We start from the raw sequence: 56,080 nt of genomic DNA on the forward strand, positions 1-56,080 counted from the left end.
CCTCCCTCCCATCCCCTCTGTGACCATCTCCACCTCCCTCCCATCCCCTCCGTGACCATCTCCCCCTCCCTCCCATCCCCTCTGTGACCATCTCCACCTCCCTCCCATCCCCTCCGTGACCATCTCCCCCTCCCTCCCATCCCCTCCGTGACCATCTCCACCACCCTCCCATCCCCTCCGTGACCATCTCCCCCTCCCTCCCATCCCCTCCGTGACCATCTCCCCCTCCCTCCCATCCCCTCCGTGACCATCTCCCCCTCCCTCCCATCCCCTCCGTGACCATCTCCACCTCCCTCCCATCCCCTCCGTGACCATCTCCACCTCCCTCCCATCCCCTCCGTGACCATCTCCACCTCCCTTCCAGCCCCTCCGTGACCATCTCCCCCTCCCTTCCAGCCCCTCCGTGACCATCTCCCCCCCTCCCATCCCCTCCGTGACCATCTCCCCCTCCCTCCCATCCCGTCCGTGACCATCTCCCCCTCCCTCCCAGCCCCTCCGTGACCATCTCCCCCTCCCTCCCATCCCCTCCGTGACCATCTCCACCTCCCTTCCAGCCCCTCCGTGACCATCTGCACCTCCCTCCCATCCCCTCCGTGACCATCTCCCCCTCCCTCCCATCCCCTCCGTGACCATCTCCACCTCCCTTCCAGCCCCTCCGTGACCATCTGCACCTCCCTTCCAGCCCCTCCGTGACCATCTCCCCCTCCCTCCCATCCCCTCCGTGACCATCTCCCCCTCCCTCCCATCCCCTCCGTGACCATCTCCCCCTCCCTCCCATCCCCTCTGTGACCATCTCCACCTCCCTCCCATCCCCTCCGTGACCATCTCCACCCTTCCAGCCCCTCTGTGACCATCTCCCCCTCCCTCCCATCCCGTCCGTGACCATCTCCCCCTCCCTCCCATCCCCTCTGTGACCATCTCCACCTCCCTCCCATCCCCTCCGTGACCATCTCCACCCTTCCAGCCCCTCTGTGACCATCTCCCCCTCCCTCCCATCCCGTCCGTGACCATCTCCCCCTCCCTCCCATCCCCTCCGTGACCATCTCCCCCTCCCTCCCATCCCCTCCGTGACCATCTCCCCCTCCCTCCCATCCCCTCCGTGACCATCTCCCCCTCCCTTCCAGCCCCTCCCCTGGACTGACAGTCCTACCCCACTTTGGGTGACTTTCCCCAGGCTCACCAGGGCAAAGCCAGTGCAGGCAAACAGCACCTCGAAGCCGCTGTAGATGAAGAAGGGGGTGAGGTGGCGTAGACGGTAGTCCCTCATGTGCTTGAAGGGCAGCTGGAAAATGTTTCCCCATCCGATGCTCCTGAGGTCAATCTCCTCGGTGGGACGATAGGCCGGACCGCACAGGGTCAGGATCTGGACAGGAGAAAGCACGTCATCCTGGCAGGGCCTCGAGTGGAGGGAGCGTCGCCTCACAGGGAAATCGCAGGGGTACTTCTCGAGGGGAGGTTAGGGCAAACGGTCCAGTTGCTATTTGTCCAAGATTACCCCAGGATCTCAAATGTGGTAGTGTGTTGTGTTGTGTTGTGTGGGTTATTTTCCAGGGTTACCCCAGGATCTCAGTCTCGGGGGTGTGGTGGGTCGTGAAGTTAATTGTCCGTTTACCCCAGGATCTCAGTCTCGGGGGTGTGGTGGGTCGTGAAGTTAATTGTCCGTTTACCCCAGGATCTCAGTCCCGGGGGTGTGGTGGGTCGTGAAGTTAATTGTCCGTTTACCCCAGGATCTCAGTCTCGGGGTGTGGTGGGTCGTGAAGTTAATTGTCCGTTTACCCCAGGATCTCAGTCCCGGGGGTGTGGTGGGTCGTGAAGTTAATTGTCCGTTTACCCCAGGATCTCAGTCTCGGGGTGTGGTGGGTCGTGAAGTTAATTGTCCGTTTACCCCAGGATCTCAGTCTCGGGGGTGTGGTGGGTCATGGTTAATTGTCCGTTTACCCCAGGATCTCAGTCTCGGGGGTGTGGTGGGTCGTGAAGTTAATTGTCCGTTTACCCCAGGATCTCAGTCTCGGGGGTGTGGTGGTCATGAAGTTAATTGTCCGTTTACCCCAGGATCTCAGTCTCGGGGGTGTGGTGGGTTATTATCCAGGGTTACCCCAGGATCTCAGTCTCGGGGGTGTGGTGGGTCCGTTTACCCCAGGATCTCAGTCTCGGGGGTGTGGTGGGTTATTATCCAGGGTTACCCCAGGATCTCAGTCTCGGGGGTGTGGTGGGTCGTGGTTAATTGTCCGTTTACCCCAGGATCTCAGTCTCGGGGGTGTGGTGGGTCGTGAAGTTAATTGTCCGTTTACCCCAGGATCTCAGTCTCGGGGGTGTGGTGGGTCGTGAAGTTAATTGTCCGTTTACCCCAGGATCTCAGTCTCGGGGGTGTGGTGGGTCGTGAAGTTAATTGTCCAAGGTTTCCCCGCATCTGAAATCCAAGGCTGAGAGCCTAGTGACGCAGTGTCACGACTACAACCTTTTCATCAAAAGAAAAAGTAAAACAAAAGAACTGGTCATTGAATCCATGGAGAGATGCTCCCATCTCCATCAGCGGTGCTGAGGACGGGGGGGGTTATGAGTTTCCAGCATCACCGATAGCCAGTCCCGGTCCAACCGGACAGATGAGACAGCCAAGAAACCTCACCAACGCCAGCACGTCCCCGTCGACCACAGCAAGCATCCTATCCAGACACACCTCAGCTTGGCTGAGCAACTGGTCACAGGGAACGGCAGAGAGCTGTGGGCACAGCTCCGCTCATCAGAGAACCAGCCTTCTCTCACGCACTTCCTGCTGCCTCGGCAAATCAAAGACCCCACTCCCCTCTTCTCCCCTCTCCCAAGATGCCAAGTCCTGTCAGCAGGTACCTCTGGGCCCAAGGACAGCTCTTACACGACACTCCCTCACCAAGTGTAACACACCCTAATGCGGGTTCACCCTAACGTAAAGGTCTTTCAGTAGCAGCAGTGTTTGGGTTACAGTTGGAGATAACGGGTGCTTCCGAACGTCCAGGGAGCGGGTGTCTTCTGTCTGCCTGACCCCGGTCTTCGCTCGGCCGGAGATGAAGACAGAAGACGTTGGAGGGAACCGGTCGTAGGGTTCGATCCGGTGGGGTCCGTGACTCGAGGGAGCGAGGCGAGGAGGTCTGCTGCAGATCGGTGGATATGACTTTTGGAAGAGTTGACCAACTTGTGAACCTGTTTAATTATAACGGGCCATTTGTGTTTCTTTCTTTTCCTTTCACACCTTTTAGTTAACATTCATAAATCTAATTCCTTTTATCGCAGGCAGCGTGTCTGTTAACAGGGCAGCAAAGCACACAGCGTCCACACAAACCAGGGTTAGGGTGGGAGAGACGTCTGGGTCTCACGGGTTTAGCAGGACCGGAGTGTGCATTCTCTGGACTGATGCAGCCAAGGAAATCAGGTGGGATGCAGGGGTTACACCGTATTGCTGTTCTCCGTAGCTGTGACCTTTTATTCTGCATTGTTATTGTTTCACTGTACTGCAACTCAACACACTGTGTAATTGACTGATCTGCGTTAACGGGAGACGGGGTGTTATGTTGAAGTTGTACAAGATGCTGGTGAGGCCTAATTTGGACTATTGTGTGTGGTTCAGGTTAGGGTAAGAGGACAGGACGTTGCCGGGTCTGGAAGTCCTGAGTTATCAGGAAAGATTGAACAGGTTAGGGCTTCATTCCTTGAACGTAGAAGATTGCGAGGAGATCTGGTGGAGGAATACAAAACTATGCGGGGTATAGACAGGGTAAATAAGACAAGAGCCTCGATCGGCAGGCCCTGAAGGTCATCCCGTCCTCCGTGTGCACAGGTTCCTCATCGAGGTGGGTGGAAGTGCATTCTCCAAGGTTACCCGCGGATCTCGATCCGCTGACGAAATGGGCCAAGGACCACGAGATGAAATGTGACGACTTCTTCTTCCCGGGGTCGGAGAGACAAGAACCAGAGGGCACAGGTTCAGGTGAGGGGGGAAAAAGAGCTTTAATAGGGGACCTGAGGGGCAAATTTTCCACAGACAACGGAACAGACTGTCCCTTCAGCGTACAATTTTGTGCCTGACCAATTAAGTCAGTCTGCAAACTTCAGCCAACACAATGTGCATGTCCTTCCATTTCCCGCTCGTTCATCCACCTCTCTAAACATCTCGAAGAAGGTCACTAATGTTCCTGCCTCCGTCACCACCCCAGGCAGCCAACACTCCCGTGTTAAAAGAGAACTTATCCCTCACATCTCCACTGAAATTACCTCAAACCCCACCTCTGGTATTCGGCATTTCAACCCTGGGAAACAGATACTCCCTGTCCACTCTTAGCTATGCCTCTCATAATCTTGTAAACCTCACTCAGATCTCCCCTCACTCCGGAGAAAACAACCCGAGAGTGTCCGTCCTCTCGTGACAGCACATGCCCCCTAAACCAGGCAGCACCCTACTGAACCTCTTCTGCCCCCTCTCCAACCCTCAACCTCCTTCCCGCAGTGGGACGACCAGAACAGTGTGCAATACTCCAGATGTGACCTGACCAGGTTTATAAAGTTATAACACAGCTTTCTGACTTTTCAACATGATGTCTTGTTGATTAAAGGCAACCAAACACAGTCAGAGGGTGGTCCGTCTGTGGAAGGAGCTGCCGGAGGAAGTGGTCGAGGCGGATACATTAACGACACTCGGACAGGGACACGGATAGGAAAGGTTTAGAGGGATACGGGTGGTCCCTCTGTGGAAGGAGCTGCCGGAGGAAGTGGTCGAGGCAGGTACATTAACGACACTCGGACAGGGAGACGGATAGGAAAGGTTTAGAGGGATACGGGTGGTCTGTCTGTGGAAGGAGCTGCCGGAGGAAGTGGTCGAGGCAGGTACATTAACGACACTCGGACAGGGACACGGATAGGAAAGGTTTAGAGGGATACGGGTGGTCCGTCTGTGAAAGGAGCTGCCGGAGGAAGTGGTCGAGGCAGGTACATTAACGACATTTAAACGACACTTGTACAGAGACAAGGACAGGAATGGACAGGGAGAGAGGTGAGTTTTACCATTAGCATGGAGAGGAAGGCCACCCCCATTAACACACTCTCCATCTTGATCAGACTGATGCTCTGAGGAAGCTTCCGAAGGACGGTTCGATTCAAGCCCTCGATTGTACCCGTGGCGTCTGCCCCTGCGGGGGGGGGGGGAGAACAAGAGGGTCGTGAGAGGGTACTGTCTGTCACATTGATCACTCCACGTCAGAGAGCCATTCAGCCCATCTGAACCATTACTGCCCCTAGCCCAATCGACCGGCACTGGACCACACAAGTTCCATGGACCTATCGAGATGTCAGAATCAACCCTTCCCGTCCACCCTCCACTCTGTGCCTGAATGAGAGCCCGGCCTCACACGGAGTGTACGAGCAGATCTGGGCCCCCTAGCTAAGAAAGGATGTGCTGAAAGTGGAGAGGGTTCAAAGGAGATTCACGAAAATGATTCCAGGATTGAAAGTCTTGTCATGTGAGGAGCGTTCGATGGGCCTTTACTCACTGGAATTCAGAGTAATGGTGCGGGGAGCCTCATTGAAACCTGTCGAATGGTGAAAGGCCTCAATAGAATGGATGTGGAGAGGATGTTTCCTGTAGCGGGGGAGTCTAGGACCAGAGGACACAGATAGAGTGGATGTGGAGAGGATGTTTCCTGTAGTGGGGGAGTCTAGGACCAGAGGACACAGATAGAGTGGATGTGGAGAGGATGTCTCCTGTAGTGGGGGAGTCTAGGACCAGAGGACACAGATAGAGTGGATGTGGAGAGGATGTTTCCTATGGTGGGGGAGTCTAGGACCAGAGGACACAGATAGAGTGGATGTGGAGAGGATGTTACCTATGGTGGGGGAGTCTAGGACCAGAGGACACAGATAGAGTGGATGTGGAGAGGATGTTACCTATGGTGGGGGAGTCTAGGACCGGAGGACACAGACAGAGTGCATGTGGAGAGGATGTTTCCTGTAGTGGGGGAGTCTAGGATCAGAGGACAGAGATAGAGTGGATGTGGAGAGGATGTTTCCTATAGTGGGGGAGTCTAGGACCAGAGGACACAGATAGAGTGGATGTGGAGAGGATGTTTCCTATAGTGGGGGAGTCTAGGACCAGAGGACACAGATAGAGTGCATGTGGAGAGGATGTTTCCTATAGTGGGGGAGTCTAGGACCAGAGGACACAGATAGAGTGGATGTGGAGAGGATGTTTCCTGTAATGAGGGAGTCTAGGACCAGAGGACACAGATAGAGTGGATGTGGAGAGGATGATTCCTATAGTGGGGGAGTCTAGGACCAGAGGTCACAGATAGAGTGGATGTGGAGAGGATGTTTCCTGTAGTGGGGGGAGTCTAGGACCAGAGGACACAGATAGAGTGCATTTGGAGAGGATGTTTCCTGTAGTGGGGGAGTCTAGGACCAGAGGACACAGATAGAGTGGATGAGGAGAGGATGTTTCTTATAGTGGGGGAGTCTAGGACCAGAGGACACAGATAGAGTGGATGTGGAGAGGATGTTTCCTATAGTGGGGGAGTCTAGGACTGGAGGACACAGAGTGGATGTGGAGAGGATGTTTCCTATAGTGGGGGAGTCTAGGACCAGAGGACACAGATAGAGTGCATGTGGAGAGGATGTTTCCTATAGAGAGGGAGTCTAGGACCAGAGGACACAGATAGAGTGCATGTGGAGAGGATGTTTCCTGTGGTGGGGGAGTCTAGGACCAGAGGACACAGATAGAGTGGATGTGGAGAGGATGTTTCCTGTGGTGGGGGAGTCTAGGACCAGAGGACACAGATAGAGTGTATGTGGAGAGGATGTTTCCTGTAGTGGAGGAGTCTAGAACCAGAGGACACAGATAGAGTGGATGTGGAGAGGATGTTTCCTGTAGTGGGGGAGTCTAGGACCAGAGGACACAGATAGAGTGGATGTGGAGAGGATGTTTCCTGTAGTAGGGGAGTCTAGGACCAGAGGACACAGATAGAGTGGATGTGGAGAGGATGTTTCCTGTAGTGGGGGAGTCTAGGACCAGAGGACACAGATAGAGTGGATGTGGAGAGGATGTTTCCTGTGGTGGGGGAGTCTAGGACCAGAGGACACAGATAGAATGGATGTGGAGAGGATGTTTCCTGTGGTGGGGGAGTCTAGGACCAGAGGACACAGATAGAGTGGATGTGGAGAGGATGTTTCCTGTGGTGGGGGAGTCTAGGACCAGAGGACACAGATAGAGTGGATGTGGAGAGGATGTTTCCTGTGGTGGGGGAGTCTAGGACCAGAGGACACAGATAGAGTGGATGTGGAGAGGATGTTTCCTGTAGTGGGGGAGTCTAGGACCAGAGGACACAGATAGAGTGGATGTGGAGAGGATGTTTCCTATAGTGGGGGAGTCTAGGACCAGAGGACACAGATAGAGTGGATGTGGAGAGGATGTTTCCTATGGTGGGGGAGTCTAGGACCAGAGGACACAGATAGAGTGGATGTGGAGAGGATGTTTCCTGTAGTGGGGGAGTCTAGGACGAGAGGACACAGATAGAGTGGATGTGGAGAGGATGTTTCCTGTAGTGAGGGAGTCGAGGACCAGAGGACACAGATAGAGTGGATGTGGAGAGGATGTTTCCTGTAGTGGGGGAGTCTAGGACCAGAGGACACAGATAGAGAGGATGTGGAGAGGATGTCTCCTGTAGTGGGGGAGTCTAGGACCAGAGGACACAGATAGAGTGGATGTGGAGAGGATGTTTCCTATGGTGGGGGAGTCTAGGACCAGAGGACACAGATAGAGTGGATGTGGAGAGGATGTTTCCTATGGTGGGGGAGTCTAGGACCAGAGGACACAGATAGAGTGGATGTGGAGAGGATGTTTCCTATAGTGGGGGAGTCTAGGACCAGAGGACACAGATAGAGTGCATGTGGAGAGGATGTTTCCTATAGTGGGGGAGTCTAGGACCAGAGGACACAGATAGAGTGGATGTGGAGAGGATGTTTCCTGTAGTGAGGGAGTCTAGGACCAGAGGACACAGATAGAGTGGATGTGGAGAGGATGATTCCTATAGTGGGGGAGTCTAGGACCAGAGGTCACAGATAGAGTGGATGTGGAGAGGATGTTTCCTGTAGTGGGGGGAGTCTAGGACCAGAGGACACAGATAGAGTGCATTTGGAGAGGATGTTTCCTGTAGTGGGGGAGTCTAGGACCAGAGGACACAGATAGAGTGGATGAGGAGAGGATGTTTCTTATAGTGGGGGAGTCTAGGACCAGAGGACACAGATAGAGTGGATGTGGAGAGGATGTTTCCTATAGTGGGGGAGTCTAGGACTGGAGGACACAGAGTGGATGTGGAGAGGATGTTTCCTATAGTGGGGGAGTCTAGGACCAGAGGACACAGATAGAGTGCATGTGGAGAGGATGTTTCCTATAGAGGGGGAGTCTAGGACCAGAGGACACAGATAGAGTGCATGTGGAGAGGATGTTTCCTGTGGTGGGGGAGTCTAGGACCAGAGGACACAGATAGAGTGGATGTGGAGAGGATGTTTCCTGTGGTGGGGGAGTCTAGGACCAGAGGACACAGATAGAGTGTATGTGGAGAGGATGTTTCCTGTAGTGGAGGAGTCTAGAACCAGAGGACACAGATAGAGTGGATGTGGAGAGGATGTTTCCTGTAGTGGGGGAGTCTAGGACCAGAGGACACAGATAGAGTGGATGTGGAGAGGATGTTTCCTGTAGTGGGGGAGTCTAGGACCAGAGGACACAGATAGAGTGGATGTGGAGAGGATGTTTCCTGTAGTGGGGGAGTCTAGGACCAGAGGACACAGATAGAGTGGATGTGGAGAGGATGTTTCCTGTGGTGGGGGAGTCTAGGACCAGAGGACACAGATAGAGTGGATGTGGAGAGGATGTTTCCTGTGGTGGGGGAGTCTAGGACCAGAGGACACAGATAGAGTGGATGTGGAGAGGATGTTTCCTGTGGTGGGGGAGTCTAGGACCAGAGGACACAGATAGAGTGGATGTGGAGAGGATGTTTCCTGTGGTGGGGGAGTCTAGGACCAGAGGACACAGATAGAGTGGATGTGGAGAGGATGTTTCCTGTAGTGGGGGAGTCTAGGACCAGAGGACACAGATAGAGTGGATGTGGAGAGGATGTTTCCTATAGTGGGGGAGTCTAGGACCAGAGGACACAGATAGAGTGGATGTGGAGAGGATGTTTCCTATGGTGGGGGAGTCTAGGACCAGAGGACACAGATAGAGTGGATGTGGAGAGGATGTTTCCTGTAGTGGGGGAGTCTAGGACCAGAGGACACAGATAGAGTGGATGTGGAGAGGATGTTTCCTGTAGTGAGGGAGTCGAGGACCAGAGGACACAGATAGAGTGGATGTGGAGAGGATGTTTCCTGTAGTGGGGGAGTCTAGGACCAGAGGACACAGATAGAGTGGATGTGGAGAGGATGTCTCCTGTAGTGGGGGAGTCTAGGACCAGAGGACACAGATAGAGTGGATGTGGAGAGGATGTTTCCTATGGTGGGGGAGTCTAGGACCAGAGGACACAGATAGAGTGGATGTGGAGAGGATGTTTCCTATGGTGGGGGAGTCTAGGACCGGAGGACACAGACAGAGTGGATGTGGAGAGGAAGTTTCCTATAGTGGGGGAGTCTAGGACCGGAGGACACAGACAGAGTGCATGTGGAGAGGATGTTTCCTGTAGTGGGGGAGTCTAGGATCAGAGGACAGAGATAGAGTGGATGTGGAGAGGATGTTTCCTATAGTGGGGGAGTCTAGGACCAGAGGACACAGATAGAGTGGATGTGGAGAGGATGTTTCCTATAGTGGGGGAGTCTAGGACCAGAGGACACAGATAGAGTGCATGTGGAGAGGATGTTTCCTATAGTGAGGGACTCTAGGACCAGAGGACACAGATAGAGTGGATGTGGAGAGGATGTTTCCTGTAGTGAGGGAGTCTAGGACCAGAGGACACAGATAGAGTGGATGTGGAGAGGATGATTCCTATAGTGGGGGAGTCTAGGACCAGAGGTCACAGATAGAGTGGATGTGGAGAGGATGTTTCCTGTAGTGGGGGGAGTCTAGGACCAGAGGACACAGATAGAGTGCATTTGGAGAGGATGTTTCCTGTAGTGGGGGAGTCTAGGACCAGAGGACACAGATAGAGTGGATGAGGAGAGAATGTTTCTTATAGTGGGGGAGTCTAGGACCAGAGGACACAGATAGAGTGGATGTGGAGAGGATGTTTCCTATAGTGGGGGAGTCTAGGACTGGAGGACACAGAGTGGATGTGGAGAGGATGTTTCCTATAGTGGGGGAGTCTAGGACCAGAGGACACAGATAGAGTGCATGTGGAGAGGATGTTTCCTATAGAGGGGGAGTCTAGGACCAGAGGACACAGATAGAGTGGATGTGGAGAGGATGTTTCCTGTGGTGGGGGAGTCTAGGACCAGAGGACACAGATAGAGTGGATGTGGAGAGGATGTTTCCTGTGGTGGGGGAGTCTAGGACCAGAGGACACAGATAGAGTGTATGTGGAGAGGATGTTTCCTGTAGTGGAGGAGTCTAGAACCAGAGGACACAGATAGAGTGGATGTGGAGAGGATGTTTCCTGCAGTGGGGGAGTCTAGGACCAGAGGACACAGATAGAGTGGATGTGGAGAGGATGTTTCCTGTAGTGGGGGAGTCTAGGACCAGAGGACACAGATAGAGTGGATGTGGAGAGGATGTTTCCTGTCGTGGGGGAGTCTAGGACCAGAGGACACAGATAGAGTGGATGTGGAGAGGATGTTTCCTGTGGTGGGGGAGTCTAGGACCAGAGGACACAGATAGAGTGGATGTGGAGAGGATGTTTCCTGTGGTGGGGGAGTCTAGGACCAGAGGACACAGATAGAGTGGATGTGGAGAGGATGTTTCCTGTAGTGGGGGAGTCTAGGACCAGAGGACACAGATAGAGTGGATGTGGAGAGGATGTTTCCTATAGTGGGGGAGTCTAGGACCAGAGGACACAGATAGAGTGGATGTGGAGAGGATGTTTCCTGTAGTGGAGGAGTCTAGAACCAGAGGACACAGATAGAGTGGATGTGGAGAGGATGTTTCCTGCAGTGGGGGAGTCTAGGACCAGAGGACACAGATAGAGTGGATGTGGAGAGGATGTTTCCTGTAGTGGGGGAGTCTAGGACCAGAGGACACAGATAGAGTGGATGTGGAGAGGATGTTTCCTGTGGTGGGGGAGTCTAGGACCAGAGGACACAGATAGAGTGGATGTGGAGAGGATGTTTCCTGTGGTGGGGGAGTCTAGGACCAGAGGACACAGATAGAGTGGATGTGGAGAGGATGTTTCCTGTGGTGGGGGAGTCTAGGACCAGAGGACACAGATAGAGTGGATGTGGAGAGGATGTTTCCTGTAGTGGGGGAGTCTAGGACCAGAGGACACAGATAGAGTGGATGTGGAGAGGATGTTTCCTATAGTGGGGGAGTCTAGGACCAGAGGACACAGATAGAGTGGATGTGGAGAGGATGTTTCCTATGGTGGGGGAGTCTAGGACCAGAGGACACAGATAGAGTGGATGTGGAGAGGATGTTTCCTGTAGTGGGGGAGTCTAGGACCTGAGGACACAGATAGAGTGGATGTGGAGAGGATGTTTCCTATAGTGGGGGAGTCTAGGACCAGAGGACACAGATAGAGTGGATGTGGAGAGGATGTTTCCTGTAGTGGGGGAGTCTAGGACCAGAGGACACAGATAGAGTGGATGTGGAGAGGATGTTTCCTGTGGTGGTGGAGTCTAGGACCAGAGGACACAGATAGAGTGGATGTGGAGAGGATGTTTCCTATGGTGGGGGAGTCTAGGACCAGAGGACACAGATAGAGTGGATGTGGAGAGGATGTTTCCTGTAGTGGGGGAGTCTAGGACCCGAGGACACAGATAGAGTGGATGTGGAGAGGATGTTTCCTATAGTGGGGGAGTCTAGGACCAGAGGACACAGATAGAGTGGATGTGGAGAGGATGTTTCCTGTAGTGGGGGAGTTTAGGACCAGAGGACACAGATAGAGTGGATGTGGAGAGGATGTTTCCTGTGGTGGGGGAGTCTAGGACCAGAGGACACAGATAGAGTGGATGTGGAGAGGATGTTTCCTGTGGTGGGGGAGTCTAGGACCAGAGGACACAGATAGAGTGGATGTGGAGAGGATGTTTCCTGTAGTGGGGGAGTCTAGGACCAGAGGACACAGATAGAGTGGATGTGGAGAGGATGTTTCCTGTAGTGGGGGAGTCTAGGACCAGAGGACACAGATAGAGTGGATGTGGAGAGGATGTTTCCTATAGTGGGGGAGTCTAGGACCAGGGGACACAGATAGAGTGGATGTGGAGAGGATGTTTCCTGTGGTGGGGGAGTCTAGGACCAGAGGACACAGATAGAGTGGATGTGGAGAGGATGTTTCCTGTAGTGGGGGAGTCTAGGACCAGAGGACACAGATAGAGTGGATGTGGAGTGGATGTTTCCTATAGTGGGGGAGTCTAGGACCAGAGGACACAGATAGAGTGGATGTGGAGAGGATGTTTCCTATGGTGGGGGAGTCTAGGACCAGAGGACACAGATAGAGTGGATGTGGAGAGGATGTTTCCTGTAGTGGGGGAGTCTAGGACCAGAGGACACAGATAGAGTGGATGTGGAGAGGATGTTTCCTATAGTGGGGGAGTCTAGGACCAGAGGACACAGATAGAGTGGATGTGGAGAGGATGTTTCCTGTGGTGGGGGAGTCTAAGACCAGAGGACACAGATAGAGTGGATGTGGAGAGGACGTTTCCTGTGGTGGGGGAGTCTAGGACCAGAGGACACAGATAGAGTGGATGTGGAGAGGATGTTTCCTGTGGTGGGGGAGTCTAGGACCAGAGGACACAGATAGAGTGGATGTGGAGAGGATGTTTCCTGTAGTGGGGGAGCCTAGGACCAGAGGACACAGATAGGGTGGATGTGGAGAGGATGTTTCCTGTGGTGGGGGAGTCTAGGACCAGAGGACACAGATAGAGTGGATGTGGAGAGGATGTTTCCTATAGTGGGGGAGTCTAGGACCAGAGGACACAGATAGAGTGGATGTGGAGAGGATGTTTCCTATAGTGGGGGAGTCTAGGACCAGAGGACACAGATAGAGTGCATGTGGAGAGAATGTTTCCTATAGTGGGGGAGTCTAGTACCAGAGGACACAGATAGAGTGGATGTGGAGAGGATGTTTCCTATAGTGAGGGAGTCGAGGACCAGAGGACACAGATAGAGTGGATGTGGAGAGGATGTTTCCTGTAGTGGGGGAGTCTAGGACCAGAGGACACAGATAGAGTGGATGTGGAGAGGATGTCTCCTGTAGTGGGGGAGTCTAGGACCAGAGGACACAGATAGAGTGGATGTGGAGAGGATGTTTCCTATGGTGGGGGAGTCTAGGACCAGAGGACACAGATAGAGTGGATGTGGAGAGGATGTTTCCTGTGGTGGGGGAGTCTAGGACCGGAGGACACAGACAGAGTGGATGTGGAGAGGATGTTTCCTATAGTGGGGGAGTCTAGGACCAGAGGACACAGATAGAGTGGATGTGGAGAGGATGTTTCCTATAGTGGGGGAGTCTAGGACCAGAGGACACAGATAGAGTGCATGTGGAGAGGATGTTTCCTGTAGTGGGGGAGTCTAGGACCAGAGGACACAGATAGAGTGCATTTGGAGAGGATGTTTCCTGTAGTGGGGGAGTCTGGGACCAGAGGACACAGATAGAGTGGATGTGGAGAGGATGTTTCCTATAGTGGGGGAGTCTAGGACCAGAGGACACAGATAGAGTGGATGTGGAGAGGATGTTTCCTATAGTGGGGGAGTCTAGGACCAGAGGACACAGATAGAGTGGATGTGGAGAGGATGTTTCCTGTGGTGGGGGAGTCTAGGACCAGAGGACACAGATAGAGTGGATGTGGAGAGGATGTTTCCTATGGTGGGGGAGTCTAGGACCAGAGGACACAGATAGAGTGGATGTGGAGAGGATGTTTCCTGTAGTGGGGGAGTCTAGGACCAGAGGACACAGATAGAGTGGATGTGGAGAGGATGTTTCCTATGGTGGGGGAGTCTAGGACCAGAGGACACAGATAGAGTGGATGTGGAGAGGATGTTTCCTGTAGTGGGGGAGTCTAGGACCAGAGGACACAGATAGAGTGGATGTGGAGAGGATGTTTCCTATAGTGGGGGAGTCTAGGACCAGAGGACACAGATAGAGTGGATGTGGAGAGGATGTTTCCTGTAGTGGGGGAGTCTAGGACCAGAGGACACAGATAGAGTGGATGTGGAGAGGATGTTTCCTGTGGTGGGGGAGTCTAGGACCAGAGGACACAGATAGAGTGGATGTGGAGAGGATGTTTCCTGTGGTGGGGGAGTCTAGGACCAGAGGACACAGATAGAGTGGATGTGGAGAGGATGTTTCCTATAGTGGGGGAGTCTAGGACCAGAGGACACAGATAGAGTGGATGTGGAGAGGATGTTTCCTGTAGTGGGGGAGTCTAGGACCAGAGGACACAGATAGAGTGGATGTGGAGAGGATGTTTCCTATAGTGGGGGAGTCTAGGACCAGGGAACACAGATAGAGTGGATGTGGAGAGGATGTTTCCTGTGGTGGCTAGGACCAGAGGACACAGATAGAGTGGATGTGGAGAGGATGTCTCCTGTAGTGGGGGAGTCTAGGACCAGAGGACACAGATAGAGTGGATGTGGAGAGGATGTTTCCTATGGTGGGGGAGTCTAGGACCAGAGGACACAGATAGAGTGGATGTGGAGAGGATGTTTCCTGTGGTGGGGGAGTCTAGGACCGGAGGACACAGACAGAGTGGATGTGGAGAGGATGTTTCCTGTAGTGGGGGAGTCTAGGATCAGAGGACAGAGATAGAGTGGATGTGGAGAGGATGTTTCCTATAGTGGGGGAGTCTAGGACCAGAGGACACAGATAGAGTGGATGTGGAGAGGATGTTTCCTATAGTGGGGGAGTCTAGGACCAGAGGACACAGATAGAGTGCATGTGGAGAGGATGTTTCCTATAGTGGGGGAGTCTAGGACCAGAGGACACAGATAGAGTGCATTTGGAAAGGATGTTTCCTGTAGTGGGGGAGTCTAGGACCAGAGGACACAGATAGAGTGGATGTGGAGAGGATGTTTCCTATAGTGGGGGAGTCTAGGACCAGAGGACACAGATAGAGTGGATGTGGAGAGGATGTTTCCTGTGGTGGGGGAGTCTAGGACCAGAGGACACAGATAGAGTGGATGTGGAGAGGATGTTTCCTATGGTGGGGGAGTCTAGGACCAGAGGACACAGATAGAGTGGATGTGGAGAGGATGTTTCCTGTGGTGGGGGAGTCTAGGACCAGAGGACACAGATAGAGTGGATGTGGAGAGGATGTTTCCTGTAGTGGGGGAGTCTAGGACCAGAGGACACAGATAGAGTGGATGTGGAGAGGATGTTTCCTATGGTGGGGGAGTCTAGGACCAGAGGACACAGATAGAGTGGATGTGGAGAGGATGTTTCCTGTAGTGGGGGAGTCGAGGACCAGAGGACACAGATAGAGTGGATGTGGAGAGGATGTCTCCTGTAGTGGGGGAGTCTAGGACCAGAGGACACAGATAGAGTGGATGTGGAGAGGATGTTTCCTATGGTGGGGGAGTCTAGGACCAGAGGACACAGATAGAGTGGATGTGGAGAGGATGTTTCCTGTGGTGGGGGAGTCTAGGACCGGAGGACACAGACAGAGTGGATGTGGAGAGGATGTTTCCTATAGTGGGGGAGTCTAGGACCGGAGGACACAGACAGAGTGCATGTGGAGAGGATGTTTCCTGTAGTGGGGGAGTCTAGGATCAGAGGACAGAGATAGAGTGGATGTGGAGAGGATGTTTCCTATAGTGGGGGAGTCTAGGACCAGAGGACACAGATAGAGTGGATGTGGAGAGGATGTTTCCTATAGTGGGGGAGTCTAGGACCAGAGGACACAGATAGAGTGCATGTGGAGAGGATGTTTCCTATAGTGGGGGAGTCTAGGACCAGAGGACACAGATAGAGTGGATGTGGAGAGGATGTTTCCTGTAGTGAGGGAGTCTAGGACCAGAGGACACAGATAGAGTGGATGTGGAGAGGATGATTCCTATAGTGGGGGAGTCTAGGACCAGAGGTCACAGATAGAGTGGATGTGGAGAGGATGTTTCCTGTAGTGGGGGGAGTCTAGGACCAGAGGACACAGATAGAGTGCATTTGGAGAGGATGTTTCCTGTAGTGGGGGAGTCTAGGACCAGAGGACACAGATAGAGTGGATGAGGAGAGGATGTTTCTTATAGTGGGGGAGTCTAGGACCAGAGGACACAGATAGAGTGGATGTGGAGAGGATGTTTCCTATAGTGGGGGAGTCTAGGACTGGAGGACACAGAGTGGATGTGGAGAGGATGTTTCCTATAGTGGGGGAGTCTAGGACCAGAGGACACAGACAGAGTGCATGTGGAGAGGATGTTTCCAATAGAGGGGGAGTCTAGGACTGGAGGACACAGAGTGGATGTGGAGAGGATGTTTCCTATAGTGGGGGAGTCTAGGACTGGAGGACACAGAGTGGATGTGGAGAGGATGTTTCCTGTAGTGGGGGAGTCTAGGACCAGAGGACACAGATAGAGTGGATGTGGAGAGGATGTTTCCTGTGGTGGGGGAGTCTAGGACCAGAGGACACAGATAGAGTGTATGTGGAGAGGATGTTTCCTGTAGTGGAGGAGTCTAGAACCAGAGGACACAGATAGAGTGGATGTGGAGAGGATGTTTCCAGTAGTGGGGGAGTCTAGGACCAGAGGACACAGATAGAGTGGATGTGGAGAGGATGTTTCCTGTAGTGGGGGAGTCTAGGACCAGAGGACACAGATAGAGTGGATGTGGAGAGGATGTTTCCTGTAGTGGGGGAGTCTAGGACCAGAGGACACAGATAGAGTGGATGTGGAGAGGATGTTTCCTGTGGTGGGGGAGTCTAGGACCAGAGGACACAGATAGAGTGGATGTGGAGAGGATGTTTCCTGTGGTGGGGGAGTCTAAGACCAGAGGACACAGATAGAGTGGATGTGGAGAGGATGTTTCCTGTGGTGGGGGAGTCTAGGACCAGAGGACACAGATAGAGTGGATGTGGAGAGGATGTTTCCTGTGGTGGGGGAGTCTAGGACCAGAGGACACAGATAGAGTGGATGTGGAGAGGATGTTTCCTGTAGTGGGGGAGTCTAGGACCAGAGGACACAGATAGAGTGGATGTGGAGAGGATGTTTCCTATAGTGGGGGAGTCTAGGACCAGAGGACACAGATAGAGTGGATGTGGAGAGGATGTTTCCTATGGTGGGGGAGTCTAGGACCAGAGGTCACAGATAGAGTGGATGTGGAGAGGATGTTTCCTGTAGTGGGGGGAGTCTAGGACCAGAGGACACAGATAGAGTGCATTTGGAGAGGATGTTTCCTGTAGTGGGGGAGTCTAGGACCAGAGGACACAGATAGAGTGGATGAGGAGAGGATGTTTCTTATAGTGGGGGAGTCTAGGACCAGAGGACACAGATAGAGTGGATGTGGAGAGGATGTTTCCTATAGTGGGGGAGTCTAGGACTGGAGGACACAGAGTGGATGTGGAGAGGATGTTTCCTATAGTGGGGGAGTCTAGGACCAGAGGACACAGATAGAGTGCATGTGGAGAGGATGTTTCCTGTGGTGGGGGAGTCTAGGACCAGAGGACACAGATAGAGTGCATGTGGAGAGGATGTTTCCTGTGGTGGGGGAGTCTAGGACCAGAGGACACAGATAGAGTGGATGTGGAGAGGATGTTTCCTGTGGTGGGGGAGTCTAGGACCAGAGGACACAGATAGAGTGGATGTGGAGAGGATGTTTCCTGTGGTGGGGGAGTCTAGGACCAGAGGACACAGATAGAGTGGATGTGGAGAGGATGTTTCCTGTGGTGGGGGAGTCTAGGACCAGAGGACACAGATAGAGTGGATGTGGAGAGGATGTTTCCTGTAGTGGGGGAGTCTAGGACCAGAGGACACAGATAGAGTGGATGTGGAGAGGATGTTTCCTATAGTGGGGGAGTCTAGGACCAGAGGACACAGATAGAGTGGATGTGGAGAGGATGTTTCCTATGGTGGGGGAGTCTAGGACCAGAGGACACAGATAGAGTGGATGTGGAGAGGATGTTTCCTGTAGTGGGGGAGTCTAGGACGAGAGGACACAGATAGAGTGGATGTGGAGAGGATGTTTCCTGTAGTGAGGGAGTCGTGGACCAGAGGACACAGATAGAGTGGATGTGGAGAGGATGTTTCCTGTAGTGGGGGAGTCTAGGACCAGAGGACACAGATAGAGAGGATGTGGAGAGGATGTCTCCTGTAGTGGGGGAGTCTAGGACCAGAGGACACAGAGTGGATGTGGAGAGGATGTTTCCTATAGTGGGGGAGTCTAGGACCAGAGGACACAGACAGAGTGCATGTGGAGAGGATGTTTCCTATAGAGGGGGAATCTAGGACTGGAGGACACAGAGTGGATGTGGAGAGGATGTTTCCTATAGTGGGGGAGTCTAGGACTGGAGGACACAGAGTGGATGTGGAGAGGATGTTTCCTGTAGTGGGGGAGTCTAGGACCAGAGGACACAGATAGAGTGGATGTGGAGAGGATGTTTCCTGTGGTGGGGGAGTCTAGGACCAGAGGACACAGATAGAGTGTATGTGGAGAGGATGTTTCCTGTAGTGGAGGAGTCTAGAACCAGAGGACACAGATAGAGTGGATGTGGAGAGGATGTTTCCAGTAGTGGGGGAGTCTAGGACCAGAGGACACAGATAGAGTGGATGTGGAGAGGATGTTTCCTGTAGTGGGGGAGTCTAGGACCAGAGGACACAGATAGAGTGGATGTGGAGAGGATGTTTCCTGTAGTGGGGGAGTCTAGGACCAGAGGACACAGATAGAGTGGATGTGGAGAGGATGTTTCCTGTGGTGGGGGAGTCTAGGACCAGAGGACACAGATAGAGTGGATGTGGAGAGGATGTTTCCTGTGGTGGGGGAGTCTAAGACCAGAGGACACAGATAGAGTGGATGTGGAGAGGATGTTTCCTGTGGTGGGGGAGTCTAGGACCAGAGGACACAGATAGAGTGGATGTGGAGAGGATGTTTCCTGTGGTGGGGGAGTCTAGGACCAGAGGACACAGATAGAGTGGATGTGGAGAGGATGTTTCCTGTAGTGGGGGAGTCTAGGACCAGAGGACACAGATAGAGTGGATGTGGAGAGGATGTTTCCTATAGTGGGGGAGTCTAGGACCAGAGGACACAGATAGAGTGGATGTGGAGAGGATGTTTCCTATGGTGGGGGAGTCTAGGACCAGAGGTCACAGATAGAGTGGATGTGGAGAGGATGTTTCCTGTAGTGGGGGGAGTCTAGGACCAGAGGACACAGATAGAGTGCATTTGGAGAGGATGTTTCCTGTAGTGGGGGAGTCTAGGACCAGAGGACACAGATAGAGTGGATGAGGAGAGGATGTTTCTTATAGTGGGGGAGTCTAGGACCAGAGGACACAGATAGAGTGGATGTGGAGAGGATGTTTCCTATAGTGGGGGAGTCTAGGACTGGAGGACACAGAGTGGATGTGGAGAGGATGTTTCCTATAGTGGGGGAGTCTAGGACCAGAGGACACAGATAGAGTGCATGTGGAGAGGATGTTTCCTATAGAGGGGGAGTCTAGGACCAGAGGACACAGATAGAGTGCATGTGGAGAGGATGTTTCCTGTGGTGGGGGAGTCTAGGACCAGAGGACACAGATAGAGTGGATGTGGAGAGGATGTTTCCTGTGGTGGGGGAGTCTAGGACCAGAGGACACAGATAGAGTGGATGTGGAGAGGATGTTTCCTGTGGTGGGGGAGTCTAGGACCAGAGGACACAGATAGAGTGGATGTGGAGAGGATGTTTCCTGTGGTGGGGGAGTCTAGGACCAGAGGACACAGATAGAGTGGATGTGGAGAGGATGTTTCCTGTAGTGGGGGAGTCTAGGACCAGAGGACACAGATAGAGTGGATGTGGAGAGGATGTTTCCTATAGTGGGGGAGTCTAGGACCAGAGGACACAGATAGAGTGGATGTGGAGAGGATGTTTCCTATGGTGGGGGAGTCTAGGACCAGAGGACACAGATAGAGTGGATGTGGAGAGGATGTTTCCTGTAGTGGGGGAGTCTAGGACGAGAGGACACAGATAGAGTGGATGTGGAGAGGATGTTTCCTGTAGTGAGGGAGTCGTGGACCAGAGGACACAGATAGAGTGGATGTGGAGAGGATGTTTCCTGTAGTGGGGGAGTCTAGGACCAGAGGACACAGATAGAGAGGATGTGGAGAGGATGTCTCCTGTAGTGGGGGAGTCTAGGACCAGAGGACACAGATAGAGTGGATGTGGAGAGGATGTTTCCTATGGTGGGGGAGTCTAGGACCAGAGGACACAGATAGAGTGGATGTGGAGAGGATGTTTCCTATGGTGGGGGAGTCTAGGACCAGAGGACACAGATAGAGTGGATGTGGAGAGGATGTTTCCTATAGTGGGGGAGTCTAGGACCAGAGGACACAGATAGAGTGGATGTGGAGAGGATGTTTCCTATAGTGGGGGAGTCTAGGACCAGAGGACACAGATAGAGTGGATGTGGAGAGGATGTTTCCTGTAGTGAGGGAGTCTAGGACCAGAGGACACAGATAGAGTGGATGTGGAGAGGATGATTCCTATAGTGGGGGAGTCTAGGACCAGAGGTCACAGATAGAGTGGATGTGGAGAGGATGTTTCCTGTAGTGAGGGAGTCTAGGACCAGAGGACACAGATAGAGTGCATTTGGAGAGGATGTTTCCTGTAGTGGGGGAGTCTAGGACCAGAGGACACAGATAGAGTGGATGAGGAGAGGATGTTTCTTATAGTGGGGGAGTCTAGGACCAGAGGACACAGATAGAGTGGATGTGGAGAGGATGTTTCCTATAGTGGGGGAGTCTAGGACTGGAGGACACAGAGTGGATGTGGAGAGGATGTTTCCTATAGTGGGGGAGTCTAGGACCAGAGGACACAGATAGAGTGCATGTGGAGAGGATGTTTCCTATAGAGGGGGAGTCTAGGACCAGAGGACACAGATAGAGTGCATGTGGAGAGGATGTTTCCTGTGGTGGGGGAGTCTAGGACCAGAGGACACAGATAGAGTGGATGTGGAGAGGATGTTTCCTGTGGTGGGGGAGTCTAGGACCAGAGGACACAGATAGAGTGGATGTGGAGAGGATGTTTCCTGTAGTGGGGGAGTCTAGGACCAGAGGACACAGATAGAGTGGATGTGGAGAGGATGTTTCCTGTGGTGGGGGAGTCTAGGACCAGAGGACACAGATAGAGTGGATGTGGAGAGGATGTTTCCTGTGGTGGGGGAGTCTAGGACCAGAGGACACAGATAGAGTGGATGTGGAGAGGATGTTTCCTGTGGTGGGGGAGTCTAGGACCAGAGGACACAGATAGAGTGTATGTGGAGAGGATGTTTCCTGTGGTGGGGGAGTCTAGGACCAGAGGACACAGATAGAGTGGATGTGGAGAGGATGTTTCCTGTAGTGGGGGAGTCTAGGACCAGAGGACACAGATAGAGTGGATGTGGAGAGGATGTTTCCTATAGTGGGGGAGTCTAGGACCAGAGGACACAGATAGAGTGGATGTGGAGAGGATGTTTCCTATGGTGGGGGAGTCTAGGACCAGAGGACACAGATAGAGTGGATGTGGAGAGGATGTTTCCTGTAGTGGGGAAGTCTAGGACCAGAGGACACAGATAGAGTGGATGTGGAGAGGATGTTTCCTGTAGTGAGGGAGTCGAGGACCAGAGGACACAGATAGAGTGGATGTGGAGAGGATGTTTCCTGTAGTGGGGGAGTCTAGGACCAGAGGACACAGATAGAGTGGATGTGGAGAGGATGTCTCCTGTAGTGGGGGAGTCTAGGACCAGAGGACACAGATAGAGTGGATGTGGAGAGGATGTTTCCTGTGGTGGGGGAGTCTAGGACCAGAGGACACAGATAGAGTGGATGTGGAGAGGATGTTTCCTATGGTGGGGGAGTCTAGGACCGGAGGACACAGACAGAGTGGATGTGGAGAGGAAGTTTCCTATAGTGGGGGAGTCTAGGACCGGAGGACACAGACAGAGTGCATGTGGAGAGGATGTTTCCTGTAGTGGGGGAGTCTAGGATCAGAGGACAGAGATAGAGTGGATGTGGAGAGGATGTTTCCTATAGTGGGGGAGTCTAGGACCAGAGGACACAGATAGAGTGGATGTGGAGAGGATGTTTCCTATAGTGGGGGAGTCTAGGACCAGAGGACACAGATAGAGTGCATGTGGAGAGGATGTTTCCTATAGTGAGGGACTCTAGGACCAGAGGACACAGATAGAGTGGATGTGGAGAGGATGTTTCCTGTAGTGAGGGAGTCTAGGACCAGAGGACACAGATAGAGTGGATGTGGAGAGGATGATTCCTATAGTGGGGGAGTCTAGGACCAGAGGTCACAGATAGAGTGGATGTGGAGAGGATGTTTCCTGTAGTGGGGGAGTCTAGGACCAGAGGACACAGATAGAGTGGATGAGGAGAGAATGTTTCTTATAGTGGGGGAGTCTAGGACCAGAGGACACAGATAGAGTGGATGTGGAGAGGATGTTTCCTATAGTGGGGGAGTCTAGGACCAGAGGACACAGATAGAGTGCATGTGGAGAGGATGTTTCCTATAGAGGGGGAGTCTAGGACCAGAGGACACAGATAGAGTGGATGTGGAGAGGATGTTTCCTGTGGTGGGGGAGTCTAGGACCAGAGGACACAGATAGAGTGGATGTGGAGAGGATGTTTCCTGTGGTGGGGGAGTCTAGGACCAGAGGACACAGATAGAGTGTATGTGGAGAGGATGTTTCCTGTAGTGGAGGAGTCTAGAACCAGAGGACACAGATAGAGTGGATGTGGAGAGGATGTTTCCTGCAGTGGGGGAGTCTAGGACCAGAGGACACAGATAGAGTGGATGTGGAGAGGATGTTTCCTGTAGTGGGGGAGTCTAGGACCAGAGGACACAGATAGAGTGGATGTGGAGAGGATGTTTCCTGTGGTGGGGGAGTCTAGGACCAGAGGACACAGATAGAGTGGATGTGGAGAGGATGTTTCCTGTGGTGGGGGAGTCTAGGACCAGAGGACACAGATAGAGTGGATGTGGAGAGGATGTTTCCTGTGGTGGGGGAGTCTAGGACCAGAGGACACAGATAGAGTGGATGTGGAGAGGATGTTTCCTGTAGTGGGGGAGTCTAGGACCAGAGGACACAGATAGAGTGGATGTGGAGAGGATGTTTCCTATAGTGGGGGAGTCTAGGACCAGAGGACACAGATAGAGTGGATGTGGAGAGGATGTTTCCTGTAGTGGAGGAGTCTAGAACCAGAGGACACAGATAGAGTGGATGTGGAGAGGATGTTTCCTGCAGTGGGGGAGTCTAGGACCAGAGGACACAGATAGAGTGGATGTGGAGAGGATGTTTCCTGTAGTGGGGGAGTCTAGGACCAGAGGACACAGATAGAGTGGATGTGGAGAGGATGTTTCCTGTGGTGGGGGAGTCTAGGACCAGAGGACACAGATAGAGTGGATGTGGAGAGGATGTTTCCTGTGGTGGGGGAGTCTAGGACCAGAGGACACAGATAGAGTGGATGTGGAGAGGATGTTTCCTGTGGTGGGGGAGTCTAGGACCAGAGGACACAGATAGAGTGGATGTGGAGAGGATGTTTCCTGTAGTGGGGGAGTCTAGGACCAGAGGACACAGATAGAGTTGATGTGGAGAGGATGTTTCCTATAGTGGGGGAGTCTAGGACCAGAGGACACAGATAGAGTGGATGTGGAGAGGATGTTTCCTATGGTGGGGGAGTCTAGGACCAGAGGACACAGATAGAGTGGATGTGGAGAGGATGTTTCCTATAGTGGGGGAGGCTAGGACCAGAGGACACAGATAGAGTGGATGTGGAGAGGATGTTTCCTGTGGTGGGGGAGTCTAGGACCAGAGGACACAGATAGAGTGGATGTGAAGAGGATGTTTCCTGTAGTGGGGGAGTCTAGGACCAGAGGACACAGATAGAGTGGATGTGGAGAGGATGTTTCCTATAGTGGGGGAGTCTAGGACCAGAGGACACAGATAGAGTGGATGTGGAGAGGATGTTTCCTATGGTGGGGGAGTCTAGGACCAGAGGACACAGATAGAGTGGATGTGGAGAGGATGTTTCCTATAGTGGGGGAGTCTAGGACCAGAGGACACAGATAGAGTGCATGTGGAGAGGATGTTTCCTATAGTGGGGGAGTCTAGGACCAGAGGACACAGATAGAGTGGATGTGGAGAGGATGTTTCCTGTAGTGAGGGAGTCTAGGACCAGAGGACACAGATAGAGTGGATGTGGAGAGGATGATTCCTATAGTGGGGGAGTCTAGGACCAGAGGTCACAGATAGAGTGGATGTGGAGAGGATGTTTCCTGTAGTGAGGGAGTCTAGGACCAGAGGACACAGATAGAGTGCATTTGGAGAGGATGTTTCCTGTAGTGGGGGAGTCTAGGACCAGAGGACACAGATAGAGTGGATGAGGAGAGGATGTTTCTTATAGTGGGGGAGTCTAGGACCAGAGGACACAGATAGAGTGGATGTGGAGAGGATGTTTCCTATAGTGGGGGAGTCTAGGACTGGAGGACACAGAGTGGATGTGGAGAGGATGTTTCCTATAGTGGGGGAGTCTAGGACCAGAGGACACAGATAGAGTGCATGTGGAGAGGATGTTTCCTATAGAGGGGGAGTCTAGGACCAGAGGACACAGATAGAGTGCATGTGGAGAGGATGTTTCCTGTGGTGGGGGAGTCTAGGACCAGAGGACACAGATAGAGTGGATGTGGAGAGGATGTTTCCTGTGGTGGGGGAGTCTAGGACCAGAGGACACAGATAGAGTGGATGTGGAGAGGATGTTTCCTGTAGTGGGGGAGTCTAGGACCAGAGGACACAGATAGAGTGGATGTGGAGAGGATGTTTCCTGTGGTGGGGGAGTCTAGGACCAGAGGACACAGATAGAGTGGATGTGGAGAGGATGTTTCCTGTGGTGGGGGAGTCTAGGACCAGAGGACACAGATAGAGTGGATGTGGAGAGGATGTTTCCTGTGGTGGGGGAGTCTAGGACCAGAGGACACAGATAGAGTGTATGTGGAGAGGATGTTTCCTGTGGTGGGGGAGTCTAGGACCAGAGGACACAGATAGAGTGGATGTGGAGAGGATGTTTCCTGTAGTGGGGGAGTCTAGGACCAGAGGACACAGATAGAGTGGATGTGGAGAGGATGTTTCCTATAGTGGGGGAGTCTAGGACCAGAGGACACAGATAGAGTGGATGTGGAGAGGATGTTTCCTATGGTGGGGGAGTCTAGGACCAGAGGACACAGATAGAGTGGATGTGGAGAGGATGTTTCCTGTAGTGGGGGAGTCTAGGACCAGAGGACACAGATAGAGTGGATGTGGAGAGGATGTTTCCTGTAGTGAGGGAGTCGAGGACCAGAGGACACAGATAGAGTGGATGTGGAGAGGATGTTTCCTGTAGTGGGGGAGTCTAGGACCAGAGGACACAGATAGAGTGGATGTGGAGAGGATGTCTCCTGTAGTGGGGGAGTCTAGGACCAGAGGACACAGATAGAGTGGATGTGGAGAGGATGTTTCCTGTGGTGGGGGAGTCTAGGACCAGAGGACACAGATAGAGTGGATGTGGAGAGGATGTTTCCTATGGTGGGGGAGTCTAGGACCGGAGGACACAGACAGAGTGGATGTGGAGAGGAAGTTTCCTATAGTGGGGGAGTCTAGGACCGGAGGACACAGACAGAGTGCATGTGGAGAGGATGTTTCCTGTAGTGGGGGAGTCTAGGATCAGAGGACAGAGATAGAGTGGATGTGGAGAGGATGTTTCCTATAGTGGGGGAGTCTAGGACCAGAGGACACAGATAGAGTGGATGTGGAGAGGATGTTTCCTATAGTGGGGGAGTCTAGGACCAGAGGACACAGATAGAGTGCATGTGGAGAGGATGTTTCCTATAGTGAGGGACTCTAGGACCAGAGGACACAGATAGAGTGGATGTGGAGAGGATGTTTCCTGTAGTGAGGGAGTCTAGGACCAGAGGACACAGATAGAGTGGATGTGGAGAGGATGATTCCTATAGTGGGGGAGTCTAGGACCAGAGGTCACAGATAGAGTGGATGTGGAGAGGATGTTTCCTGTAGTGGGGGGAGTCTAGGACCAGAGGACACAGATAGAGTGCATTTGGAGAGGATGTTTCCTGTAGTGGGGGAGTCTAGGACCAGAGGACACAGATAGAGTGGATGAGGAGAGAATGTTTCTTATAGTGGGGGAGTCTAGGACCAGAGGACACAGATAGAGTGGATGTGGAGAGGATGTTTCCTATAGTGGGGGAGTCTAGGACCAGAGGACACAGATAGAGTGCATGTGGAGAGGATGTTTCCTATAGAGGGGGAGTCTAGGACCAGAGGACACAGATAGAGTGGATGTGGAGAGGATGTTTCCTGTGGTGGGGGAGTCTAGGACCAGAGGACACAGATAGAGTGGATGTGGAGAGGATGTTTCCTGTGGTGGGGGAGTCTAGGACCAGAGGACACAGATAGAGTGTATGTGGAGAGGATGTTTCCTGTAGTGGAGGAGTCTAGAACCAGAGGACACAGATAGAGTGGATGTGGAGAGGATGTTTCCTGCAGTGGGGGAGTCTAGGACCAGAGGACACAGATAGAGTGGATGTGGAGAGGATGTTTCCTGTAGTGGGGGAGTCTAGGACCAGAGGACACAGATAGAGTGGATGTGGAGAGGATGTTTCCTGTGGTGGGGGAGTCTAGGACCAGAGGACACAGATAGAGTGGATGTGGAGAGGATGTTTCCTGTGGTGGGGGAGTCTAGGACCAGAGGACACAGATAGAGTGGATGTGGAGAGGATGTTTCCTGTGGTGGGGGAGTCTAGGACCAGAGGACACAGATAGAGTGGATGTGGAGAGGATGTTTCCTGTAGTGGGGGAGTCTAGGACCAGAGGACACAGATAGAGTGGATGTGGAGAGGATGTTTCCTATAGTGGGGGAGTCTAGGACCAGAGGACACAGATAGAGTGGATGTGGAGAGGATGTTTCCTGTAGTGGAGGAGTCTAGAACCAGAGGACACAGATAGAGTGGATGTGGAGAGGATGTTTCCTGCAGTGGGGGAGTCTAGGACCAGAGGACACAGATAGAGTGGATGTGGAGAGGATGTTTCCTGTAGTGGGGGAGTCTAGGACCAGAGGACACAGATAGAGTGGATGTGGAGAGGATGTTTCCTGTGGTGGGGGAGTCTAGGACCAGAGGACACAGATAGAGTGGATGTGGAGAGGATGTTTCCTGTGGTGGGGGAGTCTAGGACCAGAGGGACACAGATAGAGTGGATGTGAAGAGGATGTTTCCTGTAGTGGGGGAGTCTAGGACCAGAGGACACAGATAGAGTGGATGTGGAGAGGATGTTTCCTATAGTGGGGGAGTCTAGGACCAGAGGACACAGATAGAGTGGATGTGGAGAGGATGTTTCCTATGGTGGGGGAGTCTAGGACCAGAGGACACAGATAGAGTGGATGTGGAGAGGATGTTTCCTATAGTGGGGGAGTCTAGGACCAGAGGGACACAGATAGAGTGCATGTGGAGAGGATGTTTCCTATAGTGGGGGGAGTCTAGGACCAGAGGACACAGATAGAGTGGATGTGGAGAGGATGTTTCCTGTAGTGAGGGAGTCTAGGACCAGAGGACACAGATAGAGTGGATGTGGAGAGGATGATTCCTATAGTGGGGGAGTCTAGGACCAGAGGTCACAGATAGAGTGGATGTGGAGAGGATGTTTCCTGTAGTGAGGGAGTCTAGGACCAGAGGACACAGATAGAGTGCATTTGGAGAGGATGTTTCCCTGTAGTGGGGGAGTCTAGGACCAGAGGACACAGATAGAGTGGATGAGGAGAGGATGTTTCTTATAGTGGGGGAGTCTAGGACCAGAGGACACAGATAGAGTGGATGTGGAGAGGATGTTTCCTATAGTGGGGGAGTCTAGGACTGGAGGACACAGAGTGGATGTGGAGAGGATGTTTCCTATAGTGGGGGAGTCTAGGACCAGAGGACACAGATAGAGTGCATGTGGAGAGGATGTTTCCTATAGAGGGGGAGTCTAGGACCAGAGGACACAGATAGAGTGCATGTGGAGAGGATGTTTCCTGTGGTGGGGGAGTCTAGGACCAGAGGACACAGATAGAGTGGATGTGGAGAGGATGTTTCCTGTGGTGGGGGAGTCCTAGGACCAGAGGACACAGATAGAGTGGATGTGGAGAGGATGTTTCCTGTAGTGGGGGAGTCTAGGACCCAGAGGACACAGATAGAGTGGATGTGGAGAGGATGTTTCCTGTGGTGGGGGAGTCTAGGACCAGAGGACACAGATAGAGTGGATGTGGAGAGGATGTTTCCTGTGGTGGGGGAGTCTAGGACCAGAGGACACAGATAGAGTGGATGTGGAGAGGATGTTTCCTGTGTGGGGGGGAGTCTAGGACAGAGGACACAGATAGAGTGTATGTGGAGAGGATGTTTCCCTGTGGTGGGGGAGTTAGGACCAGAGGACACAGATAGAGTGGATGTGGAGAGGATGTTTCCTGTAGTGGGGGAAGTCTAGGACCAGAGGACACAGATAGAGTGATGTGGAGAGGATGTTTCCTATAGTGGGGGAGTCTAGGACCAGAGGACACAGATAGAGTGGATGTGGAGAGGTTGTTTCCCTATGGTGGGGGAGTCTAGGGACCCAGAGGACACAGATAGAGTGGATGTGGAGAGGATGTTTCCTGTAGTGGGGGAGTCTAGGACCAGAGGACACAGATAGAGTGGATGTGGAGAGGATGTTTCCTGTAGTGAGGGAGTCGAGGACCAGAGGACACAGATAGAGTGGATGTGGAGAGGATGTTTCCTGTAGTGGGGGAGTCTAGGACCCAGAGGACACAGATAGAGTGGATGTGGAGAGGATGTCTCCTGTAGTGGGGGAGTCTAGGACCAGAGGACACAGATAGAGTGGATGTGGAGAGGATGTTTCCTGTGGTGGGGGAGTCTAGGACCAGAGGACACAGATAGAGTGGATGTGGAGAGGATGTTTCCTATGGTGGGGGAGTCTAGGACCGGAGGACACAGACAGAGTGGATGTGGAGAGGAAGTTTCCTATAGTGGGGGAGTCTAGGACCGGAGGACACAGACAGAGTGCATGTGGAGAGGATGTTTCCTGTAGTGGGGGAGTCTAGGATCAGAGGACAGAGATAGAGTGGATGTGGAGAGGATGTTTCCTATAGTGGGGGAGTCTAGGACCAGAGGACACAGATAGAGTGGATGTGGAGAGGATGTTTCCTATAGTGGGGGAGTCTAGGACCAGAGGACACAGATAGAGTGCATGTGGAGAGGATGTTTCCTATAGTGAGGGACTCTAGGACCAGAGGACACAGATAGAGTGGATGTGGAGAGGATGTTTCCTGTAGTGAGGGAGTCTAGGACCAGAGGACACAGATAGAGTGGATGTGGAGAGGATGATTCCTATAGTGGGGGAGTCTAGGACCAGAGGTCACAGATAGAGTGGATGTGGAGAGGATGTTTCCTGTAGTGGGGGGAGTCTAGGACCAGAGGACACAGATAGAGTGCATTTGGAGAGGATGTTTCCTGTAGTGGGGGAGTCTAGGACCAGAGGACACAGATAGAGTGGATGAGGAGAGAATGTTTCTTATAGTGGGGGAGTCTAGGACCAGAGGACACAGATAGAGTGGATGTGGAGAGGATGTTTCCTATAGTGGGGGAGTCTAGGACCAGAGGACACAGATAGAGTGCATGTGGAGAGGATGTTTCCTATAGAGGGGGAGTCTAGGACCAGAGGACACAGATAGAGTGGATGTGGAGAGGATGTTTCCTGTGGTGGGGGAGTCTAGGACCAGAGGACACAGATAGAGTGGATGTGGAGAGGATGTTTCCTGTGGTGGGGGAGTCTAGGACCAGAGGACACAGATAGAGTGTATGTGGAGAGGATGTTTCCTGTAGTGGAGGAGTCTAGAACCAGAGGACACAGATAGAGTGGATGTGGAGAGGATGTTTCCTGCAGTGGGGGAGTCTAGGACCAGAGGACACAGATAGAGTGGATGTGGAGAGGATGTTTCCTGTAGTGGGGGAGTCTAGGACCAGAGGACACAGATAGAGTGGATGTGGAGAGGATGTTTCCTGTGGTGGGGGAGTCTAGGACCAGAGGACACAGATAGAGTGGATGTGGAGAGGATGTTTCCTGTGGTGGGGGAGTCTAGGACCAGAGGACACAGATAGAGTGGATGTGGAGAGGATGTTTCCTGTGGTGGGGGAGTCTAGGACCAGAGGACACAGATAGAGTGGATGTGGAGAGGATGTTTCCTGTAGTGGGGGAGTCTAGGACCAGAGGACACAGATAGAGTGGATGTGGAGAGGATGTTTCCTATAGTGGGGGAGTCTAGGACCAGAGGACACAGATAGAGTGGATGTGGAGAGGATGTTTCCTGTAGTGGAGGAGTCTAGAACCAGAGGACACAGATAGAGTGGATGTGGAGAGGATGTTTCCTGCAGTGGGGGAGTCTAGGACCAGAGGACACAGATAGAGTGGATGTGGAGAGGATGTTTCCTGTAGTGGGGGAGTCTAGGACCAGAGGACACAGATAGAGTGGATGTGGAGAGGATGTTTCCTGTGGTGGGGGAGTCTAGGACCAGAGGACACAGATAGAGTGGATGTGGAGAGGATGTTTCCTGTGGTGGGGGAGTCTAGGACCAGAGGACACAGATAGAGTGGATGTGGAGAGGATGTTTCCTGTGGTGGGGGAGTCTAGGACCAGAGGACACAGATAGAGTGGATGTGGAGAGGATGTTTCCTGTAGTGGGGGAGTCTAGGACCAGAGGACACAGATAGAGTTGATGTGGAGAGGATGTTTCCTATAGTGGGGGAGTCTAGGACCAGAGGACACAGATAGAGTGGATGTGGAGAGGATGTTTCCTATGGTGGGGGAGTCTAGGACCAGAGGACACAGATAGAGTGGATGTGGAGAGGATGTTTCCTATAGTGGGGGAGGCTAGGACCAGAGGACACAGATAGAGTGGATGTGGAGAGGATGTTTCCTGTGGTGGGGGAGTCTAGGACCAGAGGACACAGATAGAGTGGATGTGAAGAGGATGTTTCCTGTAGTGGGGGAGTCTAGGACCAGAGGACACAGATAGAGTGGATGTGGAGAGGATGTTTCCTATAGTGGGGGAGTCTAGGACCAGAGGACACAGATAGAGTGGATGTGGAGAGGATGTTTACTATGGTGGGGGAGTCTAGGACCAGAGGACACAGATAGAGTGGATGTGGAGAGGATGTTTCCTATAGTGGGGGAGTCTAGGACCAGAGGACACAGATAGAGTGCATGTGGAGAGGATGTTTCCTATAGTGGGGGAGTCTAGGACCAGAGGACACAGATAGAGTGGATGTGGAGAGGATGTTTCCTGTAGTGAGGGAGTCTAGGACCAGAGGACACAGATAGAGTGGATGTGGAGAGGATGATTCCTATAGTGGGGGAGTCTAGGACCAGAGGTCACAGATAGAGTGGATGTGGAGAGGATGTTTCCTGTAGTGAGGGAGTCTAGGACCAGAGGACACAGATAGAGTGCATTTGGAGAGGATGTTTCCTGTAGTGGGGGAGTCTAGGACCAGAGGACACAGATAGAGTGGATGAGGAGAGGATGTTTCTTATAGTGGGGGAGTCTAGGACCAGAGGACACAGATAGAGTGGATGTGGAGAGGATGTTTCCTATAGTGGGGGAGTCTAGGACTGGAGGACACAGAGTGGATGTGGAGAGGATGTTTCCTATAGTGGGGGAGTCTAGGACCAGAGGACACAGATAGAGTGCATGTGGAGAGGATGTTTCCTATAGAGGGGGAGTCTAGGACCAGAGGACACAGATAGAGTGCATGTGGAGAGGATGTTTCCTGTGGTGGGGGAGTCTAGGACCAGAGGACACAGATAGAGTGGATGTGGAGAGGATGTTTCCTGTGGTGGGGGAGTCTAGGACCAGAGGACACAGATAGAGTGTATGTGGAGAGGATGTTTCCTGTAGTGGAGGAGTCTAGAACCAGAGGACACAGATAGAGTGGATGTGGAGAGGATGTTTCCTGTAGTGGGGGAGTCTAGGACCAGAGGACACAGATAGAGTGGATGTGGAGAGGATGTTTCCTGTAGTGGGGGAGTCTAGGACCAGAGGACACAGATAGAGTGGATGTGGAGAGGATGTTTCCTGTAGTGGGGGAGTCTAGGACCAGAGGACACAGATAGAGTGGATGTGGAGAGGATGTTTCCTGTGGTGGGGGAGTCTAGGACCAGAGGACACAGATAGAGTGGATGTGGAGAGGATGTTTCCTGTGGTGGGGGAGTCTAGGACCAGAGGACACAGATAGAGTGGATGTGGAGAGGATGTTTCCTGTGGTGGGGGAGTCTAGGACCAGAGGACACAGATAGAGTGGATGTGGAGAGGATGTTTCCTGTGGTGGGGGAGTCTAGGACCAGAGGACACAGATAGAGTGGATGTGGAGAGGATGTTTCCTGTAGTGGGGGAGTCTAGGACCAGAGGACACAGATAGAGTGGATGTGGAGAGGATGTTTCCTATAGTGGGGGAGTCTAGGACCAGAGGACACAGATAGAGTGGATGTGGAGAGGATGTTTCCTATGGTGGGGGAGTCTAGGACCAGAGGACACAGATAGAGTGGATGTGGAGAGGATGTTTCCTGTAGTGGGGGAGTCTAGGACCAGAGGACACAGATAGAGTGGATGTGGAGAGGATGTTTCCTGTAGTGAGGGAGTCGAGGACCAGAGGACACAGATAGAGTGGATGTGGAGAGGATGTTTCCTGTAGTGGGGGAGTCTAGGACCAGAGGACACAGATAGAGTGGATGTGGAGAGGATGTCTCCTGTAGTGGGGGAGTCTAGGACCAGAGGACACAGATAGAGTGGATGTGGAGAGGATGTTTCCTATGGTGGGGGAGTCTAGGACCAGAGGACACAGATAGAGTGGATGTGGAGAGGATGTTTCCTATGGTGGGGGAGTCTAGGACCGGAGGACACAGACAGAGTGGATGTGGAGAGGAAGTTTCCTATAGTGGGGGAGTCTAGGACCGGAGGACACAGACAGAGTGCATGTGGAGAGGATGTTTCCTGTAGTGGGGGAGTCTAGGATCAGAGGACAGAGATAGAGTGGATGTGGAGAGGATGTTTCCTATAGTGGGGGAGTCTAGGACCAGAGGACACAGATAGAGTGGATGTGGAGAGGATGTTTCCTATAGTGGGGGAGTCTAGGACCAGAGGACACAGATAGAGTGCATGTGGAGAGGATGTTTCCTATAGTGAGGGACTCTAGGACCAGAGGACACAGATAGAGTGGATGTGGAGAGGATGTTTCCTGTAGTGAGGGAGTCTAGGACCAGAGGATACAGATAGAGTGGATGTGGAGAGGATGATTCCTATAGTGGGGGAGTCTAGGACCAGAGGTCACAGATAGAGTGGATGTGGAGAGGATGTTTCCTGTAGTGGGGGGAGTCTAGGACCAGAGGACACAGATAGAGTGCATTTGGAGAGGATGTTTCCTGTAGTGGGGGAGTCTAGGACCAGAGGACACAGATAGAGTGGATGAGGAGAGAATGTTTCTTATAGTGGGGGAGTCTAGGACCAGAGGACACAGATAGAGTGGATGTGGAGAGGATGTTTCCTATAGTGGGGGAGTCTAGGACTGGAGGACACAGAGTGGATGTGGAGAGGATGTTTCCTATAGTGGGGGAGTCTAGGACCAGAGGACACAGATAGAGTGCATGTGGAGAGGATGTTTCCTATAGAGGGGGAGTCTAGGACCAGAGGACACAGATAGAGTGGATGTGGAGAGGATGTTTCCTGTGGTGGGGGAGTCTAGGACCAGAGGACACAGATAGAGTGGATGTGGAGAGGATGTTTCCTGTGGTGGGGGAGTCTAGGACCAGAGGACACAGATAGAGTGTATGTGGAGAGGATGTTTCCTGTAGTGGAGGAGTCTAGAACCAGAGGACACAGATAGAGTGGATGTGGAGAGGATGTTTCCTGCAGTGGGGGAGTCTAGGACCAGAGGACACAGATAGAGTGGATGTGGAGAGGATGTTTCCTGTAGTGGGGGAGTCTAGGACCAGAGGACACAGATAGAGTGGATGTGGAGAGGATGTTTCCTATAGTGGGGGAGTCTAGGACCAGAGGACACAGATAGAGTGCATGTGGAGAGGATGTTTCCTATAGTGGGGGAGTCTAGGACCAGAGGACACAGATAGAGTGCATTTGGAGAGGATGTTTCCTGTAGTGGGGGAGTCTAGGACCAGAGGACACAGATAGAGTGGATGTGGAGAGGATGTTTCCTATAGTGGGGGAGTCTAGGACCAGAGGACACAGATAGAGTGGATGTGGAGAGGATGTTTCCTGTGGTGGGGGAGTCTAGGACCAGAGGACACAGATAGAGTGGATGTGGAGAGGATGTTTCCTATGGTGGGGGAGTCTAGGACCAGAGGACACAGATAGAGTGGATGTGGAGAGGATGTTTCCTGTGGTGGGGGAGTCTAGGACCAGAGGACACAGATAGAGTGGATGTGGAGAGGATGTTTCCTGTAGTGGGGGAGTCTAGGACCAGAGGACACAGATAGAGTGGATGTGGAGAGGATGTTTCCTATGGTGGGGGAGTCTAGGACCAGAGGACACAGATAGAGTGGATGTGGAGAGGATGTTTCCTGTAGTGGGGGAGTCGAGGACCAGAGGACACAGATAGAGTGGATGTGGAGAGGATGTCTCCTGTAGTGGGGGAGTCTAGGACCAGAGGACACAGATAGAGTGGATGTGGAGAGGATGTTTCCTATGGTGGGGGAGTCTAGGACCAGAGGACACAGATAGAGTGGATGTGGAGAGGATGTTTCCTGTGGTGGGGGAGTCTAGGACCGGAGGACACAGACAGAGTGGATGTGGAGAGGATGTTTCCTATAGTGGGGGAGTCTAGGACCGGAGGACACAGACAGAGTGCATGTGGAGAGGATGTTTCCTGTAGTGGGGGAGTCTAGGATCAGAGGACAGAGATAGAGTGGATGTGGAGAGGATGTTTCCTATAGTGGGGGAGTCTAGGACCAGAGGACACAGATAGAGTGGATGTGGAGAGGATGTTTCCTATAGTGGGGGAGTCTAGGACCAGAGGACACAGATAGAGTGCATGTGGAGAGGATGTTTCCTATAGTGGGGGAGTCTAGGACCAGAGGACACAGATAGAGTGGATGTGGAGAGGATGTTTCCTGTAGTGAGGGAGTCTAGGACCAGAGGACACAGATAGAGTGGATGTGGAGAGGATGATTCCTATAGTGGGGGAGTCTAGGACCAGAGGTCACAGATAGAGTGGATGTGGAGAGGATGTTTCCTGTAGTGGGGGGAGTCTAGGACCAGAGGACACAGATAGAGTGCATTTGGAGAGGATGTTTCCTGTAGTGGGGGAGTCTAGGACCAGAGGACACAGATAGAGTGGATGAGGAGAGGATGTTTCTTATAGTGGGGGAGTCTAGGACCAGAGGACACAGATAGAGTGGATGTGGAGAGGATGTTTCCTATAGTGGGGGAGTCTAGGACTGGAGGACACAGAGTGGATGTGGAGAGGATGTTTCCTATAGTGGGGGAGTCTAGGACCAGAGGACACAGACAGAGTGCATGTGGAGAGGATGTTTCCTATAGAGGGGGAGTCTAGGACTGGAGGACACAGAGTGGATGTGGAGAGGATGTTTCCTATAGTGGGGGAGTCTAGGACTGGAGGACACAGAGTGGATGTGGAGAGGATGTTTCCTGTAGTGGGGGAGTCTAGGACCAGAGGACACAGATAGAGTGGATGTGGAGAGGATGTTTCCTGTGGTGGGGGAGTCTAGGACCAGAGGACACAGATAGAGTGTATGTGGAGAGGATGTTTCCTGTAGTGGAGGAGTCTAGAACCAGAGGACACAGATAGAGTGGATGTGGAGAGGATGTTTCCTGTAGTGGGGGAGTCTAGGACCAGAGGACACAGATAGAGTGGATGTGGAGAGGATGTTTCCTGTAGTGGGGGAGTCTAGGACCAGAGGACACAGATAGAGTGGATGTGGAGAGGATGTTTCCTGTAGTGGGGGAGTCTAGGACCAGAGGACACAGATAGAGTGGATGTGGAGAGGATGTTTCCTGTGGTGGGGGAGTCTAGGACCAGAGGACACAGATAGAGTGGATGTGGAGAGGATGTTTCCTGTGGTGGGGGAGTCTAAGACCAGAGGACACAGATAGAGTGGATGTGGAGAGGATGTTTCCTGTGGTGGGGGAGTCTAGGACCAGAGGACACAGATAGAGTGGATGTGGAGAGGATGTTTCCTGTGGTGGGGGAGTCTAGGACCGGAGGACACAGACAGAGTGGATGTGGAGAGGATGTTTCCTATAGTGGGGGAGTCTAGGACCAGAGGACACAGATAGAGTGGATGTGGAGAGGATGTTTCCTATAGTGGGGGAGTCTAGGACCAGAGGACACAGATAGAGTGCATGTGGAGAGGATGTTTCCTGTAGTGGGGGAGTCTAGGACCAGAGGACACAGATAGAGTGCATTTGGAGAGGATGTTTCCTGTAGTGGGGGAGTCTGGGACCAGAGGACACAGATAGAGTGGATGTGGAGAGGATGTTTCCTATAGTGGGGGAGTCTAGGACCAGAGGACACAGATAGAGTGGATGTGGAGAGGATGTTTCCTATAGTGGGGGAGTCTAGGACCAGAGGACACAGATAGAGTGGATGTGGAGAGGATGTTTCCTGTGGTGGGGGAGTCTAGGACCAGAGGACACAGATAGAGTGGATGTGGAGAGGATGTTTCCTATGGTGGGGGAGTCTAGGACCAGAGGACACAGATAGAGTGGATGTGGAGAGGATGTTTCCTGTAGTGGGGGAGTCTAGGACCAGAGGACACAGATAGAGTGGATGTGGAGAGGATGTTTCCTATGGTGGGGGAGTCTAGGACCAGAGGACACAGATAGAGTGGATGTGGAGAGGATGTTTCCTGTAGTGGGGGAGTCTAGGACCAGAGGACACAGATAGAGTGGATGTGGAGAGGATGTTTCCTATAGTGGGGGAGTCTAGGACCAGAGGACACAGATAGAGTGGATGTGGAGAGGATGTTTCCTGTAGTGGGGGAGTCTAGGACCAGAGGACACAGATAGAGTGGATGTGGAGAGGATGTTTCCTGTGGTGGGGGAGTCTAGGACCAGAGGACACAGATAGAGTGGATGTGGAGAGGATGTTTCCTGTGGTGGGGGAGTCTAGGACCAGAGGACACAGATAGATTGGATGTGGAGAGGATGTTTCCTATAGTGGGGGAGTCTAGGACCAGAGGACACAGATAGAGTGGATGTGGAGAGGATGTTTCCTGTAGTGGGGGAGTCTAGGACCAGAGGACACAGATAGAGTGGATGTGGAGAGGATGTTTCCTATAGTGGGGGAGTCTAGGACCAGGGAACACAGATAGAGTGGATGTGGAGAGGATGTTTCCTGTGGTGGCTAGGACCAGAGGACACAGATAGAGTGGATGTGGAGAGGATGTCTCCTGTAGTGGGGGAGTCTAGGACCAGAGGACACAGATAGAGTGGATGTGGAGAGGATGTTTCCTATGGTGGGGGAGTCTAGGACCAGAGGACACAGATAGAGTGGATGTGGAGAGGATGTTTCCTGTGGTGGGGGAGTCTAGGACCGGAGGACACAGACAGAGTGGATGTGGAGAGGATGTTTCCTGTAGTGGGGGAGTCTAGGATCAGAGGACAGAGATAGAGTGGATGTGGAGAGGATGTTTCCTATAGTGGGGGAGTCTAGGACCAGAGGACACAGATAGAGTGGATGTGGAGAGGATGTTTCCTATAGTGGGGGAGTCTAGGACCAGAGGACACAGATGGAGTGCATGTGGAGAGGATGTTTCCTATAGTGGGGGAGTCTAGGACCAGAGGACACAGATAGAGTGCATTTGGAGAGGATGTTTCCTGTAGTGGGGGAGTCTAGGACCAGAGGACACAGATAGAGTGGATGTGGAGAGGATGTTTCCTATAGTGGGGGAGTCTAGGACCAGAGGACACAGATAGAGTGGATGTGGAGAGGATGTTTCCTGTGGTGGGGGAGTCTAGGACCAGAGGACACAGATAGAGTGGATGTGGAGAGGATGTTTCCTATGGTGGGGGAGTCTAGGACCAGAGGACACAGATAGAGTGGATGTGGAGAGGATGTTTCCTGTGGTGGGGGAGTCTAGGACCAGAGGACACAGATAGAGTGGATGTGGAGAGGATGTTTCCTGTAGTGGGGGAGTCTAGGACCAGAGGACACAGATAGAGTGGATGTGGAGAGGATGTTTCCTATGGTGGGGGAGTCTAGGACCAGAGGACACAGATAGAGTGGATGTGGAGAGGATGTTTCCTGTAGTGGGGGAGTCGAGGACCAGAGGACACAGATAGAGTGGATGTGGAGAGGATGTCTCCTGTAGTGGGGGAGTCTAGGACCAGAGGACACAGATAGAGTGGATGTGGAGAGGATGTTTCCTATGGTGGGGGAGTCTAGGACCAGAGGACACAGATAGAGTGGATGTGGAGAGGATGTTTCCTGTGGTGGGGGAGTCTAGGACCGGAGGACACAGACAGAGTGGATGTGGAGAGGATGTTTCCTATAGTGGGGGAGTCTAGGACCGGAGGACACAGACAGAGTGCATGTGGAGAGGATGTTTCCTGTAGTGGGGGAGTCTAGGATCAGAGGACAGAGATAGAGTGGATGTGGAGAGGATGTTTCCTATAGTGGGGGAGTCTAGGACCAGAGGACACAGATAGAGTGGATGTGGAGAGGATGTTTCCTATAGTGGGGGAGTCTAGGACCAGAGGACACAGATAGAGTGCATGTGGAGAGGATGTTTCCTATAGTGGGGGAGTCTAGGACCAGAGGACACAGATAGAGTGGATGTGGAGAGGATGTTTCCTGTAGTGAGGGAGTCTAGGACCAGAGGACACAGATAGAGTGGATGTGGAGAGGATGATTCCTATAGTGGGGGAGTCTAGGACCAGAGGTCACAGATAGAGTGGATGTGGAGAGGATGTTTCCTGTAGTGGGGGGAGTCTAGGACCAGAGGACACAGATAGAGTGCATTTGGAGAGGATGTTTCCTGTAGTGGGGGAGTCTAGGACCAGAGGACACAGATAGAGTGGATGAGGAGAGGATGTTTCTTATAGTGGGGGAGTCTAGGACCAGAGGACACAGATAGAGTGGATGTGGAGAGGATGTTTCCTATAGTGGGGGAGTCTAGGACTGGAGGACACAGAGTGGATGTGGAGAGGATGTTTCCTATAGTGGGGGAGTCTAGGACCAGAGGACACAGACAGAGTGCATGTGGAGAGGATGTTTCCTATAGAGGGGGAGTCTAGGACTGGAGGACACAGAGTGGATGTGGAGAGGATGTTTCCTATAGTGGGGGAGTCTAGGACTGGAGGACACAGAGTGGATGTGGAGAGGATGTTTCCTGTAGTGGGGGAGTCTAGGACCAGAGGACACAGATAGAGTGGATGTGGAGAGGATGTTTCCTGTGGTGGGGGAGTCTAGGACCAGAGGACACAGATAGAGTGTATGTGGAGAGGATGTTTCCTGTAGTGGAGGAGTCTAGAACCAGAGGACACAGATAGAGTGGATGTGGAGAGGATGTTTCCTGTAGTGGGGGAGTCTAGGACCAGAGGACACAGATAGAGTGGATGTGGAGAGGATGTTTCCTGTAGTGGGGGAGTCTAGGACCAGAGGACACAGATAGAGTGGATGTGGAGAGGATGTTTCCTGTAGTGGGGGAGTCTAGGACCAGAGGACACAGATAGAGTGGATGTGGAGAGGATGTTTCCTGTGGTGGGGGAGTCTAGGACCAGAGGACACAGATAGAGTGGATGTGGAGAGGATGTTTCCTGTGGTGGGGGAGTCTAAGACCAGAGGACACAGATAGAGTGGATGTGGAGAGGATGTTTCCTGTGGTGGGGGAGTCTAGGACCAGAGGACACAGATAGAGTGGATGTGGAGAGGATGTTTCCTGTGGTGGGGGAGTCTAGGACCAGAGGACACAGATAGAGTGGATGTGGAGAGGATGTTTCCTGTAGTGGGGGAGTCTAGGACCAGAGGACACAGATAGAGTGGATGTGGAGAGGATGTTTCCTATAGTGGGGGAGTCTAGGACCAGAGGACACAGATAGAGTGGATGTGGAGAGGATGTTTCCTATGGTGGGGGAGTCTAGGACCAGAGGACACAGATAGAGTGGATGTGGAGAGGATGTTTCCTGTAGTGGGGGAGTCTAGGACCAGAGGACACAGATAGAGTGGATGTGGAGAGGATGTTTCCTATAGTTGTGGAGTCTAGGACCAGAGGACACAGATAGAGTGGATGTGGAGAGGATGTTTCCTATAGTGGGGGAGTCTAGGACCAGAGGACACAGATAGAGTGGATGTGGAGAGGATGTTTCCTATGGTGGGGGAGTCTAGGACCAGAGGACACAGCCTCAGAATAGAGAGAGGGGTGTCCTTTTTGAACAGCGAGGAGGGGGAGTTTCTGCAGCCAGTGGGTGGTGAATCTGCTGCCACAGGTGACTGTGGAGGCAAGTCATTGGGTTTTTTAAGGCAGACGTTGATGGTTTTGCTGGCAATAAGAAACTTCAGTCTAATGAAGAACAGGGGATGTGGACAAACCAGTTTTCTCTGTTTCCCCCATTCTGTAGACTCTGAACTATTTCTTGCTCTTGGTTAATCCATTCAGAGCACACGGGACTTCGGGTAATGGCCTGATAAAGATGAGAATGTTCTTGGAGGAGTAGCTATGTATTATGTAACGTGCCTGACTTATCAAAGAAACAATCTGTAATCTGTAAGCCCCACAGCTTCCCAGACTATTCCTCCTCCCACCCTGTCTCCTGCAAAAACGCTACTCCTTTCTCTCAATTCCTCTGCTCTCAGGATGAGGCCTTTCATTCTAGGACAAAGGAGATGTCTTCCTTTTTTAAAGAAAGGGGCTTCCCTTCGTCCACCATCAACTCTGCCCTCCATCGCATCTCCCATATTTCACGCACCTCTGCCCTCACCCCATCCCCCCGCCAGCCCACCAGGGATAGAGTCCCCCTGGTCCTCACCTATTACCCTACCACCCTGCAGATCCAATGTATAATCCTCCGTAACTTCCACCACCTCCTCCGGGATCCCACCACCGACCACATCTTCCAGGCCACAGACCACTCCCACTCCAACATGTCTGTCCGTGGCCTCCTCTACCGTCAAGATGAGGCCACACGCAGGTCGATGGAGCAATACCTGATCTCCCGCCAGCATGAACATTCAACTCACAGACCTCCGTTGATACCCCTGCCCCCCCTTACCCCCATCCCTATCTATAATTTTAGTCTGTTTCTATTTCTCTCTCTTTCCCCCCTCACTATAATCTCTCCCCCCAGCCCCAGCTTTCTTTCTCTTTTATTTCCCATCATTCTCCACCTTCCCCCAGCCCATTTCTCTCCAGCCTGTCACTTCCCGCTCTCTACTTCATCCCTCCCCCGACTTTTTATCCCCCCTCGACCATCCCATGTTACTTCACTCCTGATGAAGGGTTTTGGCCCGAAACATCGTCACTACCTCCTCCCGTAGACGCTGTCTGGCCTGCTGAGTTCTGCCAGCATCTTGTGTTTTTATCTCATCAGACTCTGTCTGGACTGCCTCATTTCACTGGTTTGGGCCAGTCGGGTTGTAAAGACACAAATGCACAAGGCTGGGCTGAAATGCTGTCGCCCTCTGCAATGACCAGTAGGTCCGGTGACTTGGGGTGGAGATCCAATGGTGCAATCGATGAGGAACCGTATATGCGGGGCAATAACTCCAGCAGCCAGAGACCAGCCATCGTGGATAAGGAGCAACCGACGGGCACGTGGAGATTGGGAGCATGGGGAATGCCAGGTCAGCGTAGACTCCTTCCCTGGGTAATACCCTTCCTCTCCATGGAGGGTCAGGTTCGAGAGTGAACCCACGTTAACGGTCAGCAAACAGATTCTCTGTGCCTCGCCGGTCACTATTACAAGGGCTGATTGGTCAAGGGTTAGGGTTAGGGTTAGACTCCTTCCCTGGGTAATACCTTTCATGCAGCGAGGCGGGGAGAGTGTTGGCATGAAATGGCGGGGCAGTCTCAATGGGCCAAATGGCCTCACTCTGCTCCTATATCCGATGGGGTTATGGTTGAACGACCTCCCCCCGCCCCGCCCACCCCCAGTCCCGGTAGCGAGAACCGAGAGGCTTTAGAACTAATTTGCAAGGGGGATGGGACCCGGAGCGACAGAGCAGTGAACGAAGTGCATGGAGTAAAGCCAGATCTGACATACTGAGAGGCTTTGAGGAAAGAGAAGCAGAACAGAGGGTGTAAAGGTAGAAGGGTGAAAGTGTGTGTACTTCAATGCAAGAAGCATCAGGAAGAAAGGTGATGAACTGAGAGCTTGGATACATACACGGAATTATGATGTAGCGGCCATTACAGAGACTTGTCTGGCACCAGGGCAGGAATGGATTCTCAATATTCCTGGATTTCAGTGCTTTAAAAGGGATGGGGGGGGAAGGGGAGGTGGGGTGGCATTACTGGTCAGGGATACGATTACAGCTACAGAAAGGGTGGGTAATGTAGCAGGATCCTCTTTTGAGTCAGTATGGGTGGAAGTCAGGAACAGGAAGGGAGCAGTTACTCTACTGGGGGTATTCAATAGGCCCCCCTGGTAGCAGCAGAGATACCGAGGAGCAGATTGGGAGGCAGATTTTGGAAAGATGCTAAAATAACAGGGTTGTTATCATGGGTGACTTTAACTTCCCTAATATTGATTGGCACTTGATTAGTTCCAAGGGTTTAGATGGGGCAGAGTTTGTTAAGTGTGTCCAGGATGGATTCCTGTCACAGTATGTTGACAGGCTGACTAGGGAAAATGCCATACTAGATCTAGTATTAGGTAATGAACCGGGTCAGGTCACAGATCTGTCAGTGGGTGAGCATCTGGGAGACAGTGATCACCGTTCCCTGACCTTCAGCATTATCATGGAAAAGGATAGAATCAGAGAGGACAGGAAAATTTTTAATTGGGGAAGGGCAGATAATGAGGCTAGAAGGCTAGAACTTGCGGGTGTGAATGTTTTTGCAGGGAAATGTACTATGGACATGTGGTCGATGTTTAACGATCTCTTGCAGGATGTTAGGGATAAATTTGTCCCGGTGAGGAAGATAAAGAATGGTAGGGTGAAGGAACCATGGGTGACAAGTGAGGTGGAAAATCTAGTCAGGTGGAAGAAGGCAGCGTACACGAGGTTTAGGAAGCAAGGATCAGATGGGTCTATTGAGGAATATAGGGTAGCAAGAAAGGGGATTAAGAAGGGGCTGAGGAGAGCAAGAAGGGGGCATGAGAAGGCCTTGGCGAGTAGGGTAAAGGAAAACCCCAAGGCATTCTTCAATTATGTGAAGAACAAAAGGATGACAGGTGTGAAGGTAGGACCGATTAGAGGTGAAGGTGGGAAGATGTGCCTGGAGGCTGTGGAAGTGAGCGAGGTCCTCAATGAATACTTCTCTTCGGTATTCACCACTGAGAGGGAACTTGATGACGGTGAGGACAATATGAGTGAGGTTGATGTTCTGGAGCATGTTGATATTAAAGGAGAGGAGGTGTTGGAGTTGTTAGGACGGATAAGTCCCCGAGGCCTGACAGAATATTCCCCAGGCTGCTCCACGAGGCAAGGGAAGAGATTGCTGAACCTTTGGCTAGGATCCTTATGTTCTCGTTGTCCATGGGAATGGTACGGGAGGATTGGAGGGAGGCGAATGTTGTCCCCTTGTTCAAAAAAGGTAGTAGGGATAGTCCGGGTAATTATAGACCAGTGAGCCTTGCGCCTGTGGTGGGAAAGCTGTTGGAAAAGATTCTTAAAGATAGAATCTATGGGCATTTAGAGAATCATGGTCTGATCAGGGACAGCCAGCACGGCTTTGTGAAAGGCGGATCGTGTCTAACAAGCCTGATAGAGTTCTTTGAGGAGGTGACCAGGCATATAGATGAGGGTAGTGCAGTGGATGTGATCTACATGGATTTTAGAAAGGCATTTGACAAGGTTCCACATGGTAGGCTTATTCAGAAAGTCAGAATGCATGGGGTGGATCAGAATTGGCTTGCCTGCAGAAGGCAGAGGGTCATGGTGGAGGGAGTACATTCAGATTGGAGGGCTGTGACTAGTAGTGTCCCACAAGGATCGGTTCTGGGACCTCTTCTTTTTGTGATTTTTATTAACGACCTGGATGTTGGGGTAGAAGGGTGGGTTGGCAAGTTTGCAGACGACACAAAGGTTGGTGGTGTTGTAGATAGTGTAGAGGATTGTCGACGATTGCAGAGAGACATTGATAGGATGCAGAAGTGGGCTGAGAAGTGGCAGATGGAGTTCAACCCGGAGAAGTGTGAGGTGGTACAGTTCCGAAGGACAAACTCCAAGGCGGAGTACAAAGTAAATGGCAGGATAGTTGGTAGTGTGGAGGAGCAGAGGGATCTGGGGGTACATGTCCACAGGTAGACAGGATAGTTAAGAAAGCCTATGGGGTGCTAGCTTTCTATGTTGGATGTTTAACTCACCACAATGTTTCACGTTGAAGAGGGTGTGATCAGCTACGCAGAGGTAGTTATCCAGGAAGACCGCCGTTGGCACCTCTGCAAAGATGAAGCTCATCTGAAACAGAGAACAGCCACACGGAGTGTGAGAGAGGCACGGAGGAGTGAGAGAGAGGAACGGAGGAGTGAGAGAGAGGAACGGAGGAGTGAGAGAGTGGCACGGAGTGTGAGAGAGAGGCACGGAGTGTGAGGGAGGAACGGAGTGTGAGAGAGAGGAACGGAGTGTGAGAGAGGCACGGAGTGTGAGAGAGGAACGGAGTGTGAGAGAGCGGCACGGAGGAGTGAGAGAGCGGCACGGAGTGTGAGAGAGGCACGGAGTGTGAGAGAGGAACGGAGTGAGAGAGAGAGGCACGGAGTGTGAGAGAGCGGCACGGAGTGTGAGAGAGAGGCACGGAGTGTGAGAGAGAGGCACGGAGTGTGAGAGAGGAACGGAGTGTGAGAGAGAGGAACGGAGTGTGAGAGAGCGGCACGGAGTGTGAGAGAGGAACGGAGTGTGAGAGAGTGGCACGGAGTGTGAGAGAGGGGCACGGAGTGTGAGAGAGAGGCACGGAGTGTGAGAGAGTGGCACGGAGTGTGAGAGAGTGGCACGGAGTGTGAGAGAGGAACGGAGTGTGAGAGAGTGGCACGGAGTGTGAGAGAGTGGCACGGAGTGTGAGAGAGAGGAACGGAGTGTGAGAGAGGCACGGAGTGTGAGAGAGGAACGGAGTGTGAGAGAGAGGCACGGAGTGTGAGAGAGGAACGGAGTGTGAGAGAGAGGCACGGAGTGTGAGAGAGAGGCACGGAGTGTGAGAGAGAGGCACGGAGTGTGAGAGAGAGGCACGGAGTGTGAGAGAGAGGCACGGAGTGTGAGAGAGGAACGGAGTGTGAGAGAGGAACGGAGTGTGAGAGAGGAACGGAGTGTGAGAGAGGCACGGAGTGTGAGAGAGGCACGGAGTGTGAGAGAGGAACGGAGTGAGAGAGAGGCACGGAGTGTGAGTGAGTGGCACGGAGTGTGAGAGAGTGGCACGGAGTGTGAGAGAGTGGCACGGAGTGTGAGAGAGTGGCACGGAGTGTGTGAGAGAGGAACGGAGTGAGAGAGAGGCACGGAGTGTGAGAGAGGAACGGAGTGTGAGAGAGGAACGGAGTGTGAGAGAGGCACGGAGTGTGTGAGAGGAACGGAGTGAGAGAGAGAGGGGCACGGAGTGTGAGAGAGAGGCACGGAGTGTGAGAGAGAGAGGCACGGAGTGTGAGAGAGAGGCACGGAGTGTGAGAGAGAGGCACGGAGTGTGAGAGAGAGGCACGGAGTGTGAGAGAGAGGCACGGAGTGTGAGAGAGGAACGGAGTGTGAGAGAGAGGAACGGAGTGTGAGAGAGAGGCACGGAGTGTGAGAGAGGCACGGAGTGTGTGAGAGCGGCACGGAGTGTGAGAGAGAGGCACGGAGTGTGAGAGAGGAACGGAGTGTGAGAGAGAGGAACGGAGTGTGAGAGAGGAACGGAGTGTGAGAGCGGCACGGAGTGTGAGAGAGCGGCACGGAGTGTGAGAGAGCGGCACGGAGTGTGAGAGAGTGGAACGGAGTGTGAGAGAGAGGCACGGAGTGTGAGAGAGGAACGGAGTGTGAGAGAGGAACGGAGTGTGAGAGAGAGGCACGGAGTGTGAGAGAGGAACGGAGTGTGAGAGAGGAACGGAGTGTGAGAGAGCGGCACGGAGTGTGTGAGAGCGGCACGGAGTGTGAGAGAGCGGCACGGAGTGTGAGAGAGCGGCACGGAGTGTGAGAGAGAGGCACGGAGTGTGAGAGAGGAACGGAGTGTGAGAGAGAGGCACGGAGTGTGAGAGAGCGGCACGGAGTGTGAGAGAGAGGCACGGAGTGTGAGAGAGAGGCACGGAGTGTGAGAGAGAGGGGCACGGAGTGTGAGAGAGAGGCAAGGAGTGAGAGAGAGGAACGGAGTGTGAGAGAGAGGCACGGAGTGAGAGAGAGGAACGGAGTGAGAGAGAGAGGCACGGAGTGTGAGAGAGAGGAACGGAGTGTGAGAGAGGCACGGAGTGTGAGAGAGAGGCACGGAGTGTGAGAGAGAGGAACGGAGTGTGAGAGAGGAACGGAGTGTGTGAGAGAGGCAAGGAGTGTGAGAGAGGAACGGAGTGTGAGAGAGGCACGGAGTGTGAGAGAGGAACGGAGTGTGAGAGAGGAACGGAGTGTGAGAGAGGAACGGAGTGTGAGAGTGGCACGGAGTGTGAGAGAGTGGCAAGGAGTGTGAGAGAGAGGAACGGAGTGTGAGAGAGAGGCACGGAGTGTGAGAGAGGAACGGAGTGAGAGAGAGAGGAACGGAGTGTGAGAGAGAGGCACGGAGTGTGAGAGAGGAACGGAGTGTGAGAGAGGAACGGAGTGTGTGAGAGAGGAACGGAGTGTGAGAGAGAGGCACGGAGTGTGAGAGAGGAACGGAGTGTGAGAGAGGAACGGAGTGTGAGAGAGGAACGGAGTGTGAGAGTGGCACGGAGTGTGAGAGAGTGGCAAGGAGTGTGAGAGAGAGGAACGGAGTGTGAGAGAGAGGCACGGAGTGTGAGAGAGGAACGGAGTGTGAGAGTGGCACGGAGTGTGAGAGAGTGGCAAGGAGTGTGAGAGAGAGGAACGGAGTGTGAGAGAGAGGCACGGAGTGTGAGAGAGGAACGGAGTGAGAGAGAGAGGCACGGAGTGTGAGAGAGGGGCACGGAGTGTGAGAGAGGAACGGAGTGTGAGAGAGAGGCACGGAGTGAGAGAGAGGCACGGAGTGTGTGAGAGAGGAACGGAGTGTGAGAGAGAGGAACGGAGTGTGAGAGAGAGGAACGGAGTGTGAGAGAGGCACGGAGTGTGAGAGAGAGGCACGGAGTGTGAGAGAGTGGCACGGAGTGTGAGAGAGAGGCACGGAGTGTGAGAGAGTGGCACGGAGTGTGAGAGAGTGGCACGGAGTGTGAGAGAGTGGCACGGAGTGTGAGAGAGTGGCACGGAGTGTGAGAGAGGAACGGAGTGTGAGAGAGTGGCACGGAGTGTGAGAGAGTGGCACGGAGTGTGAGAGAGTGGCACGGAGTGTGAGAGAGTGGCACGGAGTGTGAGAGAGTGGCACGGAGTGTGAGAGAGTGGCACGGAGTGTGAGAGAGTGGCACGGAGTGTGAGAGAGGAACGGAGTGTGAGAGAGTGGCACGGAGTGTGAGAGAGTGGCACGGAGTGTGAGAGAGTGGCACGGAGTGTGAGAGAGTGGCACGGAGTGTGAGAGAGTGGCACGGAGTGTGAGAGAGTGGCACGGAGTGTGAGAGAGTGGCACGGAGTGTGAGAGAGTGGCACGGAGTGTGAGAGAGGAACGGAGTGTGAGAGAGTGGCACGGAGTGTGAGAGAGTGGCACGGAGTGTGAGAGAGTGGCACGGAGTGTGAGAGAGTGGCACGGAGTGTGAGAGAGTGGCACGGAGTGTGAGAGAGTGGCACGGAGTGTGAGAGAGTGGCACGGAGTGTGAGAGAGGAACTGAGTGTGAGGCAGAGGCACGGAGTGTGAGAGAGGAACGGAGTGTGAGAGAGAGGCACGGAGTGTGAGAGAGTGGCACGGAGTGTGAGAGAGAGGCACGGAGTGTGAGAGAGAGGCACGGAGTGTGAGAGAGCGGCACGGAGTGTGAGAGAGGCACGGAGTGTGAGAGAGGAACGGAGTGTGAGAGAGAGGAACGGAGTGTGAGAGAGGAACGGAGTGAGAGAGAGGCACGGAGTGTGAGAGAGTGGCACGGAGTGTGAGAGAGAGGCACGGAGTGTGAGAGAGTGGCACGGAGTGTGAGAGAGAGGCACGGAGTGTGAGAGAGAGGCACGGAGTGAGAGAGAGAGGCACGGAGTGTGAGAGAGGAACGGAGTGTGAGAGAGGAACGGAGTGTGAGAGAGAGGAACGGAGTGTGAGAGAGGAACGGAGTGAGAGAGAGGCACGGAGTGTGAGAGAGGAACGGAGTGAGAGAGAGGCACGGAGTGTGAGAGAGAGGCACGGAGTGTGAGAGAGGAACGGAGTGTGAGAGAGAGGCACGGAGTGTGAGAGAGTGGCACGGAGTGTGAGAGAGAGGCACGGAGTGTGAGAGAGAGGCACGGAGTGTGAGAGAGCGGCACGGAGTGTGAGAGAGGCACGGAGTGTGAGAGAGAGGCACGGAGTGAGAGAGAGGCACGGAGTGTGAGAGAGTGGCACGGAGTGTGAGAGAGAGGCACGGAGTGTGAGAGAGAGGCACGGAGTGTGAGAGAGCGGCACGGAGTGTGGGAGAGAGGAACGGAGTGTGGGAGAGAGGCACGGAGTGTGAGAGAGGAACGGAGTGTGAGAGAGAGGCACGGAGTGTGAGAGAGGAACGGAGTGTGAGAGAGGAACGGAGTGTGAGAGAGAGGAACGGAGTGTGAGAGAGGAACGGAGTGAGAGAGAGGAACGGAGTGTGAGAGAGGCACGGAGTGTGAGAGAGGAACGGTGTGTGAGAGAGGCACGGAGTGTGAGAGAGGAACGGAGTGTGAGAGAGGAACGGAGTGTGAGAGAGGAACGGAGTGACGAGAGAGAGGCACGGAGTGTGAGAGAGGAACGGAGTGTGAGAGAGGCACGGAGTGTGAGAGAGGAACGGAGTGTGAGAGAGAGGCACGGAGTGAGAGAGAGGCACGGAGTGTGAGAGAGGCACGGAGTGTGAGAGAGAGGCACGGAGTGTGAGAGAGGGGGCACGGAGTGTGAGAGAGAGGCACGGAGTGTGAGAGAGGAACGGAGTGTGAGAGAGAGGCACGGAGTGAGAGAGGAACGGAGTGTGAGAGAGGAACGGAGTGAGAGAGAGAGGCACGGAGTGAGAGAGAGGCACGGAGTGTGGGAGAGAGGAACGGAGTGTGAGAGAGGCACGGAGTGTGAGAGAGTGGCACGGAGTGTGAGAGAGAGGCACGGAGTGTGAGAGAGGCACGGAGTGTGAGAGAGAGGCACGGAGTGTGAGAGAGGAAACGGAGTGTGAGAGAGAAACGGTGTGAGAGAGAGGAACGGAGTGAGAGAGAGAGGCACGGAGTGTGAGAGAGAGGAACGGAGTGTGAGAGAGTGGCACGGAGTGTGAGAGAGAGGCACGGAGTGTGAGAGAGAGGCACGGAGTGTGAGAGAGGCACGGAGTGTGAGAGAGGAACGGAGTGTGAGAGAGAGGCACGGAGTGAGAGAGAGGCACGGAGTGTGAGAGAGGCACGGAGTGTGAGAGAGAGGCACGGAGTGTGAGAGAGGGGCACGGAGTGTGAGAGAGAGGCACGGAGTGTGAGAGAGAGGCACGGAGGTGTGAGAGAGGCACGGAGTGAGAGAGGCACGGAGTGTGAGAGAGGAACGGAGTGTGAGGAGAGGAACGGAGTCGTGAGAGAGGAACGGAGTGTGAGAGAGGAACGGAGTGTGAGAGAGGAACGGAGTGTGAGAGAGAGGCACGGAGTGTGAGAGAGGAACGGAGTGTGAGAGAGGCACGGAGTGTGAGAGAGGAACGGAGTGCAGAGAGAGGAACGGAGTGTGAGAGAGGAACGGAGTGTGAGAGAGGAACGGAGTGTGAGAGAGGAACGGAGTGAGAGAGGAACGGAGTGTGAGAGAGGAACGGAGTGTGAGAGAGGAACGGAGTGTGAGAGAGGAACGGAGTGTGAGAGAGGAACGGAGTGTGAGAGAGGAACGGAGTGTGAGAGAGGAACGGAGTGTGAGAGAGGAACGGAGTGTGAGAGAGGAACGGAGTGTGAGAGAGGCACGGAGTGTGAGAGAGGGCACGGAGTGTGAGTGAGTGGCACGGAGTGTGAGAGAGTGGCACGGAGTGTGAGAGAGTGGCACGGAGTGTGAGAGAGTGGCACGGAGTGTGAGAGAGAGGCACGGAGTGTGAGAGAGGAACGGAGTGAGAGAGAGGCACGGAGTGAGAGAGAGGAACGGAGTGCGAGAGAGAGGCCGGAGTGTGAGAGAGGAGAACGGAGTGTGAGAGAGGCACGGAGTGTGAGAGAGTGGCACGGAGTGTGAGAGAGTGGCACGGAGTGTGAGAGAGTGGCACGGAGTGTGAGAGAGAGGCACGGAGTGTGAGAGAGGAACGGAGTGTGAGAGAGGCACGGAGTGTGAGAGAGTGGCACGGAGTGTGAGAGAGTGGCACGGAGTGTGAGAGAGTGGCACGGAGTGTGAGAGAGGAACGGAGTGAGAGAGAGGCACGGAGTGAGAGAGAGGAACGGAGTGCGAGAGAGAGGCACGGAGTGCGAGAGAGAGGAACGGAGTGCGAGAGAGGAACGGGAGTGCGAGAGAGGAACGGAGTGCGAGAGAGGAACGGAGTGTGAGAGATGTGGAGACGGAGTGTGAGAGAGAGGAACGGAGTGTGAGAGAGAGGAACGGAGTGTGAGAGAGAGGAACGGAGTGTGGAGAGGAACGGAGTGTGTGAGAGAGGCACGGAGTGTGAGAGAGGAACGGAGTGTGAGAGAGGAACGGAGTGAGAGAGAGGAACGGAGTGTGAGAGAGGAACGGAGTGTGAGAGAGGAACGGAGTGTGAGAGAGCGGAACGGAGTGTGAGAGAGGAACGGAGTGTGAGAGAGGAACGGAGTGTGAGAGAGGAACGGAGTGTGAGAGAGGCACGGAGTGAGAGAGAGGAACGGAGTGTGAGAGAGGCACGGAGTGTGAGAGAGGCACGGAGTGTGAGAGAGAGGAACGGAGTGTGAGAGAGGAACGGAGTGTGAGAGAGGCACGGAGTGTGAGAGCGTGGCACGGGAGTGAGAGAGAGAGGCACGGAGTGTGGGAGAGAGGAACGGAGTGTGAGAGAGGCGACGGAGTGTGAGAGAGGAACGGAGGTGTGAGAGAGTGGAACGGAGTGTGAGAGAGTGGAACGGAGTGTGAGAGAGGAACGGAGTGTGAGGCAGAGGCACGGAGTGTGAGAGAGGAACGGAGTGTGAGAGAGGAACGGAGTGTGAGAGAGGAACGGAGTGTGAGAGAGGAACGGAGTGAGAGAGAGGAACGGAGTGTGAGAGAGGAACGGAGTGTGAGAGAGGAACGAGTGTGAGAGGAACGGAGTGTGAGAGGAACGGAGTGTGAGAGAGGCACGGAGTGAGAGAGAGGCACGGAGTGTGAGAGAGAGGCACGGAGTGAGAGAGTGGAACGGAGTGTGAGAGAGAACGGAGTGTGAGAGAGGAACGGAGTGTGAGAGAGGAACGGAGTGTGAGAGAGGGCACGGAGTGTGAGGAGAGCGAACGGAGTGTGAGAGAGGAACGGAGAAGAGGGAAGGAGATGTGAGAGAGGACGGAGTGTGAGAGAGGCACGGAGTGTGAGAGAGTGGAACGGAGTGTGAGAGAGTGGAACGGAGTGTGAGAGAGGAACGGAGTGTGAGAGAGGCACGGAGTGTGGGAGAGAGGCACGGAGTGTGAGAGAGGAACGGAGTGTGAGAGAGTGGCACGGAGTGTGTGAGAGAGGAACGGAGTGTGAGAGAGTGGCACGGAGTGTGAGAGAGGGGCACGGAGTGTGAGAGAGAGGAACGGAGTGTGAGAGAGGGCACGGAGTGTGAGAGAGGAACGGAGTGTGAGAGAGGAACGGAGTGTGAGAGAGGAACGGAGTGTGAGAGAGGAACGGAGTGTCGTGAGAGAGGCACGGAGTGTGAGAGAGTGGCACGGAGTGTGAGAGAGTGGCACGGAGTGTGAGAGAGTGGCACGGAGTGTGAGAGAGGGGCACGGAGTGTCAGAGAGCGGAACGGAGTGTGAGAGAGAGGCACGGAGTGTGAGAGAGAGGCACGGAGTGTGAGAGAGGGGCACGGAGTGTGTGAGAGAGGAACGGAGTGTGGGAGAGTGGCACGGAGTGTGAGAGAGAGGAACGGAGTGTGAGAGAGCGGCACGGAGTGTGAGAGAGCGGCACGGAGTGTGAGAGAGGAACGGAGTGTGAGAGAGCGGCACGGAGTGTGAGAGAGAGGCACGGAGTGTGAGAGCGGCACGGAGTGTGAGAGAGGGGCAAGGAGTGTGAGAGAGGCACGGAGTGTGAGAGAGGCACGGAGTGTGAGAGAGAGGCACGGAGTGTGTGAGAGGAACGGAGTGTGAGAGAGAGGAACGGAGTGTGAGAGAGAGGAACGGAGTGAGAGAGAGGGGCACGGAGTGTGAGAGAGAGGCACGGAGTGAGAGAGGAACGGAGTGTGAGAGAGAGGAACGGAGTGTGAGAGAGAGGAACGGAGTGTGAGAGAGGAACGGAGTGTGAGAGAGAGGAACGGAGTGTGAGAGAGAGGAACGGAGTGTGAGAGAGAGGAACGGAGTGTGAGAGAGGAACGGAGTGTGTGAGAGAGGCACGGAGTGTGAGAGAGGAACGGAGTGTGAGAGAGGAACGGAGTGTGAGAGAGGAACGGAGTGTGAGAGAGGAACGGAGTGAGAGAGAGGCACGGAGTGTGAGAGAGAGGCACGGAGTGTGAGAGAGGGGCACGGAGTGTGAGAGAGAGGAACGGAGTGTGGAGAGAGGGGCACGGAGTGTGAGAGAGAGGCACGGAGTGTGAGAGAGAGGCACGGAGTGTGAGAGAGCGGCACGGAGTGTGAGAGAGAGGCACGGAGTGTGAGAGAGCGGCACGGAGTGTGAGAGAGAGGCACGGAGTGTGAGAGAGCGGCACGGAGTGTGAGAGAGAGGAACGGAGTGTGAGAGAGAACGGAGTTTGAGAGAGAGGAACGGAGTGTGAGAGAGGAACGGAGTGTGAGAGAGAGGCACGGAGTGTGAGAGAGGCACCGAGAGAGCACGGAGTGTGAGAGAGAGCACGGAGTGTGAGAGAGAGGCACGGAGTGTGAGAGAGCGGCACGGAGTGTGAGAGAGAGGCACGGAGTGTGAGAGAGAGGAACGGAGTGTGAGAGTGAGGGGAACGGAGTGTGAGAGAGAGCACGGAGTGTGAGAGAGAGGCACGGAGTGTGAGAGAGGAACGGAGTGTGAGAGAGTTGCACGGAGTGTGAGAGAGAGGCACGGAGTGTGAGAGAGGAACGGAGTGTGAGAGAGGAACGGAGTGTGAGAGAGAGGAACGGAGTGTGAGAGAGAGGCACGGAGTGTGAGAGAGGAACGGAGTGTGAGAGAGAGGAACGGAGTGAGAGAGAGAGGCACGGAGTGAGAGAGAGAGGAACGGAGTGTGAGAGAGGCACGGAGTGTGAGAGAGGCACGGAGTGTGAGAGAGGAACGGAGTGAGAGAGAGAGGGGCACGGAGTGTGAGAGAGGAACGGAGTGTGAGAGAGAGGCACGGAGTGTGAGAGAGGAACGGAGTGTGAGAGAGGCACGGAGTGTGAGAGAGGGGCACGGAGTGTGAGAGAGGAACGGAGTGTGAGAGAGTGGCACGGAGTGTGAGAGAGGAACGGAGTGAGAGAGAGGAACGGAGTGTGAGAGAGGCACGGAGTGTGAGAGAGGAACGGAGTGTGAGAGAGGAACGGAGTGTGAGAGAGGAACGGAGTGTGAGAGAGAGGCACGGAGTGTGAGAGAGAGGGGCACGGAGTGTGAGAGAGAGGGGCACGGAGTGTGAGAGAGAGGCACGGAGTGAGAGAGAGGCACGGAGTGTGAGAGAGGAACGGAGTGAGAGAGAGGCACGGAGTGTGAGAGAGAGGAACGGAGTGTGAGAGAGGCACGGAGTGTGAGAGAGGAACGGAGTGTGAGAGAGAGGAACGGAGTGTGAGAGAGAGGCACGGAGTGAGAGAGAGGAACGGAGTGTGAGAGAGAGGAACGGAGTGTGAGAGAGGCACGGAGTGTGAGAGAGGAACGGAGTGTGAGAGAGAGGCACGGAGTGAGAGAGAGGAACGGAGTGTGAGAGAGAGGAACGGAGTGTGAGAGAGGCACGGAGTGTGAGAGAGGAACGGAGTGTGAGAGAGGAACGGAGTGAGAGAGAGAGGCACGGAGTGTGAGAGAGTGGCACGGAGTGTGAGAGAGGCACGGAGTGTGTGAGAGGAACGGAGTGTGAGAGAGAGGCACGGAGTGAGAGAGAGAGGCACGGAGTGTGAGAGAGAGGCACGGAGTGAGAGAGAGAGGCACGGAGTGTGAGAGAGGCACGGAGTGTGAGAGAGAGGAACGGAGTGTGAGAGAGAGGAACGGAGTGTGAGAGAGGCACGGAGTGTGAGAGAGGAACGGAGTGTGAGAGAGGAACGGAGTGTGAGAGAGGGGCACGGAGTGTGAGAGAGAGGAACGGAGTGAGAGAGAGGAACGGAGTGTGAGAGAGGGGCACGGAGTGTGAGAGAGAGGAACGGAGTGAGAGAGAGGAACGGAGTGTGAGAGAGGCACGGAGTGTGAGAGAGGAACGGAGTGTGAGAGAGGCACGGAGTGTGAGAGAGGAACGGAGTGTGAGAGAGAGGCACGGAGTGTGAGAGAGAGGAACGGAGTGTGAGAGAGAGGCACGGAGTGTGAGAGAGAGGCACGGAGTGTGAGAGAGTGGCACGGAGTGTGAGAGAGGAACGGAGTGTGAGAGAGGCACGGAGTGTGAGAGAGAGGCACGGAGTGTGAGAGAGAGGCACGGAGTGAGAGAGAGAGGAACGGAGTGAGAGAGAGAGGCACGGAGTGTGAGAGAGAGGAACGGAGTGTGAGAGAGTGGCACGGAGTGTGAGAGAGACACGGAGTGTGAGAGAGAAACGGAGGTGAGAGAGAGGAACGGAGTGTCGAGAGAGGCACGGAGTGTGAGAGAGAAACGGAGTGAGAGAGTGGCACGGAGTGTGAGAGAGGGGCACGGAGTGTGAGAGAGGAACGGAGTGTGAGAGAGGAACGGAGTGTGAGAGAGGCACGGAGTGTGAGAGAGAGGCACGGAGTGTGAGAGAGGCACGGAGTGTGAGAGAGAGGAACGGAGTGAGAGAGAGGCACGGAGTGTGAGAGAGGGCACGGAGTGTGAGAGAGTGGCACGGAGTGTGAGAGAGTGGCACGGAGTGTGAGAGAGGGGCACGGAGTGTGAGAGAGTGGCACGGAGTGTGAGAGAGGGGCACGGAGTGTGAGAGAGTGGCACGGAGTGTGAGAGAGGGGCACGGAGTGTGAGAGAGAGGAACGGAGTGTGAGAGAGGCACGGAGTGTGAGAGAGAGGCACGGAGTGTGAGAGAGGGGAACGGAGTGAGAGAGAGAGGCACGGAGTGTGAGAGAGGAACGGAGTGTGAGAGAGGGGACGGAGTGTGAGAGAGTGGCACGGAGTGTGAGAGAGAGGCACGGAGTGTGAGAGAGTGGCACGGAGTGTGAGAGAGGAACGGAGTGAGAGAGAGAGGCACGGAGTGTGAGAGAGAGGAACGGAGTGCGAGAGAGGAACGGAGTGTGAGAGAGGCACGGAGTGAGAGGAGAGAGGAACG

General features: G+C 53.7%; 1 protein-coding gene across 1 annotated transcript; it reads right to left on the reverse strand.

Annotated features, from left to right (window-relative positions):
- Positions 1 to 1,180: 1,180 nt before the first annotated feature.
- Positions 1,181 to 44,921, reverse strand: LOC132387549 (protein unc-93 homolog B1-like; the record flags this gene model as incomplete). The annotated part of the gene is made up of 3 exons (XM_059959926.1): positions 44,824 to 44,921; positions 5,032 to 5,156; positions 1,181 to 1,363 (listed from the first exon to the last, which is right to left on the reverse strand). Coding segments are annotated over exons 1-3 (402 nt in total), but the record flags the coding sequence as incomplete, so codon positions are not given.
- Positions 44,922 to 56,080: the final 11,159 nt, after the last annotated feature.

Source organism: Hypanus sabinus, unplaced genomic scaffold (assembly GCF_030144855.1).
Source record: "Hypanus sabinus isolate sHypSab1 unplaced genomic scaffold, sHypSab1.hap1 scaffold_1970, whole genome shotgun sequence".
In the NCBI taxonomy this organism is placed as follows: domain Eukaryota; kingdom Metazoa; phylum Chordata; class Chondrichthyes; order Myliobatiformes; family Dasyatidae; genus Hypanus; species Hypanus sabinus.